The sequence below is a fragment of the Mustelus asterias genome, chromosome 5, assembly GCF_964213995.1.
Source record: "Mustelus asterias chromosome 5, sMusAst1.hap1.1, whole genome shotgun sequence".
NCBI lineage: Eukaryota > Metazoa > Chordata > Chondrichthyes > Carcharhiniformes > Triakidae > Mustelus > Mustelus asterias.
Genome location: NC_135805.1, coordinates 4510679 through 4581500, shown reverse-complemented (window position 1 = coordinate 4581500; position 70822 = coordinate 4510679). Strand labels below are relative to the sequence as shown.

The 70822-nt window shown below is 50.6% G+C and overlaps 1 protein-coding gene across 1 annotated transcript; it reads left to right on the top strand.

Moving 5' to 3' along the window:
• The first annotated feature begins 12186 nt into the window (after nucleotides 1-12186).
• Nucleotides 12187-50025, top strand: degs1 (delta(4)-desaturase, sphingolipid 1). The gene is made up of 3 exons (XM_078212137.1): nucleotides 12187-12403; nucleotides 46782-47524; nucleotides 49177-50025. Exons 1-3 carry the CDS (start codon nucleotides 12322-12324, stop codon nucleotides 49318-49320), a joined length of 969 nt encoding a protein of 322 aa, XP_078068263.1. The 5' UTR covers nucleotides 12187-12321; the 3' UTR covers nucleotides 49321-50025.
• The last annotated feature ends 20797 nt before the right edge of the window (nucleotides 50026-70822 follow it).

The window sequence follows — 70822 nt, the reverse complement described above, 5'->3', positions numbered from 1 at the left end:
CATCTGCATTCTACCTCCCCTCCATACCCCTCTTCTCTCTTTCCCTCCTTGTTGGAATAGGGCTAATATCTCTAACTCCTTTTCTCGCTTTTCCCTTCTTTTGCTCGTTTTATCCTTAATCTTATAGTTCTTTATCATTCCCTTCTGGTCCTCACACCTCTCTATGGACCATGTGCCTTCCTCCGGCCACTGTGTATTGGTCTTATTTGTTCTTTTGGCCCATTTTTTAGAGACGTGTTCTATATCTCCCCTAAGGGCTGGGAACTTATCCCCTAATATCTCCACTGGTGTCTTAACTTGGTGCGCCATTACTCGTCTTTTTGGATCACTGTCGCAATTTTTGTCACTTAGTCTGTCAGAGTTAGGTATTACAGTGATTATTACTTGCTGTATTGTTTTTCCGTGCTCAGTCCCCTGTTTACCTTTCCTTTGGATTTCTTTTGCCAATATCTGTAATTCTAACCGGGGTCCTGATATCCACTTCCCCGTAGTCCCCTGTCCCGGCACTATCTTCCTTTCCCGGGCCAGAGGGTAGTAGGTTTTCACTTGCTCGTCTATGTGTATAAGAATCCTGTATCGGTCAGATCCCTTTATTAATTTCTCTAGGGTTTCCAATTTTATTTCGTCTATCCAATTCCTATCGACTACTCTTTCCCATTTTACATACGGCCACTCATTCTTTATCTCCTCTAAGTTAATTATGTGTGTAATCTTTTTCCAATCCAGTGTTGCTTCCGTTTTTGTTATTATTCAAAGATTAGTTATTCCCAATCTTGCCACCAGGCAATTTTGTCAGGGTAATCTTTCCAAGTTGTTAGTTATTACCCTACCTATGTTCCGACTCTCTCTCTTATTTCTGTCCTTCACGCTGTTTTCTCAGACCAGTTTGTTCAAATTGGTCTTTTACTTCCTCTATTCTAGCTGCTACTCCCCTTTCCTGTGGTTAAAATCCACTCCTGTGCTTTTGACTACTGTACTAGGTCAGAGAGCGATCTCTCACTGATCTCTCTCCCTCTCGGTTGACGTCCCTTACCCGAGGTCCTGGGTAGGTTTGGACTGGCAGGTTTTCCCACACTTACTCTCTTCTGGGCAAGTCGTGACCTGAAAAACCCGCTCCAAACCGCTTGACTTAACCTAATTGCATTACTTTAGCTTTCGGCCTTTTTCCCGTCTCACTTTTTACCCATTCACAGACAATACAGTATTCGCAGCGCGCTTTTGCATGCAAAAATTCTGCTCTTCGGATCAGACTCAGTCTCTCAAAATTTTTACACAATTTGGTTTTACCTGTGCAGGATATCTTTTTGGGTTGGGGAGATCCAGGACCAGCAGAGAGCCGGGTGCGCCGGGCCTCGAGAAAACCCCTTTCTGACAACAAGGATTTACATGCATGCAAGTCTGCTTACCTTGTTGACAGAAGGCCGGCTGGGGACTTCTCGGTTCCGGTCGGACCACCGTCTCCGCTACTCCTTCCAGATGCTTTTCTGGGCGATCTCTCACCAACCCTGCTAAGCAGCGCCAATTTTGTCGTGGTTCCCCAGGACGACAATTTATTCACATCAATTAAAACAGAGAGTCTGAGCAGCGATCTTCCAAGCAATAGACTTTATTTCTCAGCACAAGAGATAAAGTCGGGAACGTCCGGAACACTCCAAAGAGCCCTTGGGCTTACACTCTTTTATGTACATTTCAGCCTCCTATCTCAAGATCCTCCTCTCCCTTTTACAGCCTGTCCTTGGTTGTTATCTTACCCTACAGCCCTATCTTTCTTTGGCCACCATTAATTTTAGTTGACCCTTTATCTGTTTTCTTTGCAATCGGTCGCTCCCTGTTATATCTCGTTGTCTCTTAAACCATGGTGGTTATAACTCTTGCTCTTATCTGAACTTTTCTGTTTGTACAATAATCGTGGTTTTGTAAGCTAAGGCGAATGTGTTTAGAAGAAAAGACATCCCCCTGCTGATTTATGGTCCACTAATGTGTTTAGCAGAAAAGACATTCTCTCTGCTGGTTTATAGTCCACTATTAAGTTGAACCACCGAGCAGTCTTCCTTGTTTTCTTAAGTGACTATTGTCTGCTTTCCTTAATTAGTGATTGCTATATTACTTCTCTAGTTTCTCCACTTTGATCATATCGACTACACTTGATTATATTAGGTCACACGAAGTTACTTTAGGTTACATATCCATTTTCACTACTTATCTAAATCTGCTTTATTATTTCACTAAAACCTATGAATCTGAATTCCATACTAAACTCATACAATATCTAATACAATTTCCCTTACACTATGTCCTTTAGTACTTGACCAGTTCAGTCAGTAGTATTGCTACCAAGTCATTCTAGATGACAGACATTGAAGTCCCCTATTCAAAGCATGTTCTGCAATGTGTCACTCTTAGTGTTTCTTCCAAATGGCGTTCAGCATGGAGGAGTACTGATTCAATAGCTCGGAGGGGACTGGAGGGTAATCAGCAGGGGGTTTCCTTGCCTGTGTTTGATCTGATGCCATGAGACTTCATGGAGTCTGGAGTCAATATTAAGGATTCCCAGAGCAACACTCTCCAAACTGTATACCACTATTCCATCTCCTCTGCTGTCATACTGGTGGGGTGGTGGTGTCCAGGAGGAATGCTTGTCTGAAAGGAATGATTGTGTGAGTATGACTATGTCAGGCTGTTACTTTGGCACAAGTCCCCAGATATTGTTCCTCATTGTTCCACAGGAGCAGGCTGAGGGTAAGGCAGTGTGTTTGTACATGTGAATGATTTATTTATTTTTAAGTTAAATTTGTGTTAAAAAAATCAGAGGTTTTTTTAAAATCCAAAACAGGAAGTAGGCCCAGGAGAAGCCTGGGAAGGTTTTTGGAGGGTTTAAAAGCAGGCCAGACTTTTGAGCGGGCAGCAGAGTGAGCAGGGAGTAGAGTGTGAGCTGTAAGGGCTTTGGGGGAAAGGGCAAGCAGGGGTGAGCTTTTTTTTTCCTTTTCTAATTTACTTTTCTCTGGGTACCTTGGTAGAAAGGGTGAAATATGAGTATGAAGCCAGTGTGTTGTTCCCAGTGTAGGATGTGGGAGGTCCTGGAGGCAGCTGGCCTCCCGGACATCCACATCTGTGAGGGGTGTGTCGAGCTGCGGTTCCTGAGGGACCGTGTTAGGGAGCTGGAACTGCAGCTCGAGGATCTTAGGCTGATGAGGGAGAATGAGGAGGTGATAGACAAGAGCTATCATCAGGTGGTCACACCAGGGCCACGGGAGGAGGCCAAGTGGGTGACGGCCAGGAAGGGTGAAGCTCGGGTGATTGAGAGCACCCCGGTGGAAGTGCCCCTACATAACAAGTACTCCTGCCTGAGTACTGCTTGGGGGGACAGCCCGCCTGGGGGAAGCAGCAGTGGCCGTGTCTCCGGAGTGGAGTCCAGCCCTGTAACTCAGAGGGCTAAGGAAAAGAGGAGGAAGGCAGTGTTAATCGGGGACTCGACAGTCAGGGGGACGGACAGGCGATTTTGCGGAGGCAGGCAGGAGTCTCGGATGGTGGTCTGCCTCCCTGGGGCTGGGATCCAGGATGTCGCTGGGCAAGTCCCAGAAATCCTGAGGTGGGAGGGAGAGGAGCCAGAGGTAGCGGTACATATTGGTACCGCTGATGTGGGTAGGAAGGGGGAAGGGGTCATGAAAAGAGAGTACAGGGAATTAGGGAGACAGCTGAGAAGGAGGAAAGCAAAGGTAGTAATCTCAGGATTGCTGCCTGTGCCACGGGAAGGTGAGGACAGGAATGGAGTGAGGTGGAGGATGAATGCGTGGCTGAGGGACTGGTGCAGGGGGCAGGGATTCAGGTTCCTGGACCATTGGGACCTCTTATGGGGCAGGTGTGACCTGTACACAAAAAACGGGTGCACTTGAATCCCAGGGGGACCAATATCCTGGCGGGAAGTTTGGTTAAGGCTACTGGGGAGAGTTTAGACTAGATAGGTTGGGGGGAGGGGATCAAAATGAGGTGACTGAGAGTGAGGAAGGTAGCTCGCAAACAGAGAAGGGTCATAGACAGTGCAAGAGGGCGGATGGACAGGGGATAGAGAAGGGGAGAGCTCAGACCAAAGGATTGAGATGTGTTTACTTTAATGCCAGGAGTATAGTGAATAAAGGGGATGAGCTCAGAGCGTGGATCGATGCCTGGAAGTATGATGTGGTGGCCATTACGGAGACTTGGATGTCTCAGGGACAGGACTGGATACTACAGGTGCCGGGATTCAGATGTTTCAGGAAGGACAGGGAGGGAGGCAAGAGGGGGGGTGGAGTGGCACTGCTGATCAGGGATAGTGTCACAGCTGTAGAGAAGGTGTTTGCTGTGGAGGGATTGTCCACAGAGTCTCTGTGGGTGGAAGTTCAGAGTGCGAAAGGGCCGGTCACTTTGCTGGGAGTTTTCTATAGGCCGCCCAATAGTGACAGGGAGGTGGAGGAGCAGATAGGAAAACAGATCCTGGAGAGATGCAATAATAGCAGAGTTGTTGTGATGGGAGACTTTAATTTCCCAAACATAGATTGGAATATCCCGAGGGTAAGGGGATTGGATGGGGAGGAGTTCGTTAGGTGTGTTCAGGAGGGTTTCCTGACACAGCATGTGGACAAGCCTACAAGAGGAGAGGCTGTACTTGATCTGATACTGACCAATGAGCCTGGACAGGTGTCAGATCTCTCAGTGGGAGAGCATCTTGGGGATAGTGATCATAACTCTATCTCCTTTATGCTTGCATTGGAAAAAGAGAGGATCAGGCAAGCTAGGAAAGTGTTTATATGGAGTAAGGGGAAATATGAAGACATTAGACAGCAAATTAGAGGAGTAAATTGGAAGGAGGTATTCTCGGGGAAATGTACTGAAGAGAGGTGGCAGTTTTTCAAGGAATGTCTGTCTAGAGTTCTACAGGACAACGTTCCGAGCAGACAGGGAGGTGTTGGCCGGTTAAAGGAACTGTGGTGCACGAAAGCTGTGCGGGACCTATTCGAGAAGAAAAGGAAAGCGTACAAAAGGCTCAGAGAGCTTGGTGAAGATAGGGATTTAGAAGAGTATACGGCTTGTAGGAAGGGACTAAAGAAGGAAATTAGGAGAGCCAGAAGGGGTCACGAGAAGGCCTTGGCAGGTAGGATTAAGGAGAACCCTAAGGTGTTCGATAAATATGTGAAGAGTAAAAGGATGAGACGTGACGGAATAGGGTCAATAAAAGGTGAAGGTGGGAAAGTCTGTGCAGAACCAGTAGAAATGGCAGAGGTGCTTTAATGAGTATTTTGCCTCGGTTTTCACAGAGGAGAAGGACCTGGGTGGATGTACTGTGGGCTTGCGGTGGACTGAAAAGATTGAGTATGTGGACTTTAACAAAGAGGTTGTGCTGGAATCTTTGAATGGCATCAAGATAGATAAGTCGCCAGGTCCGGATGGGATGTACCCCAGGTTACTGTGGGAGGCGAGGGAAGAGATTGCAGAGCCTCTGGTGATGATCTTTGTGTCGTCGATGGAGACGGGAGAGGTGCCGGAGGATTGGAGGATTGCGGATGGGTTCCTATTTTCAAGAAGGGGAATAGGGATAGCCCAGGAAATTACCGACCGGTGAGTCTAACCTCAGTGGTTGGTAAACTGGTGGAGAAGATCCTGAGGGACAGGATATTTGAGCATTTAGAGAGGTTTAGTATGCTCAAGAATACTCAGCATGGCTTTGTCAAGGGCAGATCGTGCCTCACGAGCCTGGTGGAGTTCTTCGAAAATGTGACTAAACACATTGACGAAGGGAAAGCGGTAGATGTGGTTTATATGGATTTTAGCAAGGCGTTCGATAAGGTCCCCCATGCAAGGCTTCTAGAAAAAGTGAGAGGGCATGGGATCCAAGGGGCTGCTGCCCGGTGGATCCGGAACTGGCTTGCCCAAAGAACATAAGAACATAAGAAATAGGAGCAGGAGTAGGCCATCTAGCCCCTCGAGCCTGCCCCGCCATTCAATAAGATCATGGCTGATCTGACGTGGATCAGTACCACTTACCCGCCTGATCCCCATAACCCTTAATTCCCTTACCGATCAGGAATCCATCCATCCGCGCTTTAAACATATTCAGCGAGGTAGCCTCCACCACCTCAGTGGGCAGAGAATTCCAGAGATTCACCACCCTCTGGGAGAAGAAGTTCCTCCTCAACTCTGTCTTAAACCGACCCCCCTTTATTTTGAGGCTGTGTCCTCTAGTTTTAACTTCCTTACTAAGTGGAAAGAATCTCTCCGCCTCCACCCTATCCAGCCCCCGCATTATCTTATAAGTCTCCATAAGATCCCCCCTCATCCTTCTAAACTCCAACGAGTACAAACTCAATCTCCTCAGCCTCTCCTCATAATCCAAACCCCTCATCTCCGGTATCAACCTGGTGAACCTTCTCTGCACTCCCTCCAATGCCAATATATCCTTCCTCATATAAGGGGACCAATACTGCACACAGTATTCCAGCTGCGGCCTCACCAATGCCCTGTACAGGTGCATCAAGACATCCCTGCTTTTATATTCTATCCCCCTCGCAATATAGGCCAACATCCCATTTGCCTTCTTGATCACCTGTTGTACCTGCAGACTGGGCTTTTGCGTCTCATGCACAAGGACCCCCAGGTCCCTTTGCACGGTAGCATGTTTTAATTTGTTTCCATTGAGATAGTAATCCCATTTGTTATTATTTCCTCCAAAGTGTATAACCTCGCATTTCTCAACGTTATACTCCATTTGCCATATCCTCGCCCACTCACTCAGCCTGTCCAAATCTCTCTGCAGATCTTCTCCGTCCTCCACACGATTCACTTTTCCACTTATCTTTGTGTCGTCTGCAAACTTCGTTACCCTACACTCCGTCCCCTCCTCCAGATCATCTATATAAATGGTAAACAGTTGCGGCCCGAGTACCGATCCCTGCGGCACGCCACTAGTTACCTTCCTCCAACCGGAAAAACACCCATTTATTCCGACTCTTTGCTTCCTGTCGGATAGCCAGTCCCCAATCCACTTTAACACACTACCCCCAACTCCGTGTGCCCTAATCTTCTTCAGCAGCCTTTTATGGGGCACCTTATCAAATGCCTTTTGGAAATCCAAAAACACCGCATCCACCGGTTCTCCTCCATCAACCGCCCTCGTCACATCTTCATAAAAATCCAACATGTTCGTCAAGCACGACTTTCCCCTCATGAATCCATGCTGTGTCTGATTGATCGAACCATTTCTATCCAGATGCCCTGCTATCTCCTCTTTAATAATGGATTCCAGCAAAGGAGGCAGAGAGTGTGTATAGATGGGTCTTTTTCTAAATGGAGGTCGGTCACCAGTGGTGTGCCCCAGGGATCTGTTCTGGGACCCTTGCTGTTTGTCATTTTCATAAATGACCTGGATGAGGAGGTGGAGGGATGGGTTGGTAAGTTTGCCGACGACACGAAGGTTGGTGGGGTTGTGGATAGTCTGGAGGGATGTCAGAAGTTACAGAGGGACATAGATAGGATGCAAGACTGGGCAGACAAGTGGCAGATGGACTTCAACCCAGATAAATGCGTAGTGGTCCATTTTGGTAGGACAAATGGGATGAAGGAGTACAATATAAAGGGAAAGACTCTTGGTACTGTAGAGGATCAGAAGGACCTTGGGGTCCGGGTCCATAGGACTCTAAAATCGGCCCCGCAGGTGGAGGAGGTGGTTAAGAAGGTGTATGGTGTGCTGGCCTTTATCAATCGAGGGATTGAGTTTAGGAGTCCGGGGATAATGATGCAGCTATATAAGACCCTCGTCAGACCCCACTTGGAATACTGTGCTCAGTTCTGGTCGCCTCATTACAGGAAGGATGTGGAAAAGATTGGAAGGGTGCAGAGGAGATTTACAAGGATGTTGCCTGGATTGAGTGGCATGCCTTATGAGGATAGGCTGAGGGAGCTCGGTCTTTTCTCCTTGGAGAGACGAAGGATGAGAGGAGACCTAATAGAGTTGTATAAGATGTTGAGAGGCATAGATCGGGTGGACTCTCAGAGGCTTTTTCCCAGGGTGGAAATGGCTGCTACGAGAGGACACAGGTTTAAGGTGCTGGGGGGTAGGTACAGGGGAGATGTTAGGGGTAAGTTTTTCACACAGAGGGTGGTGGGCGAGTGGAATCGGCCGCTGTCAGTGGTGGTGGAGGCGAACTCAATAGGGTCTTTTAAGAGACCCCTGGATGAGTACATGGGACTTAATAGGATGGAGGGTTATAGATAGGCCTAAAAGGTAGGGATATGTTCGGCACAACTTGTGGGGCCGAAGGGCCTGTTTGTGCTGTAGTTTTTCTATGTTCTTCTATGTTCTATATCAGGAATGAGGACTTTGGTTGGTTTTAGCTTAGTCGCCTGGTCCATCTGGTTTCATTCCTTTGAGGCTTTGTTGTGGTTAGGTAGCACTGAGTAGTTTGCTAGGCCATTGACTGCATTGCTGTGGATCTGTAGACCAGACCAGGGAAGGGTGGCAGATATCCTTCTCTGAACCAGATGGGTTTTTATGGTCTCTTGGCTTTATTTATTGTTGAATTGCAATTCCCCTGCTTGTGGAGTATATACAGTAAGAAGTTTCCCAACACCAGGTTAAAGTCCAACAGGTTTAACATGTGGAGTATATAGCGGTGAGGATTGAATGTGTGAGAAGCTGGAAGCTGCAGTGGGAGTGAGAACATTTCCAGAGGCTCCTTGACTAAACTGACCACAAACATGGCGCCCAGGTGGATTCCCACTGCCATTCCCACACAGAGAAAAATCACCAACAGCTCCATTCTCTCTCCCGGAACCATTAAACAGTGGGGCCGGGGACCTGCCAGCCCAGGGGCGGGGTCATACCGGGGACCTGCCAGCCCGGGGACCTGCCAGCCCAGGGCGGGGTCATACCGGGGACCTGCCAGCCCGAGGGCCCTGCCAGCCCGGGGCGGGGTCATACCGGGGACCTGCCAGCCCGGGGGCCCTGCCAGCACGGGGCGGGGCCAGCCCGGGGACCTGCCAGCCCGGGGCGGGGCCAGCCCGGGGACCTGCCAGCCCGGGGACCTGCCAGCCTGGGGTCCTGCCAGCCCGGGGCGGGGTCAGACCGGGGCCCTGCCAGCACGGGGTGGGGTCAGACCGGGGCCCTGCCAGCCCGGGGGTGGGGTCTGACCGGGGCCCTGCCAGCCCGGGGGCGGGGCCAGCCCGGGACCCTGCCAGCCCAGGGCGGGGTCATACCGGGGCCCTGCCAGCCCGGGGACCTGCCAGCCCGGGGACCTGCCAGCCCGGGGCAGGGTCAGCCCGGGGTCCTGCCAGCCCGGGGACCTGCCAGCCCGGGGACCTGCCAGCCCGGGGTTGGGGTCAGACCGGGGCCCTGCCAGCCCGGGCGGGGTCAGCCCGGGGACCTGCCAGCCCAGGGCGGGGTCAGCCCGGGGTCCTGCCAGCCCGGGGACCTGCCAGCCCGGGACACTGCCAGCCCGGGGCGGGGTCAGCCCGGGGTCCTGCCAGCCCGGGGACCTGCCAGCCCGGGGGTGGGGTCAGACCGGGACCCTGCCAGCCCGGGGGTGGGGTCAGCCCGGGGACCCTGCCAGCCCGGGGCGGGGTCAGCCCGGGGACCTGCCAGCCCAGGGCGGGGCCAGCCCGGGGACCTGCCAGCCCGGGGACCTGCCAGCCCGGGGGTGGGGTCAGCCCGGGGACCTGCCAGCCCGGGGGTGGGGTCAGACCGGGACCTGCCAGCCCGGGGCACTGCCAGCCCGGGGACCTGCCAGCCCGTGGCGGGGTCAGACCGGGGACCTGCCAGCCCGGGGACCTGCCAGCCCGGGGACCTGCCAGCCTGGGGACCTGCCAGCCCGATGACCTGCCAGCCGGGGGCGGGGTCAGCCCGGGGGCGGGGTCAGACCGGGGGCGGGGTCAGCCCGGGGGTGGGGTCAGACCGGGGACCTGCCAGCCCGGGGCGGGGTCAGCCTGGGGATGGGGTCAGCCCGGGGGCGGGGTCAGACCGGGGGCGGGGTCAGACCGGGGGCGGGGTCAGCCCGGGAACCTGCCAGCCCAGGGGCGGGGTCAGCCCGGGGACCTGCCAGCCCAGGGGCGGGGTCAGCCCAGGGGCGGGGTCAGCCTGGGGGCGGGGCCAGCGCTGGGGTGGGGTTAGCCCGGGGGCGGGGTCAGCACGGGGACCTGCCAGCCCAGGGACGGGGTCAGACCGGGGACCTGCCAGCCCAGGGGCGGGGTCAGCCCGGGGGCGGGGTCAGCACGGGGACCTGCCAGCCCAGGGACGGGGTCAGACCGGGGACCTGCCAGCCCAGGGGCGGGGTCAGCCTGGGGGTGGGGTCAGCCCGGGGGTGGGGTCAGCCCGGGGACCTGCCAGCCCAGGGGCGGGGTCAGCCTGGGGCGGGGTCAGACCGGGGCAGGGTCAGCCTGGGGCGGGGTCAGACCGGGGACCTGCCAGCCCGGGGCGGGGTCAGCCCGGGGGTGGGGTCAGCCCGGGGGTGGGGTCAGCCCAGGGACCTGCCAGCCCGGGGCGGGGTCAGCCCAGGGACCTGCCAGCCCGGGGCGGGGTCAGCCCGGGGCGGGGTCAGCCCGGGGACCTGCCAGCCCGGGGCGGGGTCAGCCCGGGGCGGGGTCAGACCGGGGAACTGCCAGCCCGGGGCGGGGTCATACTGGAGCGGGGTCAGACCGGGGCGGGGTCAGACCGGGGCGGGGTCAGACCGGGGCGGGGTCAGCCCGGGGCGGGGTCATACCGGGGCGGGTTCATACCGGGGCGGGGTCAGCCCAGGGACCCTGCCAGCCCGGGGCGGGGTCAGACCGGGGACCCTGCCAGCCCGGGGCGGGGTCAGACCGTGGACCCTGCCAGCCCGGGGCGGGGACAGCCCAGGGACCCTGCCAGCCCGGGGCGGGGACAGCCCAGGGACCCTGCCAGCCCGGGGCGGGGACAGCCCAGGGACCCTGCCAGCCTAGGGGCGGAGTCAGCCCGGGACCCTGCCAGCCCGGGGCGGGGTCAGCCCGGGGACCTGCCAGCCTAGGGGCGGAGTCAGCCCGGGGGCCCTGCCAGCCCGGGGCGGGGTCAGCCCAGGGACCCTGCCAGCCTAGGGGTGGAGTCAGCCCGGGGGCCCTGCCAGCCTGGGGCGGGGACAGCCCAGGGACCCTGCCAGCCTAGGGGCGGAGTCAGCCCGGGGGCCCTGCCAGCCCGGGGCGGGGACAGCCCAGGGACCCTGCCAGCCTAGGGGCGGAGTCAGCCCGGGGGCCCTGCCAGCCCGGGGCGGGGACAGCCCAGGGACCCTGCCAGCCTAGGGGCGGAGTCAGCCCGGGGGCCCTGCCAGCCCGGGGGTGGGGTCAGACCGGGCCGGGACCAGCCCGGGGCCCTGCCAGCCCGGGGCGGGGTCAGCCCAGGGTGGGTTTAAATTGGGGGCGGGGTCATACCGGGGCCCTGCCAGCCTGGGGCGGGGTCAGCCTGGGGCAGGGTCAGACCGGGGCGGAGTCAGCCCAGGGGCCCTGCCAGCTCGGGGCGGCGTCAGCCCAGGGTGGGTTTAAATTGGGGGCGGGGTCATACCGGGGCCCTGCCAGCCTGGGGCGGGGTCAGCCTGGGGCAGGGTCAGACCGGGGCGGAGTCAGCCCAGGGGCCCTGCCAGCTCGGGTGCGGGGTCAGCCCGGGGCCCTGCCAGCCCGGGGGTGGGGTTAGCCTGGGGCACTGCCAGCCTGGGGGCAGGGTCATTGCGGGGCCCTGCCAGCCCGGCTGCGGGGTCATCCTGGGGCCCTGCCAGTCCAGGGGTGGGGTTAGTGCTCGGACTAGCCTGGGGGCGGAGCCAGCCTGGGGGCGGAGTCGGACCCGGATGGTCAGTGCCAACCTGGGCGTGGGCCAGGACAATTTGAGGTGGGGCCAGGCAGCCTGGGGGCGGGGCCAGAGCCAGTCTGGGGGCGGGGCCAGGACAATTTGAGGTGGGGCGGGGCCAGAGCCAGCCTGGGGGCGGGGAAAGGCTGCCTGGGGGCGGTGAAAGGCTGCCTGGGGGCGGGGTCAGGACAATTTGAGGTGGGGCGGGGCCAGAGCCAGCCTGGGGGCGGGGCCAGAGCCAGCCCGGGGGCGGGGCCAGGACAATGTGAGGTGGGGCCAGGCAGCCTGGGGGCGGGGCCAGGACAATTTGAGGTGGGGCGGGGCCAGAGCCAGCCCGGGGGCGGGGCCAGAGCCAGCCCGGGGGCGGGGCCAGAGCCAGCCCGGGGGTTGAAAGCTGGGGGCTGGAGAGTTGTTGTGCGGTTGCGCGCGAGGGAAGGCGGACGCAGTGGGGGAGAGCGGCGGGCTAACGGTCAGTGCGCGAGCCGCTGTGTGAGCTCCGGCCGGTAACTATGGGTAACCGGGTGGCCCGGGAGGACTTCGAGTGGGTTTACACCGACCAACCGCACACCGAGCGCAGGAAGGAGATACTCGGTAAGGAATAACGGCCACTGGGGCTGGGGGAGCCGCTTCCTCACCGTCAGGCGGCACGGTCCCGGCTGCAGTCAATGGCGGCAAGGCCCGGGGGGGGCTGGGATCCTGCTGTGCTGGCGGATGTTGTTGTGGGGGAAGGGGGTGCCGCTGGGGGGGGGAAGGGGGTGCCGCTGGGGGGGGGGAAGGGGGTGCCGCTGGGGGGGGGAAGGGGGTGCCGAGTGGGAGGGGGGGGAAGGGGGTGCCGCCGCCGTGTTGCTGACTGGCTCCGGTTGGTCAGGCTCTGAAATCCCTGGGCTGGTGTGATGTCGGTGCCGGGACGGTGCCATGTTGCTGCCTGCTGGGGAAGTGTGTTTCAAACCCCCCCCTCCCGGTGCTGCAGGGACCCCCCCTCCCGGTGCTGCAGGGACCCCCCCTCCCGGTGCTGCAGGGACCCCCCCTCCCGGTGCTGCAGGGACCCCCCCTCCCGGTGCTGCAGGGACCCCCCCTCCCGGTGCTGCAGGGACCCCCCCTCCCGGTGCTGCAGGGACCCCCCCTCCCGGTGCTGCAGGGACCCCCCCTCCCGGTGCTGCAGGGACCCCCCCTCCCGGTGCTGCAGAGACCCCCTCTCCCGGTGCTGCAGGGACCCCCCCTCCCGGTGCTGCAGGGACCCCCTCTCCCGGTGCTGCAGGGACCCCTTCTCCCGGTGCTGCAGGGACCCCCCCTCCCGGTGCTGCAGGGACCCCCTCTCCCGGTGCTGCAGGGACCCCTTCTCCCGGTGCTGCAGGGACCCCTTCTCCCGGTGCTGCAGGGACCCCCTCTCCCGGTGCTGCAGGGACCCCCTCTCCCGGTGCTGCAGGGACCCCCTCTCCCGGTGCTGCAGGGACCCCCTCTCCCGGTGCTGCAGGGACCCCCCCTCCCGGTGCTGCAGGGACCCCCCCTCCCGGTGCTGCAGGGACCCCCTCTCCCGGTGCTGCAGGGACCCCCTCTCCCGGTGCTGCAGGGACCCCCCCTCCCGGTGCTGCAGGGACCCCCTCCCGGTGCTGCAGGGACCCCCTCCCGGGTCAGACCGGGGGGAGGTTTGGGTTGTTGTGAAACCCCGGGGGGGAAAGGCCGCCAGATGGTGCCCAATGAGGCAGCAACAAGAAGCTGTCCTTTCTCCAGGCTGGAAGAGTCCCGGTGGGATCCGGGTAGCTGTGTGGGGGCCATTGCACATTCCCGGGGCTGAGAGGAGATCTAACACTGTCTGAACTCGGGAATAAAGCGCTCCTGAGCGTTCATGTTGTGGAGAGTCGGGCTGCATGAATCACTAAACCGATTACATTCGGGCCTCTTCTTTCTGTTTCGTGTTTGAGCTGTTTTCCTGAAGTTGGCGGCCACACCCATGGTTGCGAACCGTTATTCTCTCTGGAGGGAGGGCGGACCACCAGCTCATTACAGAAAAAACGCTATTTCCGTTTATAATCCTGTAAGCAGTTCGCCCAGATCACATTCCCCTCTCCCTCCTCCATTCCTGCTCTAACAACTTTTGTCTTTCAAGCATTTTGTAAACTGTTAGCTGTAAGTGACTAATTTCCCGATACAAAGTTATAAGTGTTGAATTTATGGGTGTTGCCAGATTGTTGGTGTTATCATTCCTCCTCGGGTTTCATGTTTATTTAGCAGCAGCTCTTTTCCCACATGGACATATGTGGAAATTGATCTGCAGTTGAACGCTGCTGCATTGTCAGGCAAATTTGCCTTCCAAAATAAGTTACCACCAGGAACTGGGTCACAGCCATTTGGCCCGTGTCAAATGATTTTAAATGTGTGGTTGCATGTTGCTTTCTGGAATAATCGATTTAACAAGGTCTGATTTTTGTAAGGATTTGTTTGGAATTCTTGTGCTTGGCTGTTCCCCCTCCTTTTTGGGGAGCTGCCCCTTTTACTTTGTCCTGATTTAATCTGAGTTTATTTACTTGGTTTGGTTTGACCTAAAAAGAGGACAAATCCTGTCAGTTTGGGCATACAGCTGGTATGTGACTTGGGATTCAAACAGCTAGATCTTTTTGAGCATTTGTGATCATGGGAGCACTCATTATCTCCAGATCACCTCTTGGAATCCATGTCCTTTCATCCTGTAATTCTGCCCCTGTGCTGGGAAACCGATGTTCCTTCCCTGAAGTTTTTAAGGTAGAGCATCTAGAGATAGGCAAGTTGATGGTGACCAGTAAATTGTAAATGGTTGGCCATTTCCACAGGAAATGGATATTTCAATTCCTTGATGCAGTGAGTTGGCAGTGCAAAGGTGGCCCAGAAAAGTGCACATGAATGCAGGTACTTAATTACTTTGACATAAATTGTACAATATTGTAGCACCAGCCAGCATATTGGAAATCTCTATTCTTTAGCAGGAAGAAAATGATGTGTTTGGTGTAACTGCCTTGACTGTGGGTTGCTTCCATTGGGGAAAATAGAAATAGCTTGTGGTGTTGTGTAGACATTTTTACACTGGTTAGTTCATAGTCAGGGTTTAACATCTCAGAAGCATTTTGGCCCATGTCTGCACTGACCATCAAGCATCTATCTATTCTAATCCAGTTCCACAGACCTTGGTACGTAGCCTTTGTACGCTATGGTATTTCAGGTGATCATAAATGCTCCTTAAACATTGACTGTTTCTGCTTCTGCCCTTCAGTGAGATCCAGATTCTCACGACCCTCCAGGTGAAAATGGTTTCCTCAGATCCCCTCTCTCCTGCCCCTTCACTCGGTGGTGGTTGTGGGTTTGGAAGATGATCCTAAGGAACATGAGAACTAGGAGCAGGATTAGGCCATCTGGCCCCTCGAGCCTGCTCTGCCATTCAATAAGATCATGGCTGATCTTTTTGTGGACTCGGCTCCACTTACCCACCCACTCACCATAACCCTTAATTCCTTTACTGTTCAAAAATTTATCTATCCTTGCCTTAAAAACATTCAATGAGGTAGCCTCAACTGCTTCACTGGGCAGGGAATTCCTAAATCTGCCTCCCCTTATTATCAAGGAACCTTGATTTCCTGCCATACTTCTTGTAGATGATGTACACAGCTGCCGTTGTTGGCTGGGGATTGAATGTTTGTTGAAGGGTAGCAGCCACAGGGCTGCTTTGTCTGGAACGGTTTCAAGCTGCTTGTGGTGGTAGCACAGCACTTAACCAGGCAAGTAGAGAGTATTCCATTGCACTCCTGAATTGTAGATGGTGAACACGATTTGAGAAGTTAGGAAGGAGTTATCTGTTGCAGGGTTCCTAGTCTTCGATCTACTTTGGTAGCCATTGTATTAACATGGCTTGCCCAGTTCAGTTGCTGGTCAATGGTAACTCCCTGGATATTAGTGGGGGATTTCGTGATAATGCCATTGAATGTCTTGGTGATGGCTATATCCTTTTTCTGGAGATGGTCATTCCTGACATTGCAAATGTTGCCATTTTTGTCCTAGTCTTGCTGCTTTTGTGCCTTAACTGATTCAGTATCTTGGGAGTTGAGTCCAAACGTTTCTGATTTTTAAGAAGAAATTAGATATAGCTCTTTAGGGCTAAAGGGATATGGGGGGTGATCAGGATACTGAATTTTATGATCAAAATGAATGGCAGAGCAGGCTTGTGCTGCGAGGCAGCAGTGCTTGCTGCTGTGATGCCCCAAAGAAGGGGCTTTGCATTGGTCAGGATTCGAACACCGGCCTCACTGTAGTGGGATCCCTCTTTTTAACTCCACTGGGCTTATTTTGGGTTGGGTTCTCCGTCACCCAAACCCCACCAATGCCCGAGTGATTCTCTCTTGCCGATGGAACAATGGCCACCTTGCGTCTACTTCACTAGAGTAGCGCTCCCAAGAGAGAGAAAAGGAAACTGCTGCCTATCCACTACCTGGCAGCCTTTCCTGAGTGGGCGGTTTCGAAGCGCCCAGGGTACCCTCAGTTTTAGACTCTGGAATTATGGTAAGGAATATTTATATTGTGACTTAGTCAGAGATCATTGGTGAGAAATTGAAAAGATCAAAACGGACTCCAGAGAGAGTCCACCAAACACCAGGAAAACAGCACACCATGCCTTATGCTCTATAAGACTATAAGCTATGGAAGGAATACTAAAACGGACACCTTGGAATTCTTACTTTATACAAGTTTACCAGTGTCTTCAACTATGAAAGGTGCATGCAAAAGCCCCCCCACTTTCCCCAAAACCTCATCCACTATGATGATCTCAGGAACTTCGCGAATTACCAGGGGATACTCTCAATCCTAGTTTAAATTGCTCAGTGGGCTTCAGGCTGGGTACTGGAGACGACCGAGTGGAGAGTGCTGTCATGTAGTTCTCAGCAAAAATATATTTCAGCAAAAAACAAGGATTGTAAGAAAAGGGAGAACCAGCCGTGGATAACGAAGGAAATAAAGGAGAGTATTAAAATAAAAACAGCTGCGTACAGAGTGGCCAAAAATAGTGGAGAAACAAGTGATTGGGAAAAATCTAAGAAACAACAAAGAGAGACGAAGAAAGCGATAAAGAAAGGAAGGATAGACTATGAAGCTAGGCTAGCAATTAATATAAAAAATGATAGTAAAAGTTTTTATAAATATATAAAAAGGAATAGAGTGGCTAGAGTGAATGTTGGACCCTTGGAGGACGAGAGGGGGGAGTTAATAGTGGGAAATGAGGATATGGCTGAGTCTTTAAATAAGTTTTTTGTGTCGGTCTTCACGGTGGAGGACACTAATAGTTTGCCAAATATTAACGATAGAGGGTTGGCAGCAGGAGAAATACTTAATACAATTAATGTTACCAGAGAGGCAGTGCTGGGTAGACTAATGGGACTGAAGGTGGACAAGTCCCCGGGTCCGGATGGAATGCATCCCAGGGTATTGAAAGAAATGTCAGAGGTAATAGTGGATGCGTTAGTGATTATTTATCAAAACTCGTTGCATTCTGGGGTAGTGCCGGTTGATTGGAAAACGGCTAATGTTACGTCGCTGTTTAAAAAAGGAAGGAGACAAAAGGCGGGTAACTATAGGCCGGTCAGCTTAACGTCTGTAGTAGGGAAAATGCTGGAATCCATTATTAAAGAGGAGATAGCAGGGCATCTGGATAGAAATGGTTCGATCAATCAGACGCAGCATGGATTCATGAGGGGAAAGTCGTGCTTGACGAACATGTTGGATTTTTATGAAGATGTGACTAGGGCGGTTGATGGAGGAGAACCGGTGGATGCGGTGTTTTTGGATTTCCAAAAGGCGTTTGATAAGGTGCCCCATAAAAGGCTGCTGAAGAAGATTAGGGCACATGGAGTTGGGGGTAGTGTGTTAAAGTGGATTGGGGACTGGCTATCCGACAGGAAGCAAAGAGTCGGAATAAATGGGTGTTTTTCCGGTTGGAGGAAGGTAACTAGTGGCGTGCCGCAGGGATCGGTACTCGGGCCGCAACTGTTTACCATTTATATAGATGATCTGGAGGAGGGGACGGAGTGTAGGGTAACGAAGTTTGCAGATGACACAAAGATAAGTGGAAAAGTGAATCGTGTGGAGGACGGAGAAGATCTGCAGAGAGATTTGGACAGGCTGAGTGAGTGGGCGAGGATATGGCAAATGGAGTATAACGTTGAGAAATGCGAGGTTATACACTTTGGAGGAAATAATAATAAATGGGATTACTATCTCAATGGAAACAAATTAAAACATGCTACCGTGCAAAGGGACCTGGGGGTCCTTGTGGATGAGACGCAAAAGCCCAGTCTGCAGGTACAACAGGTGATCAAGAAGGCAAATGGGATGTTGGCCTATATTGCGAGGGGGATAGAATATAAAAGCAGGGATGTCTTGATGCACCTGTACAGGGCATTGGTGAGGCCGCAGCTGGAATACTGTGTGCCGTATTGGTCCCCTTATATGAGGAAGGATATATTGGCATTGGAGGGAGTGCAGAGAAGGTTCACCAGGTTGATACCGGAGATGAGGGGTTTGGATTATGAGGAGAGGCTGAGGAGATTGGGTTTGTACTCGTTGGAGTTTAGAAGGATGAGGGGGGATCTTATGGAGACTTATAAGATAATGCGGGGGCTGGATAGGGTGGAGGCGGAGAGATTCTTTCCACTTAGTAAGGAAGTTAAAACTAGAGGACACAGCCTCAAAATAAAGGGGGGTCGGTTTAAGACAGAGTTGAGGAGGAACTTCTTCTCCCAGAGGGTGGTGAATCTCTGGAATTCTCTGCCCACTGAGGTGGTGGAGGCTACCTCGCTGAATATGTTTAAAGCGCGGATGGATGGATTCCTGATCGGTAAGGGAATTAAGGGTTATGGGGATCAGGCGGGTAAGTGGTACTGATCCACGTCAGATCAGCCATGATCTTATTGAATGGCGGGGCAGGCTCGAGGGGCTAGATGGCCTACTCCTGCTCCTATTTCTTATGTTCTTATGCTGGTCCGAAGAGAAGAGGGGGAGAAATGGCCGGCCTGACCATCCTTTTATATTGTAAACTTGAATTCTTTTTCCAGCCAACTCCGCCCCCCCTTCCAACCGGCAGTTTCCACAGACAAAGGCTTGCTAGGGTTATGTGCAGCTGCGATCTTACAGTCCATAGAGACCAGATGGTCCCATCCCAGGTGATAGGTCCCTTGCTGTCCTGTATTGTTCCATCGGAGATCGTTTAATTGTTTTCCCATTAGGGAAATGGGCTTCTCCTAGCTCTGGGACAAGGCCATTATCACCTGTATTGAGTCCAGACCAGGTGTATTGTCCTGCTGCCGGCCTAGTCTGGTGATGTCGTCAGGTCCTTTTGTTCTGCTGATAACCTAACCAGCAGTCCGTCTGGTTTCTGGCTGCTTGCAATTTTTGGACTGGGCCCCTTCTCACACACACGCAGGCTGGCTGGGCTCACTGACCAGGTCAAGTCCTGCAGTCAAGTGTGGCCACTTTCACAGTTCTTTAGGGTTCAAGTCCTTTTCCCAGCTCATAAAAAAGGCCTGAGTTGCCCGGAAAACTTGCATCACATGGCAGGTGAGAATTCTACCACTGAACCACCACTGTGCACAATTCTGCTCCTATATCTTGTGGTTTCATGATCTTGGTGGAACCCAAACTGAGCATCAGTGAGCAGGTTATTGCTGAGGAAGTGCTGTTAATGACTCCCACTTTCATCACTTTACTGATTGGGAATAGACTGGGACAGGATTTGTCCTGTTTCTTGTTGCTTTAAATGCCAGCTTCTCCATGCTGAAATGCTCCAACCCAGGCAGCATCGTCGTGAATCCTCTGCATCTGCTCTGAGGCATTCACATCCTTCCTATAGCAGTGACCAGAACTGTAACGGTACTCGAGCTGTGGCCTGATGAATCATCACTGCTCTTGTATTCAATATTTAGTTTCAGTATTTTTATGTTAAATACTCAATGTATCATGCCTATATATGCTGTGTTTGTGAACCCAACTCTCCGCTCAGCTGAGGAAGGAGCAGTGTTCAAAGCTCATGGTTAGACGTTAACCTGGTGTTGTCAGACTACTTACTGTGCCCAATGCCAGCATCTCCACACCTTGTATTCTATGCCTTGGCTAATGAAGGCAAGTGTCCTGTATGTAATAAAAAATTGGTTCTAATCTGAAATTGAGAAGTTACTTCCTGATTCCCTGTGGCTTTTATTTTTGATGTGGAGATGCCAGCGTTGGACTGGGGTAAACACAGTAAGAAGTTTAACAACACCAGGTTAAAGTCCAACAGGTTTATTTGGTAGTAAAAGCCACACAAGCTTTCGGAGCTCCAAGCCCCTTCAGGTGAGTGGGAATTCTGTTCACAAACAGAGCATATAAAGACACAAACTCAATTTACATGAATTTTGTAGAAACTTGATGTCTGTGTCGATATGCACGATCTTCTTGGAGATCCTCTTCACTTGGAGCCGGCAGTTTGCGGTGTCGATGGTAGTCATGGTGTGGAGATGCCGGCATTGGACTGGGGTAAACACAGGGGTAAACACAGACATCAAGTTTCTACAAAATTCATGTAAATTGAGTTTGTGTCTTTATATGCTCTGTTTGTGAACAGAATTCCCACTCACCTGAAGAAGGGGCTTGGAGCTCCGAAAGCTTGTGTGGCTTTTGCTACCAAATAAATCTGTTGGACTTTAACCTGGTGTTGTTAAACTTCTTATTTTATTTTTGAGCCATTTGACTTTGAGCTGATCAATTTATGGTTGCTGCAAGTCGTTAACCTTGTATAGCCAAAACAACAATGTTGGAAGGCTGTTGCTCTGGTCAGACTGAACTTTGAACAGAACTATCAATGTTGGATGCAGTACAAGAGTCCCCAAGTTCAGTCATGCTGTGGGTGCAGGGTGCTCAATGAGAAACTTGCAGTCTGATTAGTTACTACATTAATCAGTCAATCACCAATGGGAGCCTCTGATTGCAATCTTGTCTCTATCCCAAAACTGTTTGAACCTGTCTTCACGTAATTCCACTCTTTCCTTCACAGTCAGTATAGACATTCACAACTGGTCTGTCTTCACTTTTTAATATATGTATCAGTGTTGTGCATGCAGCTTCAAGATTGCCCCACACATCACCAGACAGGAGTGAAGCATGGTTTGCTGTTAATTTCTTCCCAAGCTGGTTACTGACTGACTACAGATTTTTGTTTAATCCTGGGCTAAGACTTATCCCCACCTTCAATCCATTAATACTGCTTCCACCTACCTCTGCCCTTGTTCCATCCCACTAACACTGAAACATCTAGTAGATGAACTTTTTCTAACTTGTCCCCTCAAACAAATTGTTGGCACATCAGCCTGTCTGCCTAACTGCCTGAACATATCCAAGTGTGGCAACAATAAGAATTTTGTATCCACATTTCCTTGCCCTGCTTTACACCTGCCCCCTCCCTCCCCTGAACTTGGCTCAGGCCTACCTACACTTCAGAGCTTGCCTAAACCTGTCCACTGTTCAAAGCCTCGAGCCATGCTATACTCCCTTTGAAAGCTGTTGGATGCCAAGTAAATACAAACTGAGTCGGCAAGATAAACTAGATTCCGTTATGACTTGAGTAACTAACAGATCCAATGAAATATTTGGAGCCTGTAACAACAAGTGAGCTGTTGAAACCTGTCAGGAATTTTTAAGTTCCGTGTTGTTGACATGAGAACTAGGGGCAGGAGTAGGCCATCTGGCCCCTCGAGCCTACTTCACCATTCAATAAGATCATGGCTGATCTTTTCATGGATTCAGTAACACTTACCCACGCACTCACCATAACCCTTAATTCCTTTACTGTTCAAAAATTCATCTATCCTTGCCTTAAAAACATTCAATGAGGTAGCCTCAACTGCTTCACTGGGCAGGGAATTCCACAGATTCACAACCCTTTGTGTGAAGAGGTTCCTCCTCAACTCGGTCCCCCTTATTTTGAGGCTGTATCCCCCCCAGTTCTAGTTTCACCCCCCCCGTTCTAGTTTCACCCACCAGTGGAAACAACTTCCCTGCTATCTTATCTATTCCCTTCATAATCTTGTGTTTCTGTAAGATCTCCCCTCATCCTTCTGAATTCCAATGAATATAGCCCCAGTCTACTGTCTCTCCTCATAAGCCAACCCTCAACTCTGGAATCAACCTAGTGAATCTCTGCTGCACCCCCTCCAGTGCCAATATATCCTTTCTCCAGTAAGGAGACCAAAACTGTACACAGTACTCCAGGTGTGGCCTCACCAGCACCTTTATTATACAGCTGCAACATAACATCGCTGTTTTTAAACTCCATCCCTTTAGCAATGAAGGACAAGGATCTGTTCTGGGACCCTTGTTGTTTGTCACTTTCATAAATGACCTGGATGAGGAAGTGGAGGGATGGGTTGGTAAGTTTGCCAACGACATGAAGGTTGGCGGGGTTGTGGATAGTCTGGAGGGATGTCAGAAGTTACAGAGGGACATAGATAGGATGCAAGGCTGGGTGGAGAAGTGGCAGATGGATTTCAGCCCCGGTAAATGTGTAGTGGTCCATTTTGGCAGGTCAAATGGGATGAAGGAGTACAATATAAAGGGAAAGACTTTTAGTACTGTAGAGGATCAGAAGGACCTTGGGGTCTGGGTCCATAGGACTCTAAAATCGGCCCCGCAGGTGGAGGAGTGGTTAAGAAGGCGTATGGTGTGCTGGCCTTTATCAATCGAGGGATTGAGTTTAGGAGTCTGGGGATAATGATGCAGCTATATAAGACCCTCGTCAGACCCCACTTGGAGTACTGTGCTCAGTTCTGGTCGCCTCATTACAGGAAGGATGTGGAAAAGATTGAAAGGGTGCAGAGGCTATTTACAAGGATGTTGCCTGGATTGAGTGGCATGCCTTATGAGGATAGGCTGAGGGAGCTCGGTCTTTTCTCCTTGGAGAGGCGTAGGATGAGGAGACCTAATAGAGGTGTATAAGATGTTGAGAGGCATAGATCGGGTGGACTCTCAGAGGCTTTTTCCCAGGGTGGAAATGGCTGCTACAAGAGGACACAGGTTTACGGTGCTGGGGGCTAGGTACAGGGGAGATGTTAGGGGTACGTTTTTCAGAGGGTGGTGGGCGAGTGGAATTGGCTGCCGTCAGTGGTGGTGGAGGCGAACTCAATAGGGTCTTTTAAGAGACTCCTGGATGAGTACATGGGACTTAATAGGATGGAGGGTTATAGGTAGGCCTAAAAGGTAGGGATATGTTCGGCACAACTTGTGGGGCCGAAGGGCCTGTTTTGTGCTGTAGTTTTCTATGTTTCTAAAATTCCATTTGCTGCCTTAATTACCTGCTCCACCTGCAAACCAACTCCTTGAGATTCCTGCACAAGGACACCCAGGTTCCTCTGCACAGCAGCATCCTGCAATTTTTTACCATTTAAATAATAGTTCATTTTGCTGTTATTCCTACCAAAATGGATGACCTCACATTTACCAACATTGTACTCCATCTGCCAGACCCTTGCCCACTCACTTAGACTATCTATATCCCTTTGCAGACTTTCAGCATAGTTATTGCTGTAATCTGATTTGGTGGTACAGAACAAAGAACAGTACAGCACAGGAAACAGGCCCTTCGGCCCTCCAAGCCTGTGCCGCTCCTTGGTCCAACTAGACCAATCGTTTGTATCTCTCCATTCCCAGGCTGCTCATGTGACTATCCAGGTAAGTCTTAAACGATGTCAGCGTGCCTGCCTCCACCACCCTACTTGGCAGCGCATTCCAGGCCCCCACCACCCTCTGTGTAAAAAAATGTCCCTCTGATGTCTGAGTTATACTTCGCCCCTCTCAGCTTGAGCCCGTGACCCCTCGTGATCGTCACCTCCGACCTGGGAAAAAGCTTCCCACTGTTCACCCTATCTATACCCTTCATAATCTTGTATACCTCTATTAGATCTCCCCTCATTCTCCGTCTTTCCAAGGAGAACAACCCCAGTCTACCCAATCTCTCCTCATAGCTAAGACCCTCCATACCAGGCAAAATCCTGGTAAACCTTCTCTGCACTCTCTCCAACGCCTCCACGTCCTTCTGGTAGTGCGGCGACCAGAACTGGACGCAGTACTCCAAATGTGGCCTAACCAGCGTTCTATACAGCTGCATCATCAGACTCCAGCTTTTATACTCTATACCCCGTCCTATAAAGGCAAGCATACCATATGCCTTCTTCACCACCTTCTCCACCTGTGTTGCCACCTTCAAGGATTTGTGGACTTGCACACCTAGGTCCCTCTGTGTTTCTATAACGGCTTCTGTTAAACATTTTTGGACATTGCAAGAGACTGATCTAAACTAACTCTGGGGCCCAGTATACTGTTAGTAAGCTGCAAGTATTTACTTGCCTAGACTCAAATGCAAGTTTGGAGTATGCTTTTGCTTGTAAGGCAACTGATGTCAATAGCAATCTTGAATGTGGAGGGTATGTTTTAGTATTCCTTCATGTAATGTGGGTGTCACTGACTAGGTGAACATTTATTGTCCTTAAAGTGAGCTGCCATCTTGGAACTGGTATAGGTATACTTAAGAAGTTAACCCTGGTGACATTTATGCAAGTCAGGATAATGCATGGCTTGGATGGGAACTTCCAGGTGTGATGTCATGGTGCCAGATCAGAACCTCAAGGTGTATTATGAAGCCAAGCTAGATCCCAACATTTTTTTTCTGGCACAAATGTGAGGATATGATGTTTTGATCCAGGTTTGCACTGACTAGGGAGCTTTTATCAAGCAAATTTTACTTGATAGTTTAACTATCATTATATAACAAATGAATTAACTTAACCTTGAACTTTACTAAAAGTTCTCAGTTCTAACTATCCCTCCGTTCCAATGAAGCAATATTTCTGAGACTTGAAACAGTTAGGTATACTTTAATCTTTAATAATCTTGGAACTTTGAGACAGTCTTATCATGAATTCCAGACTTCTGTTTAACTAGCTCTATTCACCACTGCCCTTTGTTTGAAATGAAACTGATTCTCCTCCCATTAACTTATTTACCTTCCATTACTTGAAATAAGAAAACTCTCAGCCTTCTGCTAAATGCCTACATAGCTAAAAATGAGTAACTAGCCTGCCTTCTCAACTGCATTCCTTTCCAGATAAACTGTTTCTGTAGAAAAACACTGTCTCTTAAAGCAGTTTCCCCTTGGACATAAAATATATTAATAGCAGAGTATCATCAGTTTCCATACATCTGCTGCCCTTCTAGATGGGTTGAGTTCTGCAGTACATCTTGTATTTATGTACTGCTGCCACTGTCCTTTTGAAGGAAATTAGTCCTTGGCTCCAACTACCCCAATCTTTCCTCATAGCCAAAATTCTTTCATGGTGCTCTGGCAGTTGTGACCAGAACTGTACCCAATGACTCTTCTGAACCATTCTAGTGTAAAATTGCTGTCCTGATGCAGCCTAATCTTGTACAGCATTGATACTGTTAACAGCTTGTAGTGTGTATGAACTACCCCAGCTCTCTCATTGCTTACTATTAACTTCCCGAAGGTATGAGCATCTTGTTTTGTATATGGGATGTGGGCATTGCTGGCCAGGCAAGCTTTTATCCCTTTTAGTTGGTTTTGAGCTGCAGCAATCCCATGTGCTTGTGATGCACCTACTGGATGTCTAAGGAATTGAGAATATCCCCACTTCTGATTGTGTTGGGGAAGGATTGTTTGGTGTAGCTGAAGATGGTTGGCTTGTGATGCTACACTAAACCAGTTTCATTCTTGCCATTTCTGATCACTTTTTTATTCCAGACTGATTTTAACAGAACCTGATGAGCATGGCTTATAGATAGTAGCAGGAGTGGTTATGTAACATTGCTGCAACATAACCATGATTGAATGGTGGAGCAGACTCGATGGGCTGAATGGCCTAATTCTGCTCCTATATCTTGTGAACTTATGAACTTCTGAGTAGCAGACTTGTCACACATCCTGACTTGGCTATCTATTTCAGTTTAAATCCCTATTGAGCAGCAGGGCAATAAATGTGGTGTAAACCACGGCAGGCCAGTTAGTATGGGCAATTGAATTGGCTGAAATGGCCATAGGGCAGTGTTTTGAGAAGAGTACCTGTGACACTTTCCGAAAATGAAGCTGAGCTTTACTGCTTCCTTTTCTGAAGTTGCTATTTCTAATGTTCGTTATTGCCAAAGAGCAAAGTCTCTATTGCTATTTTGCTAATGTGGACCTGGGCAACCTCTAATTGCTGATTAATGGGTTGCAGAATTGCTGCTTTTAATCTACTTTAGTGCTCGCTTTGAGGAGTTTGTATTGCAATACTGCAAAAGACTGTCCTATGCAGTGTCCTGTAATCACAAATAGCTTCTTGGTGTTTTTCTTGGTCTTGCAAGAGCAGTGAATGAAAGTGACTATTTTGTTAGACCACTTGGTTGCCTTTGGTTCAGATGTGAGTGTCTCTACTGAATTTAAAAAGTGGCCATTCATACAGGTTGCACCCGAGGCCCCAGCTTTTAGCCAACTACACAACATTTCATCACACCCTCTTTCCCATTTTTGATGCAGGACACCACTATCTACCTGAAAAATGTGATCTATTTCTGGATGGTTTCTATTGGCCATTTAACAACTATTGCATACAAGACTGTTCAGTGTAGTAGTGCACTGAAAAATGTGCTATTCCTTCATCTACTTTTCACATACCTGGCCTCTACAGATATTCATACATTTTTAAATTAAAACTGATTTATCTAGGTTGACCTAAGCAAACACCAAGGATCATCCAGACTTGAAATGTTGGCTCCATTCTCTCCTCGGATGCTTTCAGACCTACTGAGATTTTCCAACATTGAGTTTCTAGGCTCTAGTCTGGGAGGTAGCTTTTGTATGTACATCAGTGTTATAACTCTAACCAAGTTTAATACACTTTATTTCTATTTCCTATTTCTATTTCCTCTTCCCTGAATGCAATCATAGAAACTAGAAGCAGGAGTAGGCCATTTATGATCATAGCTGATCATTGAATTCAATATCCTGATCTCTCTTCCTCATCACCCCCCGCCCCATATCTCTTGATCCATTTAGCCCCTAGAGCTAGATCTAATTTCTTGAAATCACACAACGTTTTGGCCTCTACTTTGGTAGTGAATTCCACACATTCACAACCTCTGGGTGAAGAAATTTCTCCTCACCACAGTTCTAAAATGTTTACTGCCTTATCCTCAAACTATAACCCCTAGTTCTGGACTCCCCCATCATTGGGAACATTCTTTTTGAATCTACCCTGTTGAATTTTAAGTGTCTGAGATCCCTTCTCACTCTTCTAAACTCAGTGAATATAATCCTAACTGACTTGGTGTCTCCTTGTATGATAGAACTGCCATCCCAGGCATCAGCCTGGTAAACCTTCACTGCACTCCCTCTATAGCAAGGATGCCAACATTGCACAATTCTCCAGGTATGGTCTCACCAATGCAATGCAGCAAGAGTAATCTAAAGGAAGCATGGATACGTGCAAGCTGACCCAATGGATAGACTGAGTTGCAGTTTGAGAATGGATGAGGTGCTTGCATGTAACCTAACCTAAATGCAAATACTTTATGCTTCTTGCCTGATCCAAATGGTTTAATCTTGAAGGGAGATTGCTGTAACTGAATTCAGTATTTTGTCTATCAGATGACTGACTTGTGACTGAAAAAATAGCTGCTCTCAACTCCCACAAAACATTCTTTGTGACATCAGCTGTTCTTTTTTCTTTCACAGAATTGAATACTTTGTGCTTTTGAGTCTGAATTTGAGGGTGCCCTCGATCTGTGCTATAATGCTATCCAGCTTCAGCTTTCCTAAGCAATCACCCATAAAATATAAGGATAGGAAATATTATATGGCTCCTTGAACCTGCTCTGCCACTCACTATAATTGTGGCTCATCTTTTGCCTCATTTGCTTTCTTACCTACACCTTGATCCTTAAGTTCAAGAATCTATTAATCCCTGTTTCAAATGTAGTCTAAGGATGCGATAATCCTCTAGGTCAACAAATCCCAAGATTCATAACCCTTGAACCAGTCAGTCCTAATGTTCAGCCCCTTGTCCTGAGGCTGCCTCTGTTACAATTAGATCTCTCAACTCCAGATCCAACTTACTTGGCCTTGTGTAGGAAAACCCTCATTCCAGGAATTCGCCTTGTATTGCATCCATCCTTGGATAAACTATGCCCAGTTGTGATCTCAAGCTCTGAAAAGTTCTTGTGCTGGCCTTTACTGCCCCACACTTTCTTATTGATTGCTGTACCTGTAACCTTTATCCATTCTTTTTATTCTGAATGCCGAGGAGTAACCTTGCACATCCCACAATACTCCACCTCCCACCACGTTGTCCACTTGCTTAAACCTGTTCATATCCCTTTGCAGACTGTCCTTTCTTTCATACCTATCTTTATCAGTAAATACATTGGAAATTGAGGCTCCAGCATTCAACCCTGTCCTCTTATTGGTTGCAAATCTGTGACCCATTTTTTCCTCAACGTTTTTAATCTGTTACCACAAAATCATGGAATCTTGTGCAGGCTCTTAATCATATGCCTATTTGGGAGATGAGTTTTGCATTTGCAGTTTTCCTATGCATTGGGGCCTTCTGGAATTTTGGAAGACTGCAGTCAATGCAGGATTCTTCGGTCCCAAGTCGTCCTCCCCCACTATTTTAATGTTAACCATGTGTATAGAAGGCTGAACAAATCTTTGTATCCAAGTCTGTGACATTTCCTTGTTTTCCCCCTCTTGATGAGCCTGGGGCTTTACTTGTTTACATTCTTTATCTGCAAACAAGCTCTTGCTGTGTAGTTTCTTAAAACCTCCAGTTTTCTGGTTTAATCTCTATAGAATTGTATGTCTTTGTCAGTGGAATACATTGTCTCCTTTTATCTGCCACTGTTTATCTAACATCAATTTACCCAGTCCATTTTTGTAAAGACAGTAGTTTGATAACACTATTTCACAGAATCTTGTGTAGAAGAAGGCCATTTGACCCATCAAGTCTGCACTGGCTTGCTGAAAGCATTCCAACTAAAATGCCTATCCCTGTAACCTTGCACAGATAACAATCCAATTCCCTGTTGAATACCTCAATCTTTGCTGCCTGGAAGTTTGTTCCAGACTCCAATCTTCAAGAACTCCAATTAGGTAGCATGGTCATAGTGGTTAGCACTGCTACCTCACAGCGTCAGGTGCTTGGGTCACTCTGTGTGGAGTTTGCATGTTCTCCCCATGTCTGTATGGGTTTCCTCCAGGTGCTCCAGTTTCCTCCCACAGTCTGAAAGATGTGCTGGTTAGGTGTATTGGCCATGCTAAATTCTCCCTCGGCATGCCCACCAGGTGCTGGAGTAAATTCATTGCGGTAAGCCTACTTGTAACACTAAAAATTCTTCCTCCTCACTTCTGTGGGATTTGGGTCTACACATTGGGAAAAATCAGATGGACAGCACATTTTTGAGCCAACCAGAGCAAGCTGTACTAGGCCTGGTATTGTACAATGAGTTGAGATTAATAACCTTGTCGTGAAGGCACCCCCAGGTCGCAGCAATCATGATTGCATTTTATATTGTTTGAAGGAGAGAAACAAGAAACAGATCAGTAGAGGATCAATGAAGATGGATAGTAGAGTTTTGATAGATGTAAACATTGGTTCCGGAGTGCATCTGGGGAATTGATGATAGAAGGTAGGACCATGATGGGTGAATTGGGACTTTCAGTCTTTACTAATGAGGACAGAAGTAGCTTTAAATCAGAAAAAGGGAGGGGGAAACGCAGGAAAATTGGTTGCCGCATTGGTGGCTAGATGGGTGGAGAACTGGCTTGGTCACAGAAGTATATTGTTTGTATCTTAAAGACTTGATTAGCTGTAAGTGTTCGCATTACAACCACTATTCATGTAAATTGAGTCTGTGTCTTTATATGCCCTGTTTGTGAACAGAATTCCCACTCACCTGAAGGGGCTTGGAGCTCCGAAAGCTTGTGTGGCTTTTGCTACCAAATAAACCTGTTGGACTTTAACCTGGTGTTGTTAAACTTCTTACTTGGTCACAGAAGACAGAGGGTGGTAGTGGAAGGGTCTTTTTCCGGCTGGATGTCTGTGACTAGTGGTGTTCTGCAGGGCTCTGTATTGGGACCTCTGCTGTTTGTGATTTATATAAACGATCTGGAAGAAGGTGTAACTGGGGTGATCAGTAAGTTTGCGGACGACACAAAACTGGCAGGACTTGCAGATAGTGAGGAACATTGTCAGAGGCTACAGAAGGATATAGATAGGCTGGAAATTTGGGCAAAGAAATGGCAGATGGAGTTCAATCCTGATAAATGCAAAGTGATGCATTTTGGTGGGAATAATGTAGGGAGGAGCTACACGATAAATGGAAGAACCATAAAGGGTGTAGAGATGCAGAGGGACCTGGGTGTGCAAGTCCACAGATCTTTGAAGGTGACGTCACAGGTGGAGAAGGTGGTGAAGAAGGCATATGGCATGCTTGCCTTTATAGGACGGGGCATAGAGTATAAAAGTTGGGGTCTGATGTTGCAGATGTATAGAACGTTGGTTCGGCCGCATTTGGAATACTGCGTCCAGTTCTGGTCGCCACACTACCAGAAGGACGTGGAGGCTTTGGAGAGAGTACAGAGGAGGTTTACCAGGATGTTGCCTGGTATGGAGGGGCTTGGTTATGAGGAGAGATTGGGGAAACTGGGGTTGTTCTCCTTGGAAAGACGGAGGATGAGGGGAGACTTAATAGAGGTGTATAAAATTATGAAAGGCATAGATAGGGTGAACGGTGGGAAGCTTTTCCCCGGGTCGGTGGTGACGTTCACGAGGGGTCATAGGTTCAAGGTGAAGGGGGGGAGGTTTAACACAGATATCAGAAGGACATATTTTACACACAGGGTCGTGGGGGCCTGGAATGGGTTGCCGGGCAAGGTGGTGGAGGCGGACACACTGGGAACGTTTAAGACTTATCTAGACAGCTATATGAATGGAGTGGGAATGGAGGGATACAAAAGAGTGGTCTAGTTTGGACCAGGGAGCGGCACGGGCTAATTGTTCTTTGTTTCTCGTTTCAAGGCTTCATTCTATGATCATCTTGCTGGTGCCAGTACAGAGCGAGACTGCGGATAGTTGGGAACCTGTCTCGGGGGCAGGGAATTCATATGGTGTTCGTGGAAGTGGAAATGACTAGGGTTGGGAAGCATTTTCCGATCAGGGCCAGTGTGATCTCCTGGACTCGTTTCGATCGCCTCGGGGGTCGGAGAGGAATTTCCCAGATTTTCTTTCCCCATATTGGCTCTGGGTTTTCGCCTCTCCCTGGAGATCACATGGTCTGGAATGGGGGGGTGGGGGTGAGTTACTAGGTTGTGATGAACAAAGCATCGTAGCTGTGAGGGACAGCTCGGTGGATAGGATATTAGTATGTAGATAGGCTGGAAAATTGGGTGGGGATCCTGGATTCAGGATTCAATGCTGGACCGGGGAGTGGCGCGGGCTTGGAGGGCCGAAGGGCCTGTTCCTGTGCTGTATTGTTCTTTGTTCTTGTTCTTTGATGCATTTTGGTAGAACTAACATAGGGGGGAGCTATACGATAAATGGCAGAACCATAAAGGGTGTAGATACGCAGAGGGACCTGGGTGTGCAAGTCCACAGATCCTTGAAGGTGACGTCACAGGTGGAGAAGGTAGTGAAGAAGGCATATGGCATGCTTGCCTTTATAGGACGGGTATAAAAGTTGGGGTCTGATGTTGCAGTTGTATAGAACGTTGGTTCGGCTGCGTTTGGAATACTGTGTCCAGTTCTGGTCGCCACACTACCAGAAGGACGTGGAGGCTTTAGAGAGAGTGCAGAGGATGTTTACCAGGATGTTGCCTGGTATGGAAGGGCTTAGTTATGAGGAGCGATTGGGTAAACTGGGGTTGTTCTCACTGGAAAGACTGAGGATGAGGGGTGACCTAATAGAGGTGTATAAAATTATGACGGGGTGAACGGTGGGAAGCTTTTTCCCAGATCGGTGGTGACGTTAACGAGGGGTCATAGGTTCATGAGGAGGTGGGAAGAGGGAGGGGGGGGGGGGGGGGAGGTTTAACACAGATATCAGAAGGACATATTTTACAGAGGGTGGTGGGGGCCTGGAATGCGCTGCCGGGTAAGGTGGTGGAGGTGGACACACTGGGAACGTTTAAGACTTATCTAGATAGCCACATGAATGGAGGGATACAAAAGAATGGTCTAGTTTGGACCAGGGAGTGGCGTGGGCTTGGAGGGCTGAAGGGCCTGTTCCTGTGCTGTATTGTTTTGAACCAATGGAGTCTGCAGGCTGGCGATCCACTTTCTGGGTGGACTTCACCAGAAGGTCTTGAAAGAAAGTAGCTAATGCAATAGTTATATGCACAGCACAAAGTGGCCCTTTGACCATCATGCATCTATCTACAGTCTGATCCCATTTCCCAGCACTTGGTCTGTAGTCCCGTGTTTTCAAGAGCTTATCTAAATGCTGCTGCAGGGTTCCTGCCTCCTCTCCCTTTTCAGGCAATGAATCAGATTCCCACTACCATCTGGGTGACTCCAATCCTCCAAATCTCCTGCTCCTTACCGTAAATCTATACCCCTGGTTATTGACCCCTTTACACCTCCAATCTGGTCTCTTCCCCTGCCAGATATTATCTTGGTGAACCTCCTCTACCCTTGTGCAATCAATCCTCCTTCCGATGATGACCAGAACTGCACATACTCTAGCTATGGCCTATTTTATACTGCTCCATCATAACCTCCCTGCTCATATTCTATGCCTTGGCCAATAAAGCCAAGTATTCCATATGCCTTAAACATGCACTCCAAGGTCCCTTGGTCCTCTGTACTTCTAGTACCCTACTGCCCACTGATGCATTGGTTTTTCCCAAAATTCCCTAGATTAGATTTTTCATGGGATGTCCGTGTCACTGACTGACAAGACTATCATTTGTTGTCCCTTTCTGCCCATGAACTGAGTGGCTTGCTAGGCCATTTCAAGAGTGTAGTGAGTCAACAATATTGCTATTGGTCTGGAGTTGCATGTCGTTCAAGACCAAGTAAAGATGGGTTTCCCTGAAGGACATTAGTGAACCAGATGTTAATGATTTCATGGTCATCACGAGACTTTGAAATCAATAAAAATCCAGAATTAAAATTTCAGCATCTGTGTTGAGATTCAAATCTGGTCCCCAGAGCATTACCCAGGACTATCCATGCGTCCAGTGAGAATTCCACTGCTGTTGCCTCCCCTTAGCAAATGTCTATCCAAAAGGAGGGAGACAAAAGGAAACTACGGGCCAGTTAGCCTAATCTGTCATGGGTAAAATGTTAGAAGCCATTATTAAAGATGTTATAGCATGTTCAGGGCAATCTGGCAGAGTCTATATGGTTTTGTGAAAGGAAATTGTGTGTATGGAGTTGGAAGGAGGGATGTGGATAAGGGGAAGATAAAGAAACGGATGTCATTGTACACATTGGTGCAAATGACGTAGATAGGAAGAGCAGGGGGATCCTATGAGAGCAATTCAGGGAGTTGGGAAATAGACTAAAAAGTAGGGCCTCCAGGGTGGCCATCTCTGGGCTGCTCCCAATGCCTTGTGCCAGTGAGGCTAAGAATAGGGAGTTAGTACAATTGAATGCTTGGCTAAAGGACTGGTCCAGGAGGGAGGGCTTCATTTTCTAGATCAATGGGAAGTTTTCAGGAGAGGATGGCACCTGTACAAGAAGGATGGGTCACAACTAAGTTGGAAGGGCACGAATATCCTGGCTGGGAGTTTTGCTAGTGCAGTTCGGGGGGGGGTTTAAACTAGTATGGCAGGGGGGTGGGGATCAAAATATTAGGTCTACAAGTGTAGAGGCTGGAGATGAGCTTGGGGCTGGGACAAGGCTGGCAAAGAAGAAGAGCACTCTGGGGGAGGATGACCTCACTGGGTCTGGAGTGCTTATACTTCAATGCAAGGAGCGTAGCAGGTAAGACAGAAGAACTTGGGGCTTTAATGCTCACGAGGAATTTGGATGTGGTTGCGGTGACAGAGACTTGGTTGAAAGAGGGACAGGACTGGCAGCTGAATATCCCGGGGTACAAGTGTTTTAGGCAAGACGCAGGAGGGGCCAAAAGAGGGGGGGGGGGGAGTAGCAGTATTAGTTGGAGAGCATATTACAGCGGTGCAGAGGGAGGACAATTCAGAGGGGTCGTGTAACGAGTCACTCTGGATGGAGCTTAGAAACAGGAAGGGTGCAGTCACTATATTGGGGGTATACTACAGTCCCCCCAATAGCCCAAGGGAAGTGGAAGAACGGATATGTCAGGAGATGCTGGATAGGTGCAGGAAAAATAGGGTTGTTGTAGTGGGAGACTTCAATTTCTCTGGTATAGACTGGAAATCGCTGAGAGCAGGGACTCTGAATGGGGAGGAATTTGTAAAATGCATACAGGAGGGTTCTTTGGAACAATATGTAGATAGCCCGACTAGAGAGGGGCTATACTGGACCTAGTACTGGGGAATGAACCCGGTCAGGTCTTCAAAGTTTTGGTAGGGGAACATGTGGCAAATAGTGACCACAATTCTGTTAGCTTTAGGATAGTGATGGAAAAGGATGAGTGGTGTCCCAAGGGTAAGGTGTTGGATTGGGGGAAGGCTAACTTTAGTGGGATTAGGCAGAAATTGGCAGCTCTTGATTGGGAGAGGCTGTTTGAGGGTAAATCCACATCTGGCATGTGGAGTATTTTAAGGAACAGTTGTTAGGGATGCAGGACAGGCATGTGCCTGTAAAAAAGGATAGGATTCGAGAACCGTGGATAACCAGGGAAATTGAGGGACTGGTCAAAAAGAAAAGAGGCGCAGGCAGCTAAAAACAGAGGGAGCTCTGGAGGAATACAAAAAAAGTAGGAAAGAACTCAAACGAGGAATTAGAAGGGCAAAAAGGGGTCATGAAATGTCCTTGGCAGACAGGATTAAGGAGAATCCCAAGGCATTTTATTCATGCGTTAGGAACAAAAGGGTTGTCAGGGAAAAAATCGGACCTCTCGGGGACAAAAGTGGGGAATTATGCTTGGAGCCCAAAGAAGTTGGGGAGATCCTAAATGAATACTTTGCGTTGGTATTCACAAAGGAGAGGGATGTGTTGACTGGGAGTGTCTCGGAGGGGAGTGTTGACCCGTTAGAGAAAATCTCCATTACAAGGGAGGAAGTGTTAGGTTTTTAAGGGAATATAAAGACTGACAAATCCCCAGGGCCTGATGGAATCTATCCAAGGCTGCTCAGGGAGACGAGAGATGAAATTGCTGGGCCTCTGACGCAAATCTTTGTCTCGTCACTGGACACAGGTGAGGTCCCAGGGGATTGGAGGATAGCTAATGTGGTCCCGTTATTTAAGAAGGGTAGGAAGGATAACCCGGGTAATTATAGGTCGGTGAGCTTGACGTCTGTGGTGGGGAAGATGTTGAAGATTCTAAGAGATAGGATGTATGCGCATTTAGAAAGGAATAAACTCATTGACGATAGTCAGCATGGTTTTGAGAGGGAGGTCATGCCTCACTAACCTGGTGGAGTTTTTTGAAGAAGTGACTAGAATGGTTGATGAGGGAAGGGCTGTGGATGTCGTCTATATGGACTTTAGTAAAGCGTTTGACAAAGTACCTCCTGGTAGGCTGGTGCAAAAGGTTGGATCTCATGGGATAAAGGGGGAGGTGGCTATATGGGTGGAGAACTGGCTTGGTCACAGAAGACAGAGGGTGGTAGTGGAAGGGTCTTTTTCCGGCTGGAGGCCTGTGACTAGTGTTCCGCAGGGCTCTGTATTGGGACCTCTGCTGTTTGTGATTTATATAAATGATCTGGAAGAAGGTGTAACTGGGGTGATCAGTAAGTTTGCGGACGACACAAAATTGGCAGGACTTGCAAATAGTGAGGAGCATTGTCAGAAGCTACAGAAGGATATAGATAGGCTGGAAATTTGGGCAAAGAAATGGCAGATGGAGTTCAATCCTGATAAATGCGAAGTGATGCATTTTGGTAGAACTAATGTAGGGAGAAGCTATACGATAAATGGCAGAACCATAAAGGGTGTAGATACGCAGAGGGACCTGGGTGTGCAAGTCCACAGATCCTTGAAGGTGACGTCACAGGTGGAGAAGGTAGTGAAGAAGGCATATGGCATGCTTGCCTTTATAGGACGGGGCATAGAGTATAAAAGTTGGGGTCTGATGTTGCAGTTGTATAGAACGTTGGTTCGGCCGCATCCGGAATACTGTGTCCAGTTCTGGTCGCCACACTACCAGAAGGACGTGGAGGCTTTGGAGAGAGTGCAGAGGAGGCTTACCAGGATGTTGCCTGGTATGGAGGGGCTTAGTTATGAGGAGAGATTGGGTAAACTGGGGTTGTTCTCCCTGGAAAGACGGAGGATGAGGGGAGACTTAATAGAGGTGTATAAAATTATGAAAGGCATAGATGAGGTGAACGGTGGGAAGCTTTTCCCCAGGTCGGTGGTGACGTTCACGAGGGGTCATAGGTTCAAGGTGAAGGGGGAGGTTTAACACAGATATCAGAAGGACATATTTTACACAGAGGGTGGTGGGGGCCTGGAATGCGCTGCCGGGCAAGGTGGTGGAGGCGGACACACTGGGAATGTTTAAGACTTATCTAGATAGCCACATGAGCGGAGTGGGAATGGAGGGATACAAAAGAATGGTCTAGTTTGGACCAGGGAGCGGCATGGGCTTGGAGGGCCGAAGGGTCTGTTCCTGTGCTGTATTCTTTGTTCTTTGGATGTGATGTCAGGCATTTGAGATGCCACGTCAGTTTAAAATATAAGCTCCTGGTATCGGGAGTAACATGTTTTGAAGATTGGTTAACGAACAGGAAAGTTGACACAAATGGGTCTTGTAGAGGTTTGATTTATTATTGTCACTTGTATTAGTATACAGTGAAGTGTTTTTTTCATGCTTTACAGATGAAGCATGCTGTTCAGAATGAAATGAGTGCAGAATGTAGTTAGTCATAACTGGCATGTAGAGAAAGATCAACTTAATGCAGAGTGCCATAGAATCAGTGCTGGAGCCTCAACTTAGTCAGATTTTTACAGCGCAAGAGGCCCTTTAGCCTATTGTCTGCACTGGCTATCAAGCACCTACCTATTCTAATCTCATTTTCATTTCCCATTTGCAATAAATTGACTTTCAAAACACTGGCAAATGTCAAATTGGATTGCAGCAGGATCTGGTGTCCTAATGCATGAATTACAATGCTAATATACAGACAGTAATTAAAGTTGTTGTTTATTGGGAGGGGATTGATGACAAAAGTAGGGAGGTTGCCTGTTGTGAAGGGCATTGATGAGGCTACCTCTGGAGTATTGTTGCAGTATTGATCTCCAGGAAAGGCGTAAATAAACTAGAAACAGTTCTGAGAAGGTTCACTAGACTAATATCAGGAATTGACTGCTTGTCCTGAGGAAAAGTTTGGTTTGTATCCATTATAGAGTTTTGAGTAAGATTGAAAAGATCCTGAGGAGTAATAACAGTGGATGTTTCCTCTTGGAGAATCTCTAGAGGGGTCACTCATAAGACAGCTGAGAATGTTTTTGAGGTTGAGTCTCTGGGACTCTCTTCACAGTAGAAGCATTGAGCATTTTTAAAGCAGAGTTAGATTCTTGATTCACAATGAAGGGGGTGCAAGATTCAGCGGTAGGCAGGATGGGGTTACAATCATCAGCCATGATCGTATCGAATGGAAGAGCATGCTTGAGTAGCCTACTCCTGTATGTGCTCCATTTGTCCATTATTTTGTCCCTCTAGTTCTTGAGTGGAAACAGGTTTCTTACTACTACTGTCCTTGCCCATCAGGATCTTTAATATCTCTCAAGTCTCCTTGTAGCCACCTTTCTCCAAGGATAACAGTCTTGAACTATCCAATCTATCCTCCTATTCCTGGGATCACTCCCTCACTTAAAACTGGCAGCAGTTCTCCAGCTGAGGCCTAACTAGTGTCTAGTTCAACCGACCACCTCACTGTTGTACTTGATGCTTCTATTCTTAAATACTAAGCTTTAACTGCTCTCTCAACATTCCCTGCCATCTTCAATGACTTGTGTACATGTACACCACACAATCCCTTTGTTCCTGCACCTCTTATCCTTTGTACATTCTCTGTCCTTCCTGCGAAAGTGAATTGTGTCTCATTTACAATTCACATTGAACATCTGTCACTTGGTGGATTAGGCAAACGTGTTGATGCTTTCAATCTTCACATCAGACCACAGTCCTCCAATTCTGCTTTTTAAAGCAGCTGATACAGAAGTGCTGCGTTACAGTCTCTTCCTAAGTTCCTTTACTTGCCTTGATATTAGCTGAGTATTTGTACACTTTTTCTGGTCTAGCTGCAGCAAGTAGAGATGGTCAACATTCTTTGGGTGGATTAATTTTTGTAAAATGTGCAAGGGGCCATGTATTAAGCACTGTTGATCCTTGGAAGTCTCCTGATTGAGTTCTGCATTTACAGTGGGAGGTATGCAAGTTGGCTATTTCAAATGCTTTAGGAAAATGTATTCCTTAAGATGTCCAAGTCTCCTGTAAGCTGACATCTCTGATGGGTATTGACCCAATTTTTAGCTTGGCTTCTTAATCACTTTTTTTTTGAGGCTTCAATATTGGCACAGTCAGGCTATATGTAAAATGGGCAATTTTATGTCCAAATACCCCTCACTCCTCTCCTCTTTCCCCCCCCCCCCCCAAGAGAACTATTGATGTACAAAATATTTTATTGATAAAAGAAATGTTTTGCAAGAAATTTGAAAAATAAGGCAATTAAACAGTGCAGCTGAAGTTAAATGTTGGTATCAAAGTTGCTTTTAAACTTTACAAAATGCTACTATATTGAAATTGAAGTGAGCAATGCAGAACATTAAATTACACAATGAGCCAATAATAGGATTAACTGTTTAAAAGAAATAGGCAACAAAACAATTTCAACAAACCCAGCAAACCATTGATCTGTCTTCACTTTGTGAAACTGCTGTTTGAAAACTCTGCCTTATTTGGCATTCCCTGTGTAAGGTGGCATGGGGCTGGGCTCGAGTCCTCCTGCACCCTGCTGGGGCCTGTGGAGATTGTCCCACTGAAGGTGCTGTTGCTACCATTCAGAGTTGAAATGCAATTTTTGAATGTGGGCAAGTATTTGGCCTATGGTTTTCTGCTGCTAATCAATTATGGGCCATTATGTTGTCTCAAACTATAGTTTCCTGGCTACCACTGTCTTTTTAAAGGCTGTAATATTTGCAGTTCTCCAGTCTTCTGGCACCACCCCTGTATCTAAGACTGGATAATTATTGCCAGCGCCTCCTTGAGATTTCCACACTCCCTCAATATCCTTGGATGCATCTCATGTTGTCCTGCTGCCTTATCATGAGATGGCCTTTCTTATACTTATTAGTTGTAAATTCCTTTAATGTGCCAGTTACCACCACTCTCCTCCACCTGGGTAGTATCTTTATTAGGACAGATGCAAAGTACTTATTTAATGCCTCCACACACAAGTCTGTTTCATGGGTCCCCCATTAGTAACTTGCTATTTCTTCCAAATCTTCTACACCTTGATTTTCTGATCCTGATCATTTTGTTCCAATCCCAGCTGATGCTACACAGTTGGGTCCCAGAGTGGAACCCAGTCTCTAGTTTAGAGATGTGAATGAACATTTACAAGACCTGGTGATTAATTTGACATGTCAGGAATAAAACATTCCTTGAAGATGAACTATAGTACAACACTCCTTCACCCCAGCTGTACCTTTACACATTTGTAAGGATAGAACATAGAACAGTACAGCACAGAACAGGCCCTTCGGCCCACGATGTTGTGCCGAGCTTTATCTGAAACCAAGATCAAGCTATCCCACTCCCTACCATCCTGGTGTGCTCCATGTGCCTATCCAATAACCGCTTAAATGTTCCTAAAGTGTCTGACTCCACTATCACTGCAGGCAGTCCATTCCGCACCCCAACCACTCTCTGCGTAAAGAACCTACCTCTGATATCCTTCCTGTATCTCCCACCATGAACCCTATAGTTATGCCCCCTTGTAATAGCTCCATCCACCCGAGGAAATAGTCTTTGAACGTTCACTCTATCTAGCCCCTTCATCATTTTATAAACCTCTATTAAGTCTCCCCTCAGCCTCCTCTGCTCCAGAGAGAACAGCCCTAGCTCCCTCAACCTTTCCTCATAAGACCTACCCTCCAAACCAGGCAGCATCCTGGTAAATCTCCTCTGCACTCTTTCCAGCGCTTCCACATCCTCCTTATACTGAGGTGACCAGAACTGCACACAATATTCCAAATGTGGTCTCACCAAGGTCCTGTACAGTTGCAGCATAACCCCACGGCTCTTAAACTCCAACCCCCTCTTAATAAAAGCTAACATACTATAGGCCGCCTTCACAGCTCTATCCACTTGAGTGGCAACCTTTAGAGATCTGTGGATATGAACCCCGAGATCTGTGGATATGAACCCCAAGATCTCTCTGTTCCTCCACAGTCTTCAGAACCCTACCTTTGACCCTGTAATCCACATTTAAATTAGTCCTACCAAAATGAATCACCTCACATTTATCAGGGTTAAACTCCATTTGCCATTTTTCAGCCCAGCTTTGCATCCTATCTATGTCTCTTTGCAGCCTACAACAGGCCTCCACCTCATCCACTACTCCACCAATCTTGGTGTCATCAGCAAATTTACTGATCTACCCTTCAGCCCCCTCCTCTAAGTCATTAATAAAAATCACAAAGAACAGTACAGCACAGGAAACAGGCCCTTCGACCCTCCAAGCCTGTGCCGCTCCTTGGTCCAACTAGACCAATCGTTTGTATCCCTCCATTCCCAGGCTGCTCATGTGACTATCCAGGTAAGTCTTAAATGATGTCAGCGTGCCCGCCTCCACCACCCTACTTGGCAGCGCATTCCAGGCCCCCACCACCCTCTGTGTAAAAAACGTCCCTCTGATGTCTGAGTTATACTTCGCCCCTCTCAGCTTGAGCCCGTGACCCCTCGTGATCGTCACCTCCGACCTGGGAAAAAGCTTCCCACTGTTCACCCTATCTATACCCTTCATAATCTTGTATACCTCTATTAGATCTCCCCTCATTCTCCGTCTTTCCAAGGAGAACAACCCCAGTCTACCCAATCTCTCCTCATAGCTGATCCCTGCGGCACTCCGCTAGCAACCTGCCTCCTATCCAAAAATTTTCCATCCACCACCACCCTCTGTCTTCGATCAGACAGCCAGTTACCTATCCCATCGGCCAACTTTCCCTCTATCCCACACCTCCTCACTTTCATCATAAGCCGACCGTGGGGGACCTTATCAAATGCCTTACTAAAATCCATGTGTATGACATCAACTGCCCTACCTTCATCAACACACTTAGTTACCTCCTCAAAAAATTCTATCAAATTTGTGAGGCACGACTTGCCCTTCACGAATCCGTGCTGACTATCCCGGATTAATCCGCATCTTTCTAAATGGTCGTAAATCCCATCTCTAAGGACCTTTTCCATCAATTTACCAACCACCGAAGTAAGACTAACCGGTCTATAATTACCAGGGTCATTTCTATTCCCTTTCTTAAACAGAGGAACAACATTCGCCATTCTCCAGTCCTCTGGCACCATCCCCGTGGACAGCGAGGACCCAAAGATCAAAGGCTCTGCGATCTCATCCCTTGCCTCCCAAAGAATCCTAGGATACATTTCATCAGGCCCAGGGGACTTATCGACCTTCAGTTTATTCAAAACTGCCAGGACATCCTCCCTCCGAACATCTATTTCCTCCAGCCTATTAGCCTGTAACACCTTCTCTTCCTCAAAAACATGGCCCCTCTCCTTGGTGAACACTGAAGAAAAGTATTCATTCATCACCTCGCCTATCTCTACTGACTCCATACACAAGTTCCCACGACTGTCCTTGACCGGCCCTAACCTCACCCTGGTCATTCTTTTATTCCTCACATAAGAGTAAAAAGCCTTGGGGTTTTCCTTGATCCGACCCGCCAAGGACTTCTCGTGTCCCCTCCTAGCTCTCCTAAGCCCCTTTTTCAGCTCATTCCTTCCTAACTTGTAACCCTCAATCAAGCCATCTGAACCTTGTTTCCTCATCCCTACATAAGCTTCCCTCTTCCTTTTCACAAGACATTCCACCTCTTTCGTGAACGCAAGTTACCAAATATATTGTACTTTGTCCATGTAAACCAATAGGCAAAATGTGGCCTGACGCACCACTCTGAAACCAAGTGACAAATGCCACTCAATAACTTCTATAGATTTCTCATCCAATCACCCAACTACTTGGCTCAGTCAACTGATCTCACTGCAATGCTGACTTCCAGAGTTTCAAAACTCCATTCTTGGACAAACACTTTGACATCCTCTCCCATACTGAGGATCCACATCCAGGTTTCAACCCCTCCTTTCAGTATTCCTCTGCCTTGCACCGCCAGGTGCAATGAAGTTTCCAGTGTCAGGAACATATAGAACATAGAACATAGAAAGCCACAGCACAAACAGGCCCTTCGGCCCACAAGTTGCGCCGATCACATCCCCACCTCTAGGCCTATCTATAGCCCTCAATCCCATTAAATCCCATGTACTCATCCAGAAGTCTCTTAAAAGACCCCAACGAGTTTGCCTCCACCACCACCGACATCAGCCGATTCCACTCACCCACCACCCTCTGAGTGAAAAACTTACCCCTGACATCTCCTCTGTACCTACCCCCCAGCACCTTAAACCTGTGTCCTCTCGTAGCAACCATTTCAGCCCTTGGAAATAGCCTCTGAGAGTCTACCCTATCCAGACCTCTCAACATCTTGTAAACCTCTATCAGGTCACCTCTCATCCTTCGTCTCTCCAGGGAGAAGAGACCAAGCTCCCTCAACCTATCCTCATAAGGCATGCCCCCCAATCCAGGCAACATCCTTGTAAATCTCCTCTGCACCCTTTCAATGGCTTCAACATCTTTCCTGTAATGAGGTGACCAGAACTGCGCGCAGTACTCCAAGTGGGGTCTAACCAGGGTCCTATAAAGCTGCAGCATTATCTCCCGACTCCTAAACTCAATCCCTCGATTAATGAAGGCCAGTACGCCGCACGCCTTCTTGACCGCATCCTCCACCTGCGAGGCCGATTTAAGAGTCCTATGGACCCGGACCCCAAGGTCCTTCTGATCCTCTACACTGCTAAGAATGGTACCCTTCATATTATACTGCTGCTTCATCCCATTGGATCTGCCAAAATGGATCACCACACACTTATCCGGGTTGAAGTCCATCTGCCACTTCTCCGCCCAGTCTTGCATTCTATCTATGTCTCGCTGCAACTTCTGACATCCCTCCAAACTATCCACAACACCACCTACCTTGGTGTCGTCAGCAAACTTACCAACCCATCCCTCCACTTCCTCATCCAGGTCATTTATGAAAATGACAAACAGCAAGGGTCCCAGAACAGATCCCTGGGGCACTCCACTGGTCACTGACCTCCATGCAGAGAAAGACCCCTCCACAGCCACTCTCTGCCTTCTGCAGGCAAGCCAGTTCTGGATCCACAAGGCAACAGCCCCTTGGATCCCATGCCCTCTCACTTTCTCAAGAAGTCTTGCATGGGGGACCTTATCGAACGCCTTGCTGAAGTCCATATAGACCACATCCACCGCTCTTCCTTCGTCAATGTGTTTGGTCACATTTTCAAAGAACTCAACCAGGCTCGTAAGGCACGACCTGCCCTTGACAAAGCCGTGCTGACTACTTTTGATCATACTAAACTTCTCTAGATGATCATAAATCCTGTCTCTCAGGATCCTCTCCATCAACTTACCAACCACTGAGGTTAGACTCACCGGTCGGTAATTTCCCGGGCTGTCCCTGTTCCCTTTCTTGAATATAGGGACCACATCTGCAATCCTCCAATCCTCCGGAACCTCTCCCGTCTCCATCGACGATGCAAAGATCATCGCCAAAGGCTCCGCAATCTCCTCCCTCGCCTCCCACAGTAACCTGGGGTACATCCCATCCGGTCCTGGCGACTTACCAACCTTGATGCCATTCAATAGTTCCAACACATCCTCTTTCTTTATGTCCACATGCTCGATCCTTTCTGTCCTCCGCAAACCAGCAGTACAACCACCCAGATCCCTTTCCACCGTGAATACCGAGGTAAAGTATTCATTAAGCAGCTCCGCCATTTCTAACGGTTCCGCACAAACTTTTCTCCCTTCACCTTTTAAGGGTCCTATGCCTTCACATCTCATCCTTTTACTCTTGACATATTTGTAGAAAGCCTTGGGATTCTCCTTAATCTTGCCCGCCAAGGCCTTCTCATGACCCCTTCTCCCTCTCCTAATTTCCTTCTTAAGCTCCTTCCTACATCCCGTATACTCTAAATCCTTAACACCTCCTAGCTCTCTGAACCTTCTGTACGCCTCTCTTTTCTTATTCACCAGGTTCATCACAACCTTTGTGCACCACGGTTCCCGTACCCTACCAACACCCCCCTGTCTCATCGGAACGTTGTCATGCAGAGCTCCAGACAAACATTCCTTGAAAATCCTCCACTTTCCTTCGGTACTTTTCCCCAAGAATGCCTCCTTCCAATTTACCCGTCTAATTTCCTCCCTGATGACACTGTATTTCCCTTTACTCCAGAGAAACACTTTCCTAGCCTGCCTGATCCTATCTCTTTCCAATGCTATCGTGAAGGAGATAGAATTATGATCGCTATCCCCAAGATGCTCACCAGGAGACTGGTCATGCTGGCTATATGAGATGTGCAGGAGACCAGCACCTTGTATGTCTGACTTCACACCAAGCCAACTTTAATTTTTTCTTTAGCTCAGTCATTCTCTGCTTTAAGTTTTGTTACTTTGTTGTAACTGTCTTCCTGGGCTGTTTTTTCTGTCCCCACTCTTTTGGGAAATCTGTTCTTTGCAGTTGCCTCGTCCTGTCCAACCTCTCCTGGCTCTAGGTTACAAAAGTTTTATCTGTTCAGTGGTCCCTAGTTGCTAAGGAACAGCCTAGCTTTTTTTAAAGCCTGTAATTTCTTTTGCATCACAACTTTAATTGCAATCCAGGCAAAGCCATAGACTTGTAGCACCCATGTTTAACATGAAGCCAACTGCAGTTTTAACCCTTGGCACACATGCCAAGCACTTTGCTCTCAAAACAAGTATAAATTATTTAAACCTTTTAAACTGTCATTATTTCATCCTTCATGCAGCCCCACCCCTCTAATTCCTCTCATGTCACAGCCCCTCAAATGTTCAGTCCCTGGTTTTGCTCACTGAAACTGCATTCTATGGCTATCATGTGTCAGTTATCTATCTTGTTACAAGTGCTATGTGCATTGAACCTTTAGGGAGAAAAATGTAACCCCTTCCACTGTATGCAGTCTGACCTATGACTGGCTCCACTGTGGCCAAGCAAACCACTGCAAAAAATGAGGAAACAGCGACTATAAAATAGCTTGCCATCCCCGCCAGGCAATAGATGCTAGTGGCATGATATCTTTATCAAGCAATAGAACCAAATCTACAGAACTGAATTTAACTGTCAGCCCTGCAAATGTTTCATTTTCTTGCAGCAAATTGGAATCTGCTTCCACTACTGTGTGAAACATTGCATTCCAGAAGTCTAGCTGAGCAAATATTTCTCTTTAATCCACCTGTAGTATGTTAAAGTTTGTTTATTAGTCACAAGTAAGGCTTACATTAACACTGCAATGAAGTTCCCCAAGATTCAGTAGTCTGGTACTAAACAGTGGGTATGATGAATTTAAAATTGGAGCCATCTGTCCACCAGCTAAATTCTCTCTGGTTTGAATGTCTTTTAATATTGTATTTTCTACAGTAGTTTATCTGCCACCCCCACACCTGTTCTGTTGAAAACAGTGGTTTCTGTAGATATTTGTTTAGTATTTACTATTTGATTATGGATTTACTCAACCCAAACAGAAAATACTCTTTAGATTTGAAATAACTGCTGGCTGAGATGTAACTTAATTACTGACTAACAAGTAACTGCTCCAGATAATTCCCAAGCTTTAGCACTGAGCTCAATATTGTCATACTAGTGACTAACTGGTGTAGATTTTCTTATGTAATTCCATTTCTAGGCTCGAATACAATGAATATTGAAATTAGTGCATTGAATCACTTAATGTCTCTGCAGAATCAGTATTTGGCAATCTGACCTAAAAGCATCTAAACATGCTTCAGGTTATCTTGCAGGATTGTAATTTGTGAATCTGTTATTCCTCCAACCTATGCAAGTAGCCTTTGTCTCCCACTCTTCAGGGCAAGATTCATGTTGGCAGATTTCTTGCTTGTTTTATGCCTTCCAAGTTGAAATCTGGGTATGAAGGAACAAATCTCAATGTAGTATTGAGTGCAAGATAGGGAAGGGACAAACAGTGGCAGATGAGATTCCTGGTATCTTCAATAGTCTCTGGATAACTAGGTCACTGATACCACTGTCATTGTCTCCCCTCTAATTCACAGCACTGAATGTTTTCCTGGGACAAGTAGCCAAGGAAGCAGGTTGTGTAAAGTAGTTAGCAACGACCAGTCCTGTTGGCTGTTTCCTCTCGTCTCCCTCATTGCAAGACAGTGGGTTAGTTCTCAATGGGTGTTTTCCTTGGTATATTTTCTGATGGTGACAAAGGGGAAGCAGTTATTAGTATTAAATTGAGTTGGCCAGTGCTGCAATCTTGGTATTATACCTATTGAGCAATTCAAATCTTTGACCTTTCGGTGTATAGACTAACTTTTAATTGGCATTTCCAGGACAATTGAACCTCTTAATTCCCAAGTATGTTCTTTGTAAAACTGGATCAGTTGAATGATCTCCCAATGCTTCACACTAACTGACTTTTTTTAATCTTTCAGCCAAGTACCCTGAGATTAAGTCGTTGATGGGCCCAGATCACAACCTGAAATGGATCGTCACGTTGATGGTGGCCATTCAGCTTTTGGCCTTTTACCTTGTGAAGGACTTGGACTGGAAGTGGGTGATTTTCTGGGCCTATGTATTTGGTGGGTGCTTCAACCATTCCATAACACTGGCCATCCATGAGATTTCTCACAATGCTGCCTTTGGGAACAAGCGATCACTGTTGAACCGTTACTTTGGCATGTTTGCAAACCTCCCTGTCGGCCTACCATACTCTATTTCCTTTAAGAGGTATCACATGGACCATCACCGCTACATGGGTGGGGATGGAATTGATGTGGACATTCCCACTGAGTTTGAGGGATGGTTTTTCTGCACCAGATTCAGGAAACTGTTTTGGGTCATTCTTCAGCCACTTTTCTATGCTATCCGCCCATTGTGCATCAACCCCAAACCCATCACTTACCTGGAGATCACCAATCTGATTGTTCAACTCGCCTTTAATCTGCTGCTTTATTACTTTTGGGGAATGAAATCTGTTGTGTACATGTTGTCAGGGTCCCTCCTTGGCATGGGTCTACATCCCATCTCTGGGCACTTCATTGCTGAACACTACATGTTTCTGAAGGGTCATGAAACCTATTCTTATTATGGACCCCTCAATCTAATCACCTTCAATGTTGGATATCACAATGAGCACCATGACTTTCCCAGCGTTCCAGGATGCCGGCTTCCTCAAGTGAGTATTTTGTTTGTCTCAAACACAGGTGTGATCTAAATGTCTTAAGTGGCAAGCCCTCCTCTTTATTGGCATTGAAATTTTAAAGCCTTGGCGCTCAACTTTGCTCGACCTTGTCTCTGATTCGGTTTTTCTTCAAACTCCTGAAAGTGCTTAGCAACTTTGTCAAAATGACTCTTCATCTCCTGAAAAGCTGTATCTTGAACTGTGGAGTACATTGGGCTTTTGACAAGGACCCATATGACTGACTTATGGGCTTTTTTTCTGGCTCAAGCTGGTTCCACAGGTCTTGGTACTAGGTCCCTGCTTTTTGTGGTATATTGGTGTGTGTATATATAAGGAAATGATCAAGTTTGTGGACACTGCAAATGGACTATGGGGAAGAGGGTTACTGTGGGGAGATGCGGAAGTGCTGGTCAGGAAAGTGGCAAATAGGAATTCAACCCATGGAAGTGAGGTGATGCATGTTGGAGCTATACAGAGCATTGGTTAGGCCAATGCTGCATGGGGTTCTGGTCATGCACTATGCAGAATGTACAAGGATATTGCAGGGATTGGGGAAACTGCAGCGAATTGAATAGGCTGAGATTATTCTCTTTGGAGCAGAGGAGCCTGGATAAGAGTAGAAGGGCCTATAATTTTAGCAGATGTCAGTGGTGAGGGGGCACAAATTGGAGATGGAACACTTTCATCCAAAGGGTTGTGGGAATCTGGAATGAGGCAGAATATGCACCTAAAGTCCTGTCCTCTGCAAGCTTACAGGCAAATGCTGGAAAATGGGTTGGGCTGTGTGGCTTGTTTCAACAGGCACAGAATATAGCAAAATTACTGTGAAAAGGGAGGAGTGGTAGTGTGTGAATCACTCATGAGAGCCAGAACAAGGGCCAAATGGTGTTCTGTTCTAACTATTCAGTGACTGTTCCAACCACATCAATGTGATCTGTATCAGTAATGCATCTGAAGAGCCAGCCAGGATACTGAACTGTCTGCCATTTCCTTCGATATCCATTCGGATTGTGTTCATGACTCCTAACCAGTGTTTCAATCAACTGCAGAAACAGCACTGTTAGTACACAAAGGACGTAGCAGTATAACCAGTGCAAATCCCAGAGTTAGACGCTCCTTGGTGTTTCTGATCAATTTGTTGCTGAAACCTGGAGCTTTCTGGCTAAGCCAATGCCATGGGGTTTGGGGAGTGTCTGGTCTTTCAGTTAAGAATCAGCCATGATCATATTGCTGGCAGAGCAGGTGTGAAGAGCCGCACAGCCTGTTTTCTATTTTTAGAGGCAACCTGTCAATAATGGGATCACTGCTAAAAGTAGTTGTAGTTCATTCTCTTTTTCCTCATGTCTAGCTAAGAATTCCAGGCTGTTGAATACACCCAAACCTGCTGATTGTTGGTATCTTGCCTCCTGAATAACACTCGAGGTGCCTATAACTGTATGCCCACAGCATTCAACTCCTCAATGGAAGTAAATTGGACCTTTATTTCCAATTTTGTTTTGAGTTCTGATCCATTAAGGTTCTGCTAACATTGGTGCTGTCTGAGATAGTAACTGAGCCCCACCTGATCCCCAGGAGCCTGAACATTACTGCGCAGTGACTAACATTTAAAGATCAGCCTTTCTGACTGCCTGCCTCCTGCCCTTTAGGTGAAGAAGATCGCTGCTGATTATTATGACGAGCTGCCTCACTATTCTTCCTGGGTGAAAGTACTGTACGACTTCATCATGGATGATACCATCAGCCCCTACTCGCGTGTTAAGAGAACTGTGAAAGATGCCAAACAGGACTAGGTGGAATGGATTGGAGTTGATTAAACTAGCTTAACTGCAGTGTTGTTTTTTTTTTTACAAGTCCTGTATTTTCAAGGCACAATGTGTTGTATTAAAATGTCTTTGCTAATGCACATTAGTTTATACAAACATTTGTAAATATTCAAATGGTTGAGTCAGCAAATATGACATGGTGTCTGTCAATTGTTTGCTAAACTGGTTTCTCCTTTTAATGCATCTATATCTTATCCCTCTGCCTTGTGATCTATTATTTTACTCTATCCCATTAAAAGCAAATGTAACCATAACCCTTGATGAAAGTGCCCCACTTTGGCCTACAGCAAAGGTGGGGGAAAGAAAGCAGATTGCTGTCCTAACTTCCAGATGGGTGGCTCTATCCTGACTTTAAAATGCTTCATCTGGAGCAGCTCCCCCACGCTGGCAAGTGAAGCAAAGTCCACAAATCTGGGAAAGGTGCCAGTGTAAGTCAGTGGTAAAAGTACAGTTCATAGTGCCACGTAAAGCTTGCAGCTGACTAATCTTCTGATCTTTGCCCAAGTTTAATTCTGCTGACTCCTCTTCCTGCATTGAAGATCAGGTAGTGCTTCTGTAAAACATGACTGGTTGATATTCTGAAACCATCTGGAACTGCTGTTTACCATTTGTCACTAACTATTATGATTACAATACACTTTGCTGTTAAATAAAATTGTTTTTTGTCTGTAACTTGGATCCATTTTGTTCCTAAACACGGCGCTAGGTGTGACCAGATCATGGTGTTTATGATACTACTTGCTGAGGTGAAGTAACTGGGGAGGCAGGCCTTTGGTAGAGAAATCTGTTACTGTGGAGAGGGGGTGGCAGTATTATAGGTTTTGTTTTTTAGTCCCAAGTAAGGCTGACATTAACATTGCATTGAAATTATTCTGAAATTCCTCCAGTCGTCATGCTCTGGCACCTGTTTGGATCAATGTACCGAATCAGATTGTGGGAAGAAAGCGGAGGAACCCCACACAGACAAGGACACCGTGCAGACTCCACAGTGACCCAAGCTGGGAATTTAACCCTGGTGCTGAGGCTGCAGTGCTAACCACTGCCATGGTGCTGCCCCGAGTGGTTGGCTCAGCTGCATGGGGGGAGGGGGGGCATGGCAATATTATGGTGGCTGGCTCTGCACAGTACAAGGTGAAGTGTGGCAGTATTATAGTGGCTCTGCACAGTACAAGGTGAGGTGTGGCAGTATTATAGTGGCTCTGCTCTGCTGCACAGTGCAGGGTGAGGGGTGGCAGTATTATAGTGGCTCTGCTCTGCACAGTGCAGGGTGAGGGGTGGCAGTATTATAGTGGCTCTGCTCTGCACAGTGCAGGGTGAGGGGTGGCAGTATTATAGTGGCTCTGCACAGTACAAGGTGAGGTGTGGCAGTATTATAGTGGCTCTGCTCTGCTGCACAGTGCAGGGTGAGGGGTGGCAGTACTATAGTGGCTCTGCTCTGCACAGTGCAGGGTGAGGGGTGACAGTATTATAGTGGCTCTGCTCTGCACAGTGCAGGGTGGGGAGTGGCAGTATTATAGTGGCTCTGCTCTGCACAGTGCAGGGTGAGGGGTGGCAGTATTATAGTGGCTCTGCTCTGCACAGTGCAGGGTGAGGGGTGGCAGTATTATAGTGGCTCTGCACAGTACAAGGTGAAGTGTGGCAGTATTATAGTGGCTCTGCACAGTACAAGGTGAGGTGTGGCAGTATTATAGTGGCTCTGCTCTGCTGCACAGTGCAGGGTGAGGGGTGGCAGTATTATAGTGGCTCTGCTCTGCTGCACAGTGCAGGGTGAGGGGTGGCAGTATTATAGTGGCTCTGCTCTGCACAGTGCAGGGTGAGGGGTGGCAGTATTATAGTGGCTCTGCTCTGCACAGTGCAGGGTGAGGGGTGGCAGTATTATAGTGGCTCTGCACAGTGCAGGGTGAGGGGTGGCAGTATTATAGTGGCTCTGCTCTGCACAGTGCAGGGTGAGGGGTGGCAGTATTATAGTGGCTCTGCACAGTGCAGGGTGAGGGGTGGCAGTATTATAGTGGCTCTGCTCTGCACAGTGCAGGGTGAGGGGTGGCAGTATTATAGTGGCTCTGCTCTGCACAGTGCAGGGTGAGGGGTGGCAGTATTATAGTGGCTCTGCTCTGCTGCACAGTGCAGGGTGAGGGGTGGCAGTATTATAGTGGCTCTGCTCTGCTGCACAGTGCAGGGTGAGGGGTGGCAGTATTATAGTGGCTCTGCACAGTGCAGGGTGAGGGGTGGCAGTATTATAGTGGCTCTGCACAGTGCAGGGTGAGGGGTGGCAGTATTATAGTGGCTCTGCTCTGCTGCACAGTGCAGGGTGAGGGGTGGCAGTATTATAGTGGCTCTGCACAGTGCAGGGTAAGGGGTGGCAGTATTATAGTGGCTCTGCACAGTGCAGGGTGAGGGGTGGCAGTATTATAGTGGCTCTGCTCTGCTCTGCACAGTGCAGGGTGAGGGGTGGCAGTATTATAGTGGCTCTGCACAGTGCAGGGTGAGGGGTGGCAGTATTATAGTGGCTCTGCTCTGCACAGTGCAGGGTGAGGGGTGGCAGTATTATAGTGGCTCTGCTCTGCTCTGCACAGTGCAGGGTGAAGGGTGGCAGTATTATAGTGGCTCTGCTCTGCACAGTGCAGGGTGAGGGGTGGCAGTATTATAGTGGCTCTGCTCTGCACAGTGCAGGGTGAGGGGTGGCAGTATTATAGTGGCTCTGCACAGTGCAGGGTGAGGGGTGGCAGTATTATAGTGGCTCTGCACAGTGCAGCGTGAGGGGTGGCAGTATTATAGTGGCTCTGCTCTGCACAGTGCAGGGTGAGGGGTGGCAGTATTATAGTGGCTCTGCACAGTGCAGCGTGAGGGGTGGCAGTATTATAGTGGCTCTGCACAGTGCAGGGTGAGGGGTGGCAGTATTATAGTGGCTCTGCTCTGCTGCACAGTGCAGGGTGAGGGGTGGCAGTATTATAGTGGCTCTGCACAGTGCAGGGTGAGGGGTGGCAGTATTATAGTGGCTCTGCTCTGCTGCACAGGGTGAGGTGTGGCAGTATTATAGTGGCTCTGCTCTGCACAGTGCAGGGTGAGGGGTGGCAGTATTATAGTGGCTCTGCTCTGCACGGTGCAGGGTGAGGGGTGGCAGTATTATAGTGGCTCTGCTCTGCTGCACAGTGCAGGGTGAGGGGTGGCAGTATTATCGTGGCTCTGCACAGTGCAGGGTGAGGGGTGGCAGTATTATAGTGGCTCTGCTCTGCTGCACAGGGTGAGGGGTGTCAGTATTATAGTGGCTCTGCTCTGCACAGTGCAGCGTGAGGGGTGGCAGTATTATAGTGGCTCTGCTCTGCACAGTGCAGGGTGAGGGGTGGCAGTATTATAGTGGCTCTGCTCTGCACAGTGCAGGGTGAGGGGTGGCAGTATTATAGTGGCTCTGCACAGTACAAGGTGAAGTGTGGCAGTATTATAGTGGCTCTGCACAGTACAAGGTGAGGTGTGGCAGTATTATAGTGGCTCTGCTCTGCTGCACAGTGCAGGGTGAGGGGTGGCAGTATTATAGTGGCTCTGCTCTGCTGCACAGTGCAGGGTGAGGGGTGGCAGTATTATAGTGGCTCTGCTCTGCACAGTGCAGGGTGAGGGGTGGCAGTATTATAGTGGCTCTGCTCTGCACAGTGCAGGGTGAGGGGTGGCAGTATTATAGTGGCTCTGCACAGTGCAGGGTGAGGGGTGGCAGTATTATAGTGGCTCTGCTCTGCACAGTGCAGGGTGAGGGGTGGCAGTATTATAGTGGCTCTGCACAGTGCAGGGTGAGGGGTGGCAGTATTATAGTGGCTCTGCTCTGCACAGTGCAGGGTGAGGGGTGGCAGTATTATAGTGGCTCTGCTCTGCACAGTGCAGGGTGAGGGGTGGCAGTATTATAGTGGCTCTGCTCTGCTGCACAGTGCAGGGTGAGGGGTGGCAGTATTATAGTGGCTCTGCTCTGCTGCACAGTGCAGGGTGAGGGGTGGCAGTATTATAGTGGCTCTGCACAGTGCAGGGTGAGGGGTGGCAGTATTATAGTGGCTCTGCACAGTGCAGGGTGAGGGGTGGCAGTATTATAGTGGCTCTGCTCTGCTGCACAGTGCAGGGTGAGGGGTGGCAGTATTATAGTGGCTCTGCACAGTGCAGGGTAAGGGGTGGCAGTATTATAGTGGCTCTGCACAGTGCAGGGTGAGGGGTGGCAGTATTATAGTGGCTCTGCTCTGCTCTGCACAGTGCAGGGTGAGGGGTGGCAGTATTATAGTGGCTCTGCACAGTGCAGGGTGAGGGGTGGCAGTATTATAGTGGCTCTGCTCTGCACAGTGCAGGGTGAGGGGTGGCAGTATTATAGTGGCTCTGCTCTGCTCTGCACAGTGCAGGGTGAAGGGTGGCAGTATTATAGTGGCTCTGCTCTGCACAGTGCAGGGTGAGGGGTGGCAGTATTATAGTGGCTCTGCTCTGCACAGTGCAGGGTGAGGGGTGGCAGTATTATAGTGGCTCTGCACAGTGCAGGGTGAGGGGTGGCAGTATTATAGTGGCTCTGCACAGTGCAGCGTGAGGGGTGGCAGTATTATAGTGGCTCTGCTCTGCACAGTGCAGGGTGAGGGGTGGCAGTATTATAGTGGCTCTGCACAGTGCAGCGTGAGGGGTGGCAGTATTATAGTGGCTCTGCACAGTGCAGGGTGAGGGGTGGCAGTATTATAGTGGCTCTGCTCTGCTGCACAGTGCAGGGTGAGGGGTGGCAGTATTATAGTGGCTCTGCACAGTGCAGGGTGAGGGGTGGCAGTATTATAGTGGCTCTGCTCTGCTGCACAGGGTGAGGTGTGGCAGCATTATAGTGGCTCTGCTCTGCACAGTGCAGGGTGAGGGGTGGCAGTATTATAGTGGCTCTGCTCTGCACGGTGCAGGGTGAGGGGTGGCAGTATTATAGTGGCTCTGCTCTGCTGCACAGTGCAGGGTGAGGGGTGGCAGTATTATCGTGGCTCTGCACAGTGCAGGGTGAGGGGTGGCAGTATTATAGTGGCTCTGCTCTGCTGCACAGGGTGAGGGGTGTCAGTATTATAGTGGCTCTGCTCTGCACAGTGCAGCGTGAGGGGTGGCAGTATTATAGTGGCTCTGCTCTGCACAGTGCAGGGTGAGGGGTGGCAGTATTATAGTGGCTCTGCTCTGCACAGTGCAGGGTGAGGGGTGGCAGTATTATAGTGGCTCTGCTCTGCACAGTGCAGGGTGAGGGGTGGCAGTATTATAGTGGCTCTGCTCTGCACAGTGCAGGGTGAGGGGTGGCAGTATTATAGTGGCTCTGCTCTGCACAGTGCAGGGTGAGGGGTGGCAGTATTACAGTGGCTCTGCTCTGCACAGTGCAGAGTGAGGGGTGGCAGTATTATAGTGGCTCTGCTCTGCTGCACAGTGCAGGGTGAGGGGTGGCAGTATTATAGTGGCTCTGCTCTGCACTGTGCAGGGTGAGGGGTGGCAGTATTATAGTGGCTCTGCTCTGCACAGTGCAGGGTGAGGGGTGGCAGTATTATAGTGGCTCTGCTCTGCACTGTGCAGGGTGAGGGGTGGCAGTATTATAGTGGCTCTGCTCTGCACAGTGCAGGGTGAGGGGTGGCAGGATTATAGTGGCTCTGCTCTGCTGCACAGTGCAGGGTGAGGGGTGGCAGTATTATAGTGGCTCTGCTCTGCTCTGCACAGTGCAGGGTGAGGGGTGGCAGTATTATAGTGGCTCTGCACAGTGCAGGGTGAGGGGTGGCAGTATTATAGTGGCTCTGCTCTGCACAGTGCAGGGTGAGGGGTGGCAGTATTATAGTGGCTCTGCTCTGCACAGTGCAGGGTGAGGGGTGGCAGTATTATAGTGGCTCTGCACAGTGCAGGTTGAGGGGTGGCAGTATTATAGTGGCTCTGCTCTGCACAGTGCAGGGTGAGGCGTGGCAGTATTATAGTGGCTCTGCTCTGCACAGTGCAGGGTGAGGGGTGGCAGTATTATAGTGGCTCTGCACAGTGCAGGGTGAGGGGTGGCAGTATTATAGTGGCTCTGCACAGTGCAGGGTGAGGGGTGGCAGTATTATAGTGGCTCTGCTCTGCACAGTGCAGGGTGAGGGGTGGCAGTATTATAGTGGCTCTGCACAGTGCAGGGTGAGGGGTGGCAGTATTATAGTGGCTCTGCACAGTGCAGGATGAGGGGTGGCAGTATTATAGTGGCTCTGCTCTGCTGCACAGTGCAGGGTGAGGGGTGGCAGTATTATAGTGGCTCTGCTCTGCTGCACAGTGCAGGGTGAGGGGTGGCAGTATTATAGTGGCTCTGCGCAGTGCAGGGTGAGGGGTGGCAGTATTATAGTGGCTCTGCACAGTGCAGAGTGAGGGGTGGCAGTATTATAGTGGCTCTGCACAGTGCAGAGTGAGGGGTGGCAGTATTATAGTGGCTCTGCTCTGCTGCACAGGGTGAGGTGTGGCAGTGTTATAGTGGCTCTGCTCTGCACAGTGCAGGGTGAGGGGTGGCAGTATTATAGTGGCTCTGCTCTGCACGGTGCAGGGTGAGGGGTGGCAGTATTATAGTGGCTCTGCTCTGCTGCACAGTGCAGGGTGAGGGGTGGCAGTATTATCGTGGCTCTGCACAGTGCAGGGTGAGGGGTGGCAGTATTATAGTGGCTCTGCTCTGCTGCACAGGGTGAGGGGTGGCAGTATTATAGTGGCTCTGCTCTGCACAGTGCAGCGTGAGGGGTGGCAGTATTATAGTGGCTCTGCTCTGCACAGTGCAGGGTGAGGGGTGGCAGTATTATAGTGGCTCTGCTCTGCACAGTGCAGGGTGAGGGGTGGCAGTATTATAGTGGCTCTGCTCTGCACAGTGCAGGGTGAGGGGTGGCAGTATTATAGTGGCTCTGCACAGTGCAGGGTGAGGGGTGGCAGTATTATAGTGGCTCTGCACAGTGCAGCGTGAGGGGTGGCAGTATTATAGTGGCTCTGCTCTGCACAGTGCAGGGTGAGGGGTGGCAGTATTATAGTGGCTCTGCACAGTGCAGCGTGAGGGGTGGCAGTATTATAGTGGCTCTGCACAGTGCAGGGTGAGGGGTGGCAGTATTATAGTGGCTCTGCTCTGCTGCACAGTGCAGGGTGAGGGGTGGCAGTATTATAGTGGCTCTGCACAGTGCAGGGTGAGGGGTGGCAGTATTATAGTGGCTCTGCTCTGCTGCACAGGGTGAGGTGTGGCAGTATTATAGTGGCTCTGCTCTGCACAGTGCAGGGTGAGGGGTGGCAGTATTATAGTGGCTCTGCTCTGCACGGTGCAGGGTGAGGGGTGGCAGTATTATAGTGGCTCTGCTCTGCTGCACAGTGCAGGGTGAGGGGTGGCAGTATTATCGTGGCTCTGCACAGTGCAGGGTGAGGGGTGGCAGTATTATAGTGGCTCTGCTCTGCTGCACAGGGTGAGGGGTGTCAGTATTATAGTGGCTCTGCTCTGCACAGTGCAGCGTGAGGGGTGGCAGTATTATAGTGGCTCTGCTCTGCACAGTGCAGGGTGAGGGGTGGCAGTATTATAGTGGCTCTGCTCTGCACAGTGCAGGGTGAGGGGTGGCAGTATTATAGTGGCTCTGCTCTGCACAGTGCAGGGTGAGGGGTGGCAGTATTATAGCGGCTCTGCTCTGCACAGTGCAGGGTGGGGGGTGGCAGTATTATAGTGGCTCTGCTCTGCACAGTGCAGGGTGAGGGGTGGCAGTATTACAGTGGCTCTGCTCTGCACAGTGCAGCGTGAGGGGTGGCAGTATTATAGTGGCTCTGCTCTGCTGCACAGTGCAGGGTGAGGGGTGGCAGTATTATAGTGGCTCTGCTCTGCACTGTGCAGGGTGAGGGGTGGCAGTATTATAGTGGCTCTGCTCTGCACAGTGCAGGGTGAGGGGTGGCAGTATTATAGTGGCTCTGCTCTGCACTGTGCAGGGTGAGGGGTGGCAGTATTATAGTGGCTCTGCTCTGCACAGTGCAGGGTGAGGGGTGGCAGTATTATAGTGGCTCTGCTCTGCTGCACAGTGCAGGGTGAGGGGTGGCAGTATTATAGTGGCTCTGCTCTGCTCTGCACAGTGCAGGGTGAGGGGTGGCAGTATTATAGTGGCTCTGCACAGTGCAGGGTGAGGGGTGGCAGTATTATAGTGGCTCTGCTCTGCACAGTGCAGGGTGAGGGGTGGCAGTATTATAGTGGCTCTGCTCTGCACAGTGCAGGGTGAGGGGTGGCAGTATTATAGTGGCTCTGCACAGTGCAGGTTGAGGGGTGACAGTATTATAGTGGCTCTGCTCTGCACAGTGCAGGGTGAGGCGTGGCAGTATTATAGTGGCTCTGCTCTGCACAGTGCAGGGTGAGGGGTGGCAGTATTATAGTGGCTCTGCACAGTGCAGGGTGAGGGGTGGCAGTATTATAGTGGCTCTGCTCTGCACAGTGCAGGGTGAGGGGTGGCAGTATTATAGTGGCTCTGCACAGTGCAGCGTGAGGGGTGGCAGTATTATAGTGGCTCTGCACAGTGCAGGATGAGGGGTGGCAGTATTATAGTGGCTCTGCTCTGCTGCACAGTGCAGGGTGAGGGGTGGCAGTATTATAGTGGCTCTGCTCTGCTGCACAGTGCAGGGTGAGGGGTGGCAGTATTATAGTGGCTCTGCACAGTGCAGGGTGAGGGGTGGCAGTATTATAGTGGCTCTGCACAGTGCAGAGTGAGGGGTGGCAGTATTATAGTGGCTCTGCTCTGCTGCACAGGGTGAGGTGTGGCAGTGTTATAGTGGCTCTGCTCTGCACAGTGCAGGGTGAGGGGTGGCAGTATTATAGTGGCTCTGCTCTGCACGGTGCAGGGTGAGGGGTGGCAGTATTATAGTGGCTCTGCTCTGCTGCACAGTGCAGGGTGAGGGGTGGCAGTATTATCGTGGTTCTGCACAGTGCAGGGTGAGGGGTGGCAGTATTATAGTGGCTCTGCTCTGCTGCACAGGGTGAGGGGTGGCAGTATTATAGTGGCTCTGCTCTGCACAGTGCAGCGTGAGGGGTGGCAGTATTATAGTGGCTCTGCACAGTGCAGGGTGAGGGGTGGCAGTATTATAGTGGCTCTGCTCTGCACAGTGCAGGGTGAGGGGTGGCAGTATTATAGTGGCTCTGCTCTGCACAGTGCAGGGTGAGGGGTGGCAGTATTATAGTGGCTCTGCACAGTGCAGGGTGAGGGGTGGCAGTATTATAGTGGCTCTGCACAGTGCAGCGTGAGGGGTGGCAGTATTATAGTGGCTCTGCTCTGCACAGTGCAGGGTGAGGGGTGGCAGTATTATAGTGGCTCTGCACAGTGCAGCGTGAGGGGTGGCAGTATTATAGTGGCTCTGCACAGTGCAGGGTGAGGGGTGGCAGTATTATAGTGGCTCTGCTCTGCTGCACAGTGCAGGGTGAGGGGTGGCAGTATTATAGTGGCTCTGCACAGTGCAGGGTGAGGGGTGGCAGTATTATAGTGGCTCTGCTCTGCTGCACAGGGTGAGGTGTGGCAGTATTATAGTGGCTCTGCTCTGCACAGTGCAGGGTGAGGGGTGGCAGTATTATAGTGGCTCTGCTCTGCACGGTGCAGGGTGAGGGGTGGCAGTATTATAGTGGCTCTGCTCTGCTGCACAGTGCAGGGTGAGGGGTGGCAGTATTATCGTGGCTCTGCACAGTGCAGGGTGAGGGGTGGCAGTATTATAGTGGCTCTGCTCTGCTGCACAGGGTGAGGGGTGTCAGTATTATAGTGGCTCTGCTCTGCACAGTGCAGCGTGAGGGGTGGCAGTATTATAGTGGCTCTGCTCTGCACAGTGCAGGGTGAGGGGTGGCAGTATTATAGTGGCTCTGCTCTGCACAGTGCAGGGTGAGGGGTGGCAGTATTATAGTGGCTCTGCTCTGCACAGTGCAGGGTGAGGGGTGGCAGTATTATAGTGGCTCTGCTCTGCACAGTGCAGGGTGAGGGGTGGCAGTATTATAGTGGCTCTGCTCTGCACAGTGCAGGGTGAGGGGTGGCAGTATTACAGTGGCTCTGCTCTGCACAGTGCAGCGTGAGGGGTGGCAGTATTATAGTGGCTCTGCTCTGCTGCACAGTGCAGGGTGAGGGGTGGCAGTATTATAGTGGCTCTGCTCTGCACTGTGCAGGGTGAGGGGTGGCAGTATTATAGTGGCTCTGCTCTGCACAGTGCAGGGTGAGGGGTGGCAGTATTATAGTGGCTCTGCTCTGCACTGTGCAGGGTGAGGGGTGGCAGTATTATAGTGGCTCTGCTCTGCACAGTGCAGGGTGAGGGGTGGCAGGATTATAGTGGCTCTGCTCTGCTGCACAGTGCAGGGTGAGGGGTGGCAGTATTATAGTGGCTCTGCTCTGCTCTGCACAGTGCAGGGTGAGGGGTGGCAGTATTATAGTGGCTCTGCACAGTGCAGGGTGAGGGGTGGCAGTATTATAGTGGCTCTGCTCTGCACAGTGCAGGGTGAGGGGTGGCAGTATTATATTGGCTCTGCTCTGCACAGTGCAGGGTGAGGGGTGGCAGTATTATAGTGGCTCTGCACAGTGCAGGTTGAGGGGTGACAGTATTATAGTGGCTCTGCACAGTGCAGGGTGAGGGGTGGGCAGTATTATAGTGGCTCTGCACAGTGCAGGGTGAGGGGTGACAGTATTATAGTGGCTCTGCTCTGCACAGTGCAGGGTGAGGGGTGGCAGTATTATAGTGGCTCTGCTCTGCACAGTGCAGGGTGAGGGGTGGCAGTATTATAGTGGCTCTGCACAGTGCAGGTTGAGGGGTGGCAGTATTATAGTGGCTCTGCTCTGCACAGTGCAGGGTGAGGGGTGGCAGTATTATAGTGGCTCTGCTCTGCACAGTGCAGGGTGAGGGGTGGCAGTATTATAGTGGCTCTGCACAGTGCAGGTTGAGGGGTGACAGTATTATAGTGGCTCTGCACAGTGCAGGGTGAGGGGTGGGCAGTATTATAGTGGCTCTGCACAGTGCAGGGTGAGGGGTGACAGTATTATAGTGGCTCTGCTCTGCACAGTGCAGGGTGAGGGGTGGCAGTATTATAGTGGCTCTGCACAGTGCAGCGTGAGGGGTGGCAGTATTATAGTGGCTCTGCTCTGCACAGTGCAGGGTGAGGGGTGGCAGTATTATAGTGGCTCTGCACAGTGCAGCGTGAGGGGTGGCAGTATTATAGTGGCTCTGCACAGTGCAGGATGAGGGGTGGCAGTATTATAGTGGCTCTGCTCTGCTGCACAGTGCAGGGTGAGGGGTGGCAGTATTATAGTGGCTCTGCTCTGCTGCACAGTGCAGGGTGAGGGGTGGCAGTATTATAGTGGCTCTGCACAGTGCAGGGTGAGTGGTGGCAGTATTATAGTGGCTCTGCACAGTGCAGAGTGAGGGGTGGCAGTATTATAGTGGCTCTGCACAGTGCAGAGTGAGGGGTGGCAGTATTATAGTGGCTCTGCTCTGCTGCACAGGGTGAGGTGTGGCAGTGTTATAGTGGCTCTGCTCTGCACAGTGCAGGGTGAGGGGTGGCAGTATTATAGTGGCTCTGCACAGTGCAGGGTGAGGGGTGGCAGTATTATAGTGGCTCTGCTCTGCACAGTGCAGGGTGAGGGGTGGCAGTATTATAGTGGCTCTGCTCTGCACGGTGCAGGGTGAGGGGTGGCAGTATTATAGTGGCTCTGCTCTGCTGCACAGTGCAAGGTGAGGGGTGGCAGTATTATCGTGGCTCTGCACAGTGCAGGGTGAGGGGTGGCAGTATTATAGTGGCTCTGCTCTGCTGCACAGGGTGAGGGGTGGCAGTATTATAGTGGCTCTGCTCTGCACAGTGCAGCGTGAGGGGTGGCAGTATTATAGTGGCTCTGCTCTGCACAGTGCAGGGTGAGGGGTGGCAGTATTATAGTGGCTCTGCTCTGCACAGTGCAGGGTGAGGGGTGGCAGTATTATAGTGGCTCTGCTCTGCACAGTGCAGGGTGAGGGGTGGCAGTATTATAGTGGCTCTGCTCTGCTGCACAGTGCAGGGTGAGGTGTGGCAGTATTATAGTGGCTCTGCTCTGCTGCACAGTGCAGGGTGAGGGGTGGCAGTGTTATAGTGGCTCTGCACAGTGCAGGGTGAGGGGTGGCAGTATTATAGTGGCTCTGCACAGTGCAGGGTGAGGGGTGGCAGTATTATAGTGGCTCTGCTCTGCTGCACAGTGCAGGGTGAGGGGTGGCAGTATTATAGTGGCTCTGCTCTGCACAGTGCAGGGCGAGGGGTGGCAGTATTATAGTGGCTCTGCAAAGTACAAGGTGAGGTGTGGCAGTATTATAGTGGCTCTGCTCTGCTGCACAGTGCAGGGTGAGGGGTGGCAGTACTATAGTGGCTCTGCTCTGCACAGTGCAGGGTGAGGGGTGACAGTATTATAGTGGCTCTGCTCTGCACAGTGCAGGGTGGGGAGTGGCAGTATTATAGTGGCTCTGCTCTGCACAGTGCAGGGTGAGGGGTGGCAGTATTATAGTGGCTCTGCTCTGCACAGTGCAGGGTGAGGGGTGGCAGTATTATAGTGGCTCTGCTCTGCACAGTGCAGGGTGAGGGGTGGCAGTATTATAGTGGCTCTGCTCTGCACAGTGCAGGGTGAGGGGTGGCAGTATTATAGTGGCTCTGCTCTGCACAGTGCAGGGTGAGGGGTGGCAGTATTATAGTGGCTCTGCTCTGCTGCACAGTGCAGGGTGAGGGGTGGCAGTATTATAGTGGCTCTGCTCTGCACAGTGCAGGGTGAGGGGTGGCAGTATTATAGTGGCTCTGCTCTGCTGCACAGTGCAGGGTGAGGGGTGGCAGTATTATAGTGGCTCTGCACAGTGCAGGGTGAGGGGTGGCAGTATTATAGTGGCTCTGCACAGTGCAGGGTGAGGGGTGGCAGTATTATCGTGGCTCTGCTCTGTGCAGGGTGAGGGGTGGCAGTATTATCGTGGCTCTGCTCTGCACAGTGCAGGGTGAGGGGTGGCAGTATTATAGTGGCTCTGCTCTGCTGCACAGTGCAGGGTGAGGGGTGGCAGTATTATAGTGGCTCTGCACAGTGCAGGGTGAGGGGTGACAGTATTATAGTGGCTCTGCACAGCGCAGGGTGAGGGGTGGCAGTATTATAGTGGCTCTGCTCTGCACAGTGCAGGGTGAGGGGTGGCAGTATTATAGTGGCTCTGCTCTGCTGCACAGTGCAGGGTGAGGGGTGGCAGTATTATAGTGGCTCTGCTCTGCACAGTGCAGGGTGAGGGGTGGCAGTATTATAGTGGCTCTGCTCTGCACAGTGCAGGGTGAGGGGTGGCAGTATTATAGTGGCTCTGCTCTGCACAGTGCAGGGTGAGGGGTGGCAGTATTATAGTGGCTCTGCTCTGCACAGTGCAGGGTGAGGGGTGGCAGTATTATAGTGGCTCTGCACAGTGCAGGGTGAGGGGTGGCAGTATTATAGTGGCTCTGTTCTGCACAGTACAGGGTGAGGGCTGGCAGTATTATAGTGGCTCTGCTCTGCACAGTGCAGGGTGAGGGGTGGCAGTCTTATAGTGGCTCTGCTCTGCTGCACAGTGCAGGGTGAGGGGTGGCAGTATTATAGTGGCTCTGCTCTGCTGCACAGTGCAGGGTGAGGGGTGGCAGTATTATAGTGGCTCTGCACAGTGCAGGGTGAGGGGTGGCAGTATTATAGTGGCTCTGCACAGTGCAGGGTGAGGGGTGGCAGTATTATAGTGGCTCTGCTCTGCTGCACAGTGCAGGGTGAGGGGTGGCAGTATTATAGTGGCTCTGCACAGTGCAGGGTAAGGGGTGGCAGTATTATAGTGGCTCTGCACAGTGCAGGGTGAGGGGTGGCAGTATTATAGTGGCTCTGCTCTGCTCTGCACAGTGCAGGGTGAGGGGTGGCAGTATTATAGTGGCTCTGCACAGTGCAGGGTGAGGGGTGGCAGTATTATAGTGGCTCTGCTCTGCACAGTGCAGGGTGAGGGGTGGCAGTATTATAGTGGCTCTGCTCTACACAGTGCAGGGTGAGGGGTGGCAGTATTATAGTGGCTCTGCTCTGCTCTGCACAGTGCAGGGTGAAGGGTGGCAGTATTATAGTGGCTCTGCTCTGCACAGTGCAGGGTGAGGGGTGGCAGTATTATAGTGGCTCTGCTCTGCACAGTGCAGGGTGAGGGGTGGCAGTATTATAGTGGCTCTGCACAGTGCAGCGTGAGGGGTGGCAGTATTATAGTGGCTCTGCTCTGCACAGTGCAGGGTGAGGGGTGGCAGTATTATAGTGGCTCTGCACAGTGCAGGGTGAGGGGTGGCAGTATTATAGTGGCTCTGCACAGTGCAGCGTGAGGGGTGGCAGTATTATAGTGGCTCTGCACAGTGCAGGGTGAGGGGTGGCAGTATTATAGTGGCTCTGCTCTGCTGCACAGTGCAGGGTGAGGGGTGGCAGTATTATAGTGGCTCTGCTCTGCTGCACAGGGTGAGGGGTGGCAGTATTATAGTGGCTCTGCTGCACAGTGCAGGGTGAGGGGTGACAGTATTATAGTGGCTCTGCACAGTGCAGGGTGAGGGGTGGCAGTATTATAGTGGCTCTGCACAGTGCAGGGCGAGGGGTGGCAGTATTATAGTGGCTCTGCTCTGCACAGTGCAGGGTGAGGGGTGGCAGTATTATAGTGGCTCTGCTCTGCACGGTGCAGGGTGAGGGGTGGCAGTATTATAGTGGCTCTGCTCTGCTGCACAGTGCAGGGTGAGGGGTGGCAGTATTATCGTGGCTCTGCACAGTGCAGGGTGAGGGGTGGCAGTATTATAGTGGCTCTGCTCTGCTGCACAGGGTGAGGGGTGTCAGTATTATAGTGGCTCTGCTCTGCACAGTGCAGCGTGAGGGGTGGCAGTATTATAGTGGCTCTGCTCTGCACAGTGCAGGGTGAGGGGTGGCAGTATTATAGTGGCTCTGCTCTGCACAGTGCAGGGTGAGGGGTGGCAGTATTATAGTGGCTCTGCTCTGCACAGTGCAGGGTGAGGGGTGGCAGTATTATAGTGGCTCTGCTCTGCACAGTGCAGGGTGAGGGGTGGCAGTATTATAGTGGCTCTGCTCTGCACAGTGCAGGGTGAGGGGTGGCAGTATTACAGTGGCTCTGCTCTGCACAGTGCAGAGTGAGGGGTGGCAGTATTATAGTGGCTCTGCTCTGCTGCACAGTGCAGGGTGAGGGGTGGCAGTATTATAGTGGCTCTGCTCTGCACTGTGCAGGGTGAGGGGTGGCAGTATTATAGTGGCTCTGCTCTGCACAGTGCAGGGTGAGGGGTGGCAGTATTATAGTGGCTCTGCTCTGCACTGTGCAGGGTGAGGGGTGGCAGTATTATAGTGGCTCTGCTCTGCACAGTGCAGGGTGAGGGGTGGCAGGATTATAGTGGCTCTGCTCTGCTGCACAGTGCAGGGTGAGGGGTGGCAGTATTATAGTGGCTCTGCTCTGCTCTGCACAGTGCAGGGTGAGGGGTGGCAGTATTATAGTGGCTCTGCACAGTGCAGGGTGAGGGGTGGCAGTATTATAGTGGCTCTGCTCTGCACAGTGCAGGGTGAGGGGTGGCAGTATTATAGTGGCTCTGCTCTGCACAGTGCAGGGTGAGGGGTGGCAGTATTATAGTGGCTCTGCACAGTGCAGGTTGAGGGGTGGCAGTATTATAGTGGCTCTGCTCTGCACAGTGCAGGGTGAGGCGTGGCAGTATTATAGTGGCTCTGCTCTGCACAGTGCAGGGTGAGGGGTGGCAGTATTATAGTGGCTCTGCACAGTGCAGGGTGAGGGGTGGCAGTATTATAGTGGCTCTGCACAGTGCAGGGTGAGGGGTGGCAGTATTATAGTGGCTCTGCTCTGCACAGTGCAGGGTGAGGGGTGGCAGTATTATAGTGGCTCTGCACAGTGCAGGGTGAGGGGTGGCAGTATTATAGTGGCTCTGCACAGTGCAGGATGAGGGGTGGCAGTATTATAGTGGCTCTGCTCTGCTGCACAGTGCAGGGTGAGGGGTGGCAGTATTATAGTGGCTCTGCTCTGCTGCACAGTGCAGGGTGAGGGGTGGCAGTATTATAGTGGCTCTGCGCAGTGCAGGGTGAGGGGTGGCAGTATTATAGTGGCTCTGCACAGTGCAGAGTGAGGGGTGGCAGTATTATAGTGGCTCTGCACAGTGCAGAGTGAGGGGTGGCAGTATTATAGTGGCTCTGCTCTGCTGCACAGGGTGAGGTGTGGCAGTGTTATAGTGGCTCTGCTCTGCACAGTGCAGGGTGAGGGGTGGCAGTATTATAGTGGCTCTGCTCTGCACGGTGCAGGGTGAGGGGTGGCAGTATTATAGTGGCTCTGCTCTGCTGCACAGTGCAGGGTGAGGGGTGGCAGTATTATCGTGGCTCTGCACAGTGCAGGGTGAGGGGTGGCAGTATTATAGTGGCTCTGCTCTGCTGCACAGGGTGAGGGGTGGCAGTATTATAGTGGCTCTGCTCTGCACAGTGCAGCGTGAGGGGTGGCAGTATTATAGTGGCTCTGCTCTGCACAGTGCAGGGTGAGGGGTGGCAGTATTATAGTGGCTCTGCTCTGCACAGTGCAGGGTGAGGGGTGGCAGTATTATAGTGGCTCTGCTCTGCACAGTGCAGGGTGAGGGGTGGCAGTATTATAGTGGCTCTGCACAGTGCAGGGTGAGGGGTGGCAGTATTATAGTGGCTCTGCACAGTGCAGCGTGAGGGGTGGCAGTATTATAGTGGCTCTGCTCTGCACAGTGCAGGGTGAGGGGTGGCAGTATTATAGTGGCTCTGCACAGTGCAGCGTGAGGGGTGGCAGTATTATAGTGGCTCTGCTCTGCACAGTGCAGGGTGAGGGGTGGCAGTATTATAGTGGCTCTGCTCTGCACAGTGCAGGGTGAGGGGTGGCAGTATTATAGTGGCTCTGCTCTGCACGGTGCAGGGTGAGGGGTGGCAGTATTATAGTGGCTCTGCTCTGCTGCACAGTGCAGGGTGAGGGGTGGCAGTATTATCGTGGCTCTGCACAGTGCAGGGTGAGGGGTGGCAGTATTATAGTGGCTCTGCTCTGCTGCACAGGGTGAGGGGTGTCAGTATTATAGTGGCTCTGCTCTGCACAGTGCAGCGTGAGGGGTGGCAGTATTATAGTGGCTCTGCTCTGCACAGTGCAGGGTGAGGGGTGGCAGTATTATAGTGGCTCTGCTCTGCACAGTGCAGGGTGAGGGGTGGCAGTATTATAGTGGCTCTGCTCTGCACAGTGCAGGGTGAGGGGTGGCAGTATTATAGCGGCTCTGCTCTGCACAGTGCAGGGTGGGGGGTGGCAGTATTATAGTGGCTCTGCTCTGCACAGTGCAGGGTGAGGGGTGGCAGTATTACAGTGGCTCTGCTCTGCACAGTGCAGCGTGAGGGGTGGCAGTATTATAGTGGCTCTGCTCTGCTGCACAGTGCAGGGTGAGGGGTGGCAGTATTATAGTGGCTCTGCTCTGCACTGTGCAGGGTGAGGGGTGGCAGTATTATAGTGGCTCTGCTCTGCACAGTGCAGGGTGAGGGGTGGCAGTATTATAGTGGCTCTGCTCTGCACTGTGCAGGGTGAGGGGTGGCAGTATTATAGTGGCTCTGCTCTGCACAGTGCAGGGTGAGGGGTGGCAGTATTATAGTGGCTCTGCTCTGCTGCACAGTGCAGGGTGAGGGGTGGCAGTATTATAGTGGCTCTGCTCTGCTCTGCACAGTGCAGGGTGAGGGGTGGCAGTATTATAGTGGCTCTGCACAGTGCAGGGTGAGGGGTGGCAGTATTATAGTGGCTCTGCTCTGCACAGTGCAGGGTGAGGGGTGGCAGTATTATAGTGGCTCTGCTCTGCACAGTGCAGGGTGAGGGGTGGCAGTATTATAGTGGCTCTGCACAGTGCAGGTTGAGGGGTGACAGTATTATAGTGGCTCTGCTCTGCACAGTGCAGGGTGAGGCGTGGCAGTATTATAGTGGCTCTGCTCTGCACAGTGCAGGGTGAGGGGTGGCAGTATTATAGTGGCTCTGCACAGTGCAGGGTGAGGGGTGGCAGTATTATAGTGGCTCTGCTCTGCACAGTGCAGGGTGAGGGGTGGCAGTATTATAGTGGCTCTGCACAGTGCAGCGTGAGGGGTGGCAGTATTATAGTGGCTCTGCACAGTGCAGGATGAGGGGTGGCAGTATTATAGTGGCTCTGCTCTGCTGCACAGTGCAGGGTGAGGGGTGGCAGTATTATAGTGGCTCTGCTCTGCTGCACAGTGCAGGGTGAGGGGTGGCAGTATTATAGTGGCTCTGCACAGTGCAGGGTGAGGGGTGGCAGTATTATAGTGGCTCTGCACAGTGCAGAGTGAGGGGTGGCAGTATTATAGTGGCTCTGCTCTGCTGCACAGGGTGAGGTGTGGCAGTGTTATAGTGGCTCTGCTCTGCACAGTGCAGGGTGAGGGGTGGCAGTATTATAGTGGCTCTGCTCTGCACGGTGCAGGGTGAGGGGTGGCAGTATTATAGTGGCTCTGCTCTGCTGCACAGTGCAGGGTGAGGGGTGGCAGTATTATCGTGGCTCTGCACAGTGCAGGGTGAGGGGTGGCAGTATTATAGTGGCTCTGCTCTGCTGCACAGGGTGAGGGGTGGCAGTATTATAGTGGCTCTGCTCTGCACAGTGCAGCGTGAGGGGTGGCAGTATTATAGTGGCTCTGCACAGTGCAGGGTGAGGGGTGGCAGTATTATAGTGGCTCTGCTCTGCACAGTGCAGGGTGAGGGGTGGCAGTATTATAGTGGCTCTGCTCTGCACAGTGCAGGGTGAGGGGTGGCAGTATTATAGTGGCTCTGCACAGTGCAGGGTGAGGGGTGGCAGTATTATAGTGGCTCTGCACAGTGCAGCGTGAGGGGTGGCAGTATTATAGTGGCTCTGCACAGTGCAGGGTGAGGGGTGGCAGTATTATAGTGGCTCTGCTCTGCTGCACAGTGCAGGGTGAGGGGTGGCAGTATTATAGTGGCTCTGCACAGTGCAGGGTGAGGGGTGGCAGTATTATAGTGGCTCTGCTCTGCTGCACAGGGTGAGGTGTGGCAGTATTATAGTGGCTCTGCTCTGCACAGTGCAGGGTGAGGGGTGGCAGTATTATAGTGGCTCTGCTCTGCACGGTGCAGGGTGAGGGGTGGCAGTATTATAGTGGCTCTGCTCTGCTGCACAGTGCAGGGTGAGGGGTGGCAGTATTATCGTGGCTCTGCACAGTGCAGGGTGAGGGGTGGCAGTATTATAGTGGCTCTGCTCTGCTGCACAGGGTGAGGGGTGTCAGTATTATAGTGGCTCTGCTCTGCACAGTGCAGCGTGAGGGGTGGCAGTATTATAGTGGCTCTGCTCTGCACAGTGCAGGGTGAGGGGTGGCAGTATTATAGTGGCTCTGCTCTGCACAGTGCAGGGTGAGGGGTGGCAGTATTATAGTGGCTCTGCTCTGCACAGTGCAGGGTGAGGGGTGGCAGTATTATAGTGGCTCTGCTCTGCACAGTGCAGGGTGAGGGGTGGCAGTATTATAGTGGCTCTGCTCTGCACAGTGCAGGGTGAGGGGTGGCAGTATTATAGTGGCTCTGCTCTGCTGCACAGTGCAGGGTGAGGTGTGGCAGTATTATAGTGGCTCTGCTCTGCTGCACAGTGCAGGGTGAGGGGTGGCAGTATTATAGTGGCTCTGCTCTGCTCTGCACAGTGCAGGGTGAGGGGTGGCAGTATTATAGTGGCTCTGCACAGTGCAGGGTGAGGGGTGGCAGTATTATAGTGGCTCTGCTCTGCACAGTGCAGGGTGAGGGGTGGCAGTATTATATTGGCTCTGCTCTGCACAGTGCAGGGTGAGGGGTGGCAGTATTATAGTGGCTCTGCACAGTGCAGGTTGAGGGGTGACAGTATTATAGTGGCTCTGCACAGTGCAGGGTGAGGGGTGGGCAGTATTATAGTGGCTCTGCACAGTGCAGGGTGAGGGGTGACAGTATTATAGTGGCTCTGCTCTGCACAGTGCAGGGTGAGGGGTGGCAGTATTATAGTGGCTCTGCTCTGCACAGTGCAGGGTGAGGGGTGGCAGTATTATAGTGGCTCTGCACAGTGCAGGTTGAGGGGTGGCAGTATTATAGTGGCTCTGCTCTGCACAGTGCAGGGTGAGGGGTGGCAGTATTATAGTGGCTCTGCTCTGCACAGTGCAGGGTGAGGGGTGGCAGTATTATAGTGGCTCTGCACAGTGCAGGTTGAGGGGTGACAGTATTATAGTGGCTCTGCACAGTGCAGGGTGAGGGGTGGGCAGTATTATAGTGGCTCTGCACAGTGCAGGGTGAGGGGTGACAGTATTATAGTGGCTCTGCTCTGCACAGTGCAGGGTGAGGGGTGGCAGTATTATAGTGGCTCTGCACAGTGCAGCGTGAGGGGTGGCAGTATTATAGTGGCTCTGCTCTGCACAGTGCAGGGTGAGGGGTGGCAGTATTATAGTGGCTCTGCACAGTGCAGCGTGAGGGGTGGCAGTATTATAGTGGCTCTGCACAGTGCAGGATGAGGGGTGGCAGTATTATAGTGGCTCTGCTCTGCTGCACAGTGCAGGGTGAGGGGTGGCAGTATTATAGTGGCTCTGCTCTGCTGCACAGTGCAGGGTGAGGGGTGGCAGTATTATAGTGGCTCTGCACAGTGCAGGGTGAGTGGTGGCAGTATTATAGTGGCTCTGCACAGTGCAGAGTGAGGGGTGGCAGTATTATAGTGGCTCTGCACAGTGCAGAGTGAGGGGTGGCAGTATTATAGTGGCTCTGCTCTGCTGCACAGGGTGAGGTGTGGCAGTGTTATAGTGGCTCTGCTCTGCACAGTGCAGGGTGAGGGGTGGCAGTATTATAGTGGCTCTGCACAGTGCAGGGTGAGGGGTGGCAGTATTATAGTGGCTCTGCTCTGCACAGTGCAGGGTGAGGGGTGGCAGTATTATAGTGGCTCTGCTCTGCACGGTGCAGGGTGAGGGGTGGCAGTATTATAGTGGCTCTGCTCTGCTGCACAGTGCAAGGTGAGGGGTGGCAGTATTATCGTGGCTCTGCACAGTGCAGGGTGAGGGGTGGCAGTATTATAGTGGCTCTGCTCTGCTGCACAGGGTGAGGGGTGGCAGTATTATAGTGGCTCTGCTCTGCACAGTGCAGCGTGAGGGGTGGCAGTATTATAGTGGCTCTGCTCTGCACAGTGCAGGGTGAGGGGTGGCAGTATTATAGTGGCTCTGCTCTGCACAGTGCAGGGTGAGGGGTGGCAGTATTATAGTGGCTCTGCTCTGCACAGTGCAGGGTGAGGGGTGGCAGTATTATAGTGGCTCTGCTCTGCTGCACAGTGCAGGGTGAGGTGTGGCAGTATTATAGTGGCTCTGCTCTGCTGCACAGTGCAGGGTGAGGGGTGGCAGTGTTATAGTGGCTCTGCACAGTGCAGGGTGAGGGGTGGCAGTATTATAGTGGCTCTGCACAGTGCAGGGTGAGGGGTGGCAGTATTATAGTGGCTCTGCTCTGCTGCACAGTGCAGGGTGAGGGGTGG

Coding starts and splice junctions, on each gene's coding strand:
- degs1 (XM_078212137.1), top strand. CDS start 12,322: ATGGGTAACCGGGTGGCCCGGGAGGACTTCGAGTGGGTTTACACCGAC. Junction 12,404..46,781: donor GCGCAGGAAGGAGATACTCG/GTAAGGAATAAC, acceptor TTAATCTTTCAG/CCAAGTACCCTGAGATTAAG. Junction 47,525..49,176: donor CAGGATGCCGGCTTCCTCAA/GTGAGTATTTTG, acceptor CCTGCCCTTTAG/GTGAAGAAGATCGCTGCTGA.